This window comes from Caretta caretta, chromosome 28 (genome assembly GCF_965140235.1).
Source record: "Caretta caretta isolate rCarCar2 chromosome 28, rCarCar1.hap1, whole genome shotgun sequence".
Classification (NCBI taxonomy): domain Eukaryota; kingdom Metazoa; phylum Chordata; order Testudines; family Cheloniidae; genus Caretta; species Caretta caretta.
The window spans coordinates 5,377,564-5,449,412 of NC_134233.1; the positions used below are offsets into that span (position 1 = coordinate 5,377,564).

The 71,849-nt window shown below is 46.0% G+C and overlaps 1 protein-coding gene and 2 long non-coding RNA genes across 3 annotated transcripts; 1 reads left to right on the top strand and 2 right to left on the bottom strand.

Moving 5' to 3' along the window:
* Positions 1–10,931: 10,931 nt before the first annotated feature.
* On the bottom strand, positions 10,932–21,141 carry LOC142070255 (uncharacterized). The gene is made up of 4 exons (XR_012666230.1): positions 21,065–21,141; positions 20,445–20,480; positions 13,035–13,153; positions 10,932–11,015 (listed from the first exon to the last, which is right to left on the bottom strand). It is a non-coding gene; the product is annotated as an uncharacterized LOC142070255 (long non-coding RNA).
* Positions 21,142–32,882: 11,741 nt separating this feature from the next.
* LOC142070228 (syntaxin-binding protein 2-like) lies at positions 32,883–36,454 on the bottom strand. Its single transcript, XM_075123775.1, has 5 exons — positions 35,979–36,454; positions 35,405–35,521; positions 34,791–34,871; positions 34,316–34,454; positions 32,883–32,926 (listed from the first exon to the last, which is right to left on the bottom strand). The coding sequence occupies exons 2-5, from the start codon at positions 35,432–35,434 to the stop codon at positions 32,883–32,885; spliced, it is 294 nt and encodes a 97-aa protein (XP_074979876.1). The 5' UTR covers positions 35,435–35,521; positions 35,979–36,454.
* A 34,069-nt stretch (positions 36,455–70,523) lies between these two features.
* On the top strand, positions 70,524–71,814 carry LOC125629792 (uncharacterized). The gene is made up of 3 exons (XR_012666243.1): positions 70,524–70,636; positions 71,056–71,135; positions 71,624–71,814. It is a non-coding gene; the product is annotated as an uncharacterized LOC125629792 (long non-coding RNA).
* The last annotated feature ends 35 nt before the right edge of the window (positions 71,815–71,849 follow it).

Sequence of the window (71,849 nt, forward strand, 5' to 3'; positions counted from 1 at the left end):
TAGGCATTTTTTAAATGCCATTCTAAATGGCTGAGGTGTGGCCTACAAGAATTGCATCGTTCTCCCTGCATAATTCTGCCATAGCTGAAATCAAAAAAGGAGCTTAAGCTGTAAATTCTTTGGTGTAAAAGGAAGGGCACTCCTGACAGTGTCTTTTGTATGAGATCCCCCAAACTTTGGAACTCATTCTCAACCTTGGTCCTAAATAACCTTAATCTGCTGATATTCAGGTTGTAGTAATAATGCTTTCTTTGCTCAGAATTTGAGGAAGCCAAGTTCCCCATGCTGAACACTTGCCAGACTGCTGTGAGGTGAATCAAACAATGAATCCCATAAGCCCTTAGCTTATGGGGGCTGGGCAGATTTTAGGTCTGTAGGTCTTTGGGTCTATAGCAGGGATCGGCAACCTTTGGCACACGGCCCATCAGGGAAATCTGCTGGAGGGCCGGGACTGTTTGTTTACCTGCAGGGTCCACAGGTTTGGCCAATCACAGCTCCCACTGGCCATGGTTTGCCATTCCAGGCTAATGGGGGTGGCAGAAAGTGGCGGCCAGTACATCCCTCGGCCCACACTGCTTCCCACAGCCCCCATTGGCCTGGAACAGCAAACCACAGCCAGTGGGAGCTGTGATTGCCTGAACCTGTGGACACTGCAGTTAAACAAACCTGCCTGGCCCACCAGCAGATTTCCCTGATGGGCCACATGCCAAACATTGCCAATCTCTTGTCTGTCGGCATGCACTCCAGATGCTGTGTCTCATGCCCCTTTTGGAAATATGGGCACCATGGCCCAATTCCCTACGTCCTGAAATTAGTGTAAACCTCCCCATCAGCTGTTGCACATTCCCCAGTATCCCACTGAAGGACTGGGCCTTTTGGTTTACAGTTTACCTCTTCAGAGACACATAGTAGGACACAGGCTTAGCAAAAGGTTTCTAACACTATTACTGTGTACATAGGAGATAAGGCACAAGCAAACACAGATATTTAGAAAACAACAAATAATCCAGAATGCAGCTGACCTTTCCCTTGGGAGTTCTTAAGGTCTCTCTGTGTTCAGGTAGGCAGGGTTCCCCCAACATCAGGCTCCTGCAACAGCTTCCATTGGCTTGAAGTGATGAAAATAGCCAAAGACTCTGAGGAGAGCAGTTCCTGCCCTTAAATTATAACCTCCCAGTCTCCTGTCATATGACCTCCCAATCAGCCTCAAAAGGATGAGCAGACCCATGTGACTTAATTGCCAGGCAACCTCTCCCCTGGGAAAAGAAAGCCATTTTTACAGGGTATTTCTCTTTCAATAGAGGACCATCCAGATTTAATCACCCACTATTGTTAGTCCGATGCCACTACCCCTCGGAATTGCAGAGCAGCATGAAAGTAAGGGAACAACAGAGAAGACAGCAAACCCCACATTCAGAGTGGAGTCTGCAGTCTGACATAAATACATATCAAGAGCCCCCAGCATCAAACAGAATGCTTAATCATACATAGACAGATTCTCGAAATCAGCACAGGGAGGAGATGGTATTGTTGGAGAGGGTGAATTATTTCTTTGTTAAATTTATTCTTTTGGCTGGTTAATGTTGGTGAACATGTGTTGCCGGATTTGCTGTTTTGTACAAGGGCAATTTGGTTGTTGTTTTTTTTTAAGTTCTGCCAAAAGCAACATGGCCAAAATTTTCAAAGGAAATACCTTAAGTTCCATATTTGGGCACCTCAGTTAGTGGTATGATTTTCCGTGGTGCTAAGCACTCACAGTACCCTTTAATGTGCTCTAATTTTAGATATTGAAAAGTATGGCCATAGAGGACGAAATATACATAATGTCAGTATCTACAATAAAATTTAATTGATTACTTTAATGTAAACAAAGTAATGGGACATCTTGTTTTAGTGGATGTATAGAAAGATTTATTTGGTAATGCCAGATTATTTTATTATATAGCCGCCGAAAAATTTTCCTGAGATAAGAATCTCTTCCAACTTAAGTTATACAGTCTAATACTGTAATGATGATCTTTTTCTGGCTTGTTTCAGCAAACAAGATGAAAATATAACACTAAATGCAGTACAACAGCCCTATGATCCAATAATATTGCAAAAGAAACTGAATACTACTTGTCATGAGATGACACACTAGAAATCTATATGAAATTAAATGGACAGCTATGTTGAAAAGATGTGAATTGCAAAGAACAAAATCTTATATTTAAACAAACACATTGGAAAAAATATTCACAAAAAGGACTGCATCTAACTGCTTATTCAAAAAGTTAGCTACAGCCAGAAGAAAATGTAATGGTCTTCCTATGGTGATCAAACTGGGTGGGGGCTGAAGGGAGAGGGTAAACTGAATTAAAGAAAGATGCTATGTAAAGAGAAAAAAGGTTGACAAGCGCCTTGTTTGTCAGAATGTAAAACAAGCCAGAGAGTATAAAGTCAATAGAATAGTTTTTTATAGAATCAATTTTCATAGAACCATGGAAATGTAGGGCTGGAAGGGACCTCCAGAGGTAATCAAGGCCATTTCCCCATGCTGAGGCAGAACCAAGTATACCTAGACCATCCCTGACAGGCATTTGTCTAACCTGCTCCTCTAAACCTTCAATTATGGGGATTCCAAGACCTCCTTTGGTAGGCTATTCTAGTACTTAATGATACTTATAGTGAGAAAGTTTTTCTTACTATCTAACCTAAATCTCTCTTGCTGTATATTAAGCTGATTATTTCTTGTCCTACGTTCAGTGAACATGGAGAACAATTGAGCACCATCCTCTTTGTAACAGCCCTTAAAATATTTTAAAACAAGTATCAGGTTCCCCCTCAGTCTGCTTTTCTCAAAACTAAACATACTCTGTTTAAAATCCTTCCTTATACGTCAGATTTTCTAAATCTTTCATCATTTTTTTGCTGTCCTCTGTACGCTCTCCAATTTGTCCACATCTTTCTTAAAGAGTGATGCCTGAATTTGGACACATTTGAAGCATCACTAATACCAAGTAGAGCGGGACAATTACTTCCTATGTCTTGCATACAACACTCCTGCTTATACACGTCAGAATGATATTAGCCTTTTCTACAACTGCATCACATTGTTGGCACATATTCAGTTTGTGATCCACTATAATCCCAGATCCTTTTCTGCAGTATTTGTGCCTAGTCAGTTACACCCCATTTTGTAGTTCTGAATTTGATTTTTCCTTCCTAAGTGTAGTACTTTGCATATGTCTTTATTGAATTTCATCTTGTTGATTTCAGACCTATTTGCCAATTTGTCAAGGTCATTCTAAATTCTAATCCTGACCATCTCAGTTTAGCATCATCTGCAAATTATATAAACATACTCTCCACTCCACTATCCAAGTTGTTAATGAAAATATTGAATAGTAATGGACTCAGGATAGACTCCTGAAGAACCCTCACTAAATACATCATCCCAGTTTGACAATAAACCATTTGTAACTATATTTTGAGTATGGTTTTTCAACCAGTTATGCATCTATTTTATAATAATTTCATCGGGAGCACATTTTGTTAGTTTGCTTATGAGAATGTCAAATGGGACTGAGTCAAAAGCTTTGCTAAAACAAAAATAAATCATGTCTAAGGCTAAGACTTTGTCATGGATATTTCTTGTAAAAGTCATGGACAGGTCACAGGCAAAAAAGAAAAATTCACAGAAGCCATGACCTGTCCCAGACTTTTACTAAAACTATCCGTGACAAAATGGGGATCTGGATCTTCAGGTCCCCACACTGCCTAAAGTGGGGCAGCTGGGTGGCTGCTAGGAGCCACCTACAGCAGCTGAAGGATGTGGGTACCCCCGCCACCTGCAGCTCCAGGGGCCCGTGGTGGCAAGGAGCTCGGGGGTTCCCCTGAGGCCCGCAGGGTCCGGGAGCTGCAGGATACCCCTGCCACCCATAGTTTTGGGGGCCTGCAGCAGCTGGGAGCCTGGGGGTTCCCCTGCCACCACCGCCCACAAGCTTAGGGGTTCCCCACCACCCGCGGCAGCCGGAAGCTGTGGTGATTCCCCTGCCATTGGCAGCTCTGGGAGGCCCCCACTGCCCATGGCAGCTGGGAGCTCAAGGGTACCCTGCTGCCCAGGAGCTGCGAGGTGCCCCACTGCCCATGGCAGCTTGGAGCTCTGGGAGCCGCCAGAGGCTAGAGTACCTGGCAGCTCCCTGCCCCTGCAGACAGCGGAGGACCCTGCAGCTCCCGACCACCACAAGCTGAAGTCACAGAGATTGCTGGAAGTCATGGATTCCATGACTTCCACGACCTCCGCAACTAAATTGTAGCCTTAATCATGTCTACTGCTTCACTCCTCTTTTTATCAGAGTTGTATATTTCAAATTTGCTTAAGTGACATGAATATTTAAAAAATTCTGCAACTCTCTCCTATCATTCTCTGATCCTGGATAATCAAAACAATCTTCATAAGTAACATAATGCTATAAAATTATTTACCTCAGTTAAAGCTCTTCTTGACTAAAATCTTTAATTAGTCAATTGGAAATTGCCTGATATATGAATGAAACAATCTTGCTTATTCTCAAAAAATATATATATGAGGAACTTTCTGGGTTCTCCTAAATTCATATATACCTGCTTATATGCTTGGTATCAGACATAAAAAATTAATTATATGGTCTAAATAAATCTTATTAAGAAAAAAAATGTAATGGCTGATAATTTACTCAAGTATGTTAATATTCTCCCTCCTGCTGGGTTAAACGAGTCCTCCTTACTTTTTTGGTTTCTTGATTAAGAAAAAGCATCTGAAGAAGTGGAGTGGTTATTTTTGTTTGTCCATGCTTAAAGAATGGTCTTTGGCCATAATTATGTGAAATATATTGAAGCTAGGAATGCATCTCCCAAAGCCAATATTAGTTTAACATTCAGGAATCTTTTTTTTTTTTTTTGAGGTAAACTAGTTGCTCTTTAGCACTGAGCAATATACTATATGAATGGAACCTTTAACACAATTTAGTACAGCGAGTAAGGCTGTCATAAGTTTAAGAATTGGTTGCACAATATGATGACAATATGTATTAATTGTTTCTAATTCAATAATATTTTCAAAATGTGTAAGGAATTTCTGGGTTCAAAACCCAGTTTGAAAAAGCAGAAGCACTGTTCCCTATGCTCTCCCTGGAATTCTCTTAGAGCTAGCTTTGATTTCAAGCAGACATCTAGTACACTTAGTTACATAGGGGTTAAAATATCAAAAAACCATGCAGACTTACAGATTAACAAGGCTGTTACTCTGAAACCTCTCTCTGAATTATAGTCCACCTCTGAAGAAAGTTTCAGAAGAATTAGCTCATTGGAAATCATTATGCCTTTCATGGGGAGACAGAACAAATGTTATTGAAATGAATGTTCTAGCAAGATCCAGTTATTTATCACAGGTTTTGCCTATAATGATACCACTTTTCTTTTTTTTTTAAATTCTCACAAAAATTTGCATGGAATAATAGTTATTCCCAAGATGGTATTATTTGGCTTCAGCAAAGAAAAGAAAAAGGAGGTTTTGCTTTGCCTCACTTTAACTTTTATTTTCTTGCTACTCATTTTACAGAAGTATTTGATTTTTATGTGGAAACTCTTTTCAACCCTTTTCTTAGCCTACAGAACAGTCCATTGGACTAATATTAAATATATTCTCTTTCTTCCTAAAGCGGATCTCTGAAGATGCAGGGTCCAATCCTGCAATACTCCCATTGACTTCAGTGGTGTAGGACTTACCTAGACCTTGTCATCTGTGCATGTTATATATCTATTTAACTAGGTACATATGCCGCTTCTTAAGTGATATTTTATGCAGGATTGAATCGCGAGAGCAAGCACCCTCTAGTTCAGTATTTCTCCCCTATCTAATAATCATTAATTAGTTAGTTATAATACTTTGGAGTTACATAGCACTGTGACCAAAGATTCTCTGGATGCCAACTAGCAGAGGGCAAAGGAGTATAGGGATCCCCTGGGTTCACCCAAAGGATGTCATGTAAGGTCTCTAATGAAAGCCTGTCTCACACTGGTCATCATAATGATTTCAAACTGTATGTACAGACATTGTGTAAAGAGTTACATGTATACATTGAAAAATATGTTCTTAAGGTCTGTGATCAGAGACTGGTCATCAGAAAGGTGAAAAGCAGGTTTTCTTTCATGCAAGAAATAATTATCCATTTGTCTGTTTATATGTAAATGGTTCACAATGGGCATCCATGTACAGTCTGAGCCAAATGTTAAAAAAGGATTGTGAAATCTTCAAAGAGAGAAAATTTACAGGAAGAAGTGACCCAGCAGGGAAATGCCCTGTTTACATGTAAGGACAATGAAATGTGGGGGGTATAATAAGGGGTACAGAAGTACACCTTCAGCCTTCCCCTAGGAAGTAAACTGATAGCACATTGGCTTCATGAAAAAGAAATTTCAGCCGGGCTTGGTTGAAAATGCTGGAAAGAACTTTGGATGCGATAAACTGATTTGGGCAAGAGGATTATATGTTAGTTATGTTTAGGCTCTAGAATGCATGTTATGATTTTGTTTTAGATGTAATCATTTGTTCCCATCTCTTACACTGCTTTTTATTTGAAGATTTTTATTCTTTCTTAAATACATTTCCTTTTGTTTGTAATTGAACTCAAGTGCTGTGTGTAACAGAGGAGTGGTGATCTAAGGTAGAGCTGGTAAACTGTGATACTCTTTTCCTTTGAGAACAGAGGATCTGGAATTTCTCTGTGTAGGGAGTGATCAGGGGCTGGATACCACAGGGGAATTCTTTGAAAAAACTCATGGGCAGAGGTGCCACTATTGTCAATCTGCACAGCAAAAACAGTCCCAAAGAAGAGTTCTTGAGTGTCTGACAGGCTAGTTGTGCTCACGAGCGAACACCCAGTTAAGCACATGCAAGTCTCCCTCATGTAGTAACAAGGTGACCCCCAGCCCTAGGTGTCCCAAGAAGCATCACAAACACCTTCCTCCCAAAGTACTAAGGGACTTTCACTTACTTGTGAGACAGGTAAAATTTAAAATCCCTATTTTCATATGGAAATCAATGCAGAAAAAGATTATGTGACTTTCATAGATTCCTAGATATTTAGGTCAGAAGGGACCATGATGATCATCTAGTCTGACCTCCTGCACAACGCAGGCCACAGAATTTCACCCACCACTCCTGCAAAAAACCTCACACCTATATCTGTGCTATTGAAGTCCTCAAATCATAGTTTAAAGACTTCAAGGAGCAGAGAATTCTCCAGCAAGTGACCCATGCACCATGCTACAGAGGAAGGCAAAAAATCTCCAGGGCCTCTTCCAATCTGCCCTGGAGGAAAATTCCTTCCCAACCCCAATATGGTGATCAGCAAAACCCTGAGCATATGGGCAAGATTCACCAGCCAGATACTACAGAAAATTCTTTCCTGGGTAACTCGGATCCCACCCCATCTAATATCCCATCACAGGCCATTGGGCCTATTTACCGTGAATATTTAATTACCAAAACTATGTTATCCCATCATACCATCTCCTCCATAAACTTTTATCGAATTTAATCTTAAAGCCAGATAGATCTTTTGCCCCCACTGCTTCCCTTGGAAGGCTATTCCAAAACTTCACTCCTCTGATGGTTAGAAACCTTCGTCTAATTTCTAGTCTAAATTTCCTGGTGGCCAGTTTATATCCATTTGTTCTTGTGTCCACTTTGGTACTGAGCTTAAATAATTCCCCTCCCTCTCCGGTATTTATCCCTTTGATATATTTATAGAGAGCAATCATATCTCCCCTCAACCTTCTTTTAGTTAGCCTAACAAGCCAAGCTCCTTGAGTCTCCTTTCATAAGACAAGTTTTCCATTCCTCAGATCATCCTAGTAGCCCTTCTCTGTACCTGTTCCAGTTTGAATTCATCCTTCTTAAACATGGGAGACCAGAACTGCACACAGTATTCCAGGTGAGGTCTCACCAGTGCCTTGTATAATGGTACTAAAACTTCCTTATCCCTACTGGAAATACCTTTCCTGATGCATCCCAAGACCGCATTCGCTTTTTTCACGGCCATATCACATTGGCGGCTCATAGTCATCCTATGATCAACCAATACTCCAAGGTCCTTTTCCTCCTCCTTTACTTCTAATTGTTGTGTCCCTAGCTTATAACTAAAATTCTTGTTATTAATCCCTAAATGCATGACCTTACACTTCTCACTATTAAATTTCATCCTATTCCTATTACTCCAGTTTACAAGGTCATCCAGATTCTCCTGTAGGATATCCCTGTCCTTCTCTAAATTGGCAATACCTCCCAGCTTTGTATCATCCGCAAACTTTATTAGCACACTCCCACTTTTTGTGCCAAGGTCAGTAATAAAAAGATTAAATAAGATTGGTCCCAAAACTGATCCTTGAGGAACTCCACTGGTAACCTCCCTCCAGCCTGACAGTTCACCTTTCAGTAGGACCCGTTGTAGTCTCCCCTTTAACCAATTCCTTATCCACCTTTCAATTTTCCTATTGATCCCCATCTTATCCAATTTAACTAATAATTCCCCATGTGGCATGGTATCAAACGCCTTACTAAAATCTAGGTAAATTAGATCCACTGCGTTTCCTTTGTCTAAAAAATCTGTTACTTTCTCAAAGAAGGAGATCAGGTTGGTTTGGCATGATCTACCTTTTGTAAAACCATGCTGTATTTTGTCCCATTTACCATTGACTTCAATGTCCTTAACTACCTTCTCCATTGCCTAAAGTTACATAGCAAATCTGTTGGCTGAGAACAGAATGCATTAGCAACAAGGCCATTCTTCCCTTATTTTAACCAACATTGTTTTCTTTTTTCCTTTCTCAGTCCTGCCCTCTTTCCCATCTAGCTTTCTCCAGTTCCATTGTCTGTCTTGTCCACCACCTGGTCCTTTCTGTCTCCTCCACCACCACCAATTTCCACTTGTCCTCTCCCATCCAAAGATCCAGTCTCCTACCTGTCTCTCCAGTTTGCTCCACTTAGATAGATTGTCCCTTGTGACCTCCTCCTAAGGACCAACAGGCAGCCAAAGCATGTAATGTCCTCCTCTGCATTACTCTTTATTGTGAGACATAAAGGAGGCAAGAGAGCCAGCAGGATTATCAGGGAAACCTAGGCTTCCAGTTCAGCAGGCCAAACAACAGTTTGTAGCCAACTCTCGGATAAGCCTTGCTCACTGCCTGCTTTAGTCTATGACATTTCATGAACAGTGTCAGTACCACAACAGGCCAAACAACGTTTCAGCGATTCCTTTTAAGCAACCTGGTGGTAGTCATTAATTTCTTATGAGAGTGAGAAGTTTATTTGTCCTTTTACTTAAGCAAGTAGAAATGTATCACTTGTTTCTTGTTGTATACTATAGATGGTACAACTTGTAACACAATAATAAACATGCTGGAGTGGCTGGATTTTCAAGGGCCTGTGACACACCAAAAGCCTGACATTTGGACACAGAGATCCTATTGAATCACTGCTGTTAGAGAAGGACTAAACCTATTAGATCTCTAATCAGCCTCCTGATCTCCCAGTGCAGGACCGTCCCAAAACATACATTTTCTAGTGTTCTGTCCAGGCTACATTTTAATGTTTCAGGTGACAGGTTTATGACTATTTCCCTAGGGAGGCTACTGTATAACCCAACTGGAACTTTTCTTAATATTTAGCCTAAATGTTCCCTTTTACTTGTCTTAGTTAAATCCCTTATCCTACTGCAAAAACCTCTTCTCTCTCCTTGGGTGAAATCCCGGCCCAAATGAAGTCAATGACAAAATGTCAAGATTTCACCATTGGTCTTTACTAGCAGCAGTTATTATATACCCCTTTGTTTTTGCTTAGTCAAGCAAATGTATCTTGCTCTTGTAAACTTGCATCATAAAATCAATCCCTGTAGTTCTTCTGTGAACTCTTGATGAAGTTTTTAACTATGCCTGAAATAACACAGATACCTAGATACCTTCCCCCATCTTGATACATTGCTGTTTGTCATTATTACCATTAGTTTACAATCTTTCAGCCAGTTTTCAGCCTAGAGCAGGCTATTCCTATTGATCTGAATTAATGTTTCAAGTATGATTTCATGATATCTTTTATTCTATGGTTTATTCAAATTCAGTTATATGACATCTACATTTTGTAATTCTGTCAAAATCCTTCATTTTCTAGCAAAACACATTCTTTGCAAACCAGTGTTGCTTATTACTCACTATCCTAGAGATGTTTAGCTACTTTTTTCCTCTCAATATTTGTTCCACTGTTTTACTAGGGACAGAAGTTAAATTTATGAAACAATAATTGCAGAATCACTGGGTAGTTGCAGGATAGTGGGAGAGGAGATAATAAGCAACTGCCATGGCAGACTTTGAAGAAGTGGACAGCAAGTCATAAGGAAAACTAATAGAGTCCAGCCACGAGGTAGAAATAATCATGATCATGATGGTCAAAGGCAGCAGGCAAATCAAAAAGAATTAAATAATTGAAGCGCTCCCTTGATTTTAGCTAAGAATAGATCACCTATGGCTCTGGAGAGTGCTATTTCAATGAATTAGAAAGGGCTGGAGCTAGATTGTAAAGGATGACAGAGTTGAAGCACAAGTGTAGATAGCACACTAGGATTTTACATACAATTAGTTTTCAAAGAAGATGCAAATTCATCCCATTGCAGTTGAATCAGGCTCCCATAAAAATGGACAGAGATTGAGCTGAGCTACAAATACAAATGTATACTTAAATATTTCACGTGCGTAAGGACCATTTTGGTAGGGCAACTCTAGTAGACTGATATCCCTGACTAAGAGAAGTGGCATTTGGCAACATTTAATAACCTATATCAGGTCTGACCATCACTGGCATAGATAACACAAGGGATCAAATAGTAGAAAGAAAATTCTTACATGACTCCCGGAGAAATGGATAAAGGTCTCCAATGGCAGAAAGCTGATTCAGAGAAATACAGCAACTAATCAGTATTTGGACCTTGAGTGGACCCAGTCTGGAGAAATATACCACATCAGTAGGGATTTCAGAAGGCAGATTTGAAAAGTACAACACACAGGAGGTGCTTTACATCAAATGAACACACACATCATTAACAACCTGTCATGTAACAGATGTAGAGAGCACAAGAAGTACTTAGAGACATTATTCCAAGGAGAACAAGTCATCGGATTTTTTGTCCTTTTGATATAGAGCTGCAATTAGAAGCCCCGTATTCATTTTATATGACATATGTTATATTATTATTATTATTCTGTCTGTTCTAGGGGCTATGAGTAAACCCATATAGATATCTTTCTTTGTTTCTTGATACTAACCATGTCAAAATGAGAAAAATCAGCTCATTTCTTACAAGTGAAACAAAGGTGACCTGCACTTTATTTTTAAACAACTAAATGTGGTTTTATATACTGAATGTCCCAAATAGCAAGGGTAATGTGAACACTCTGCACATAAATTATTTAACTTACCTTGCTTGTATTCAGCAGATGTCCCTTGAAATCCAGACTAACAGCCTGGATACACTCTGTACGTCCACGCAATCCCTAGGACTGTATGATCATACACTGACCCCTATCATATACTGACATCATAGCTACCAAGGAATCCCACGAGACCACACTGACGGTGGTGGGTAAATGGAGGGTTTTTACTGTGCATGATTTTGAAAACAATACTGTTTTATATCCCAAAGGGCATATATAAAATAATATTGTACCAAATGTTTGCCTAGGACAAGATGGTTGTCGCAATACCACAGACCACAACCACTCTGATCTCACAATTAATTCAGGGATAGATCCAAAATCACAGGATCCTAGGAATGTAGAGTCCTGCTGTCAATGTGAAGATCTGAGCAGCCATGGTCCCAGCATGCTAACAAATACAACATACACAGACTTGTTCAAACATTATATAATACTCCAAGTTGACAAAGATAACAGAATTCACCTTGCAACAATTTAGAAAGTTTCTGCTGTCCACTTGTATTTAAATGCTGAGTTGCATTAACAGTGTCTAAAACTAGGTCATCAGATTGTCCAGACAGCATCTTCATGTCTGGTGGTTAATTATTCTTGATTATATTTAAAATATTTTAAAAAATACACGAGTCATTTGCAGGAGTTAGAATCACTTTTATTGCACTGCAGTTTTCTTTTCCAAAGAAAAAGAATTTCAAATACCCAACGGGCTTTTATAAGGAATGAAGAAATTAAAAAACTGCTTTAAGAATTATGAAAAATACCTTGATAGTTGTCTTTTTAAAAAAGGAGTGTGGAAGCATCTGTCACAACCTTATTGTTATTGAAAAGAAGTTCCATGTGTTAATGGAAATAAAGCCCAGACATGTTCATTCACCCTGAATAGAGACTCTGGCGTTCAAATTCTACAGATTAAGGACAGCTGGATTAAGTTAATGAAAGGACCTTGAGCAGTCATGGTGTACAGGCCCCCTTTGAAAGGTATGGCACTTTGATTTTCATATAGTTTGGCACTTTGTCTTGTTACTCCTCCATCACCATGAAACTTATTACAGTTGACAAACAAGTTGTCTAATATACTGGAAGTATGAAACCTATATAGCATGCATAACTCTGTCTGGATAAAGTACTACAATAAACCCATACTAAAGCAGTCAGATATGGCTTCTTCTGTGTTCCTGACACAAATGACAGCATCTGCACATGGCAACTGCCTCTGCACCATGTTTCTAACTGCATAGGGATATCACTGATTATACAAACAGTGTATAACAGCATTGGGAGTGACCTGCCCACTGCGCTAGCAGAGATGCTTCTGACAATGACAGGCAAAACATGTGTTCGGGAAAAGAGAGTAATGAACAATATTGCCAACTGGTGTGAAAGTGTAACCTAACATTTTGTCAGGCTTTAACAATGATAAAATAAATTGCATAAATATTAATATTAATAATCTTGTCTCAAGGATCTATGAACACTTTACAAAGGTGGGAAAACATCATTAGCTCCATTTAACAGAAAAGGACACTGACCTGAGAGAGACTTGCTCAAAGTGACAAACTGGCAGTCAGGACTGTAACTCAGTTCTCCTGATTCCCAAAGTTCTTAAACATTCAAATAAGCTGTAGTTTGCCAATCCACTTCATGGTCTCTTCAAGCAATAACCAAATAGGAAACAGGAAGAGCCACATTATATGGTTCTTACAAGTGAGGCATGTATATACTTTCAAGTGCTACCGTGATAGCTGTCCTCTTGGTTGACATATTGGAGATTGAACTGGGAGTATCCTGAGCAGCAAATTCTTATATGTGGATTTTGACATAGAGAAGTGTCCCTATAGTCCATACTCACGAGTTACTTACACTCACCAACTGCTGTCCTTGCTAATGCTGTTCAGAGCTATCATACAAAAAAAATTGTAAAAGTTTTCTTTCCATTCTGACTTCTTTCCTTCCATCCCACTCCCTTCTTCAATAACCCCCAACTCTGTGATCCCTGTCACATCCCCACCAGATCACAAATGCTGCTCATATTTACACTGTGCTTTGGCTGGATGACTGAAGTATCCCACATTAATTATGAAACATTTCATTCTGCCTGGAGGCCCAAGTAGCCAATATGAAGGCAGTTTCAAGCACATGAGGATACAATTGATACCATGGTGCAGCAGAGTGAAAGAAGTGGGAAAGAGATGACAGACTGAATAAATGGCAAGCAAATTGGGGAGGATTGATTGAAAAGATTTTGAGTTATGACAGATATTGAGTTTCTTCAGATAGGACATGATGTAGTCAAGAAAATCTGGAGGGCACATACCATATTAGCATGTTGTTTCTGCGACTGATGAGACTCAACTGCTTACAATAATTGACTCCTCCTGTCTCCAGAATAACTTCTAATGGTCGCTTAGTGTTTGTGCCCAGGGTAATATCAATTTAATACATGAACATTCCTTGTGGGATTGCTACATAAAGAAATGTATTCTGCCAAGCAGAGGGATGAATTCAAGTATCTAACAGGTACTTTTCATCTCTAAATACTGGGCATATTTAATATAATTTTTAAAGCCTGTACTAACTTTCTTTAAAATTTGAAAAAGTTAATTTCACAGTTAAATATGTGTTTGAAACAAAGGAAAGAAGTAGAGTGACCACAGGAGAAGGCTAAAGTGTTGCTTAACAAGTTGCTATTTCTGTTCACAGCCCAGATGGGAAAAATACTAATAATACTGTCAAAGTTTCATTTACTTATTTAAAAAATAATAAACCAACATGATTAATAATAAGATCCTGATGTACTTTGGAAACAATATTTCTCAGAATTTTTTCTTCTGCCCAACTTCTATTCATGGTAATGCAATCTGGATCAATATTTACAAAATTCATCCACCATTTCTTTAGTTATTTTCCTGAAACATTTTCCACAATGAGTCGGCTTCTCTGAGAAGGAAGTTGGCAGATTATTTCTGCTGTTACTCTTTTTCTATTCTCTGCTGAAAATACAGAATATTATGCCAAAAATAATTTCCAGATCAGTATGCTATTTTTATTAGTCTATAGTATACACATTTTTAAAAGTAATTTACTGATAGCTGGCAACTCTTGTCTGCCACTTGTGTGATTTTGCTTTCAGAATGCAGCAAACAGGATTGGTGCGACCTTTCCTTCCAGGGTATCGGAATTTACATTAGTATCATACCAGTTTTTAGTAACTGGGAATCATTAATTCCATGAGAAATGATGACAAATCTTAGCCTTAAGGCTAGAACACTCTTGAAGCATGCTAGCGCAGATTTTAACAGATGTCACTTTGTACCACTGATGACCATTCTGAAGTTCCTGTTACACTGCAGACAAATTAATTGTGACATACTAATGTAATTTTCTTTTACCATGAACTGTCAGAGTACAAAACTTGTCCAGTTCAGAAAGACAATAATTTCATGGACAATCACTCTTCACTGTACCTCTGATTAAGAAGCTTTTATAAATAATTCAAGCTGTGACTGATTAGTTTTTATACTGTCAAAAAGACATGCCTCTTTAAATCATGCCTAGATTTAAAAAAAAAAACAAAAACCCACAACCCCACAGTTTCCACAACAACCCTAAAAATCACAAAAGTAGAAAACATCTGTGTGATCCAGGCAATCCCAAGCCAATACAAATTGTTCACTATAATACTTGGTTCAGTTTATTTTCAAAAAAATCAAACTAATTGTGTTTATTGCACATCCCTTAGGATGCAAGAGTTTTAATAAACCCCAGAAAATGTGTTTTTTTTAAATATTATCACAAGGTTAGGCCCTGGTTATTTAATAAGAAAGTTATTTTCTTCTTATTAAATATGTATAGGCCCTGATCCAGCTCCCATTAAAGTCAATGGAATGACTTCTAATGACTTCCTTGGCAGTTGGATGAGGCCATATTGCAGAAGCACTCAAAGGCCTCAGCTGGGATGTTGTGTTAAATGCTGCACAAATATAACTTAAGACATGGCCCCATGGAAGTTAGCGGAAGTTTTGCCATTTCCTTTACCCACATGATCAAAGAGGATTACATCTGGAGGGTATAAATATCCTGCCCTGACTGCATGCCTGACAGGTCAGTGCCCACACCTGAGCTGGACTTCTGGGTCCCTATTACTCTGCTCACCTCTTTTGCCTTTCCCTCATAACTCAAGGAAGCAGGAACCCTTATGGGGTCCACAATCCCTTTCTTCTTGCTGCCCAGACAAAGACCTACTGCATTCAGTTGTGGAGTGCACTTTATAATAAGTAAATATTTTAAGTTATTTAGTATCCTGTCTGTCTCTCAGCCTAGCCCTCTTTAGTTAGCTTAGCAGGATTGTGGCAAAGGCAGGTCTTGAGGCAGGATATGAAAGTAGAGAACCTAGCTGCGCTCAGTTTTGGTTCTAGATGGATTTTTTTTCTCTGTATAGAGGAATGTGTTTGATCAACCTACTTGCAACAGTGCCTGGGCTTACCTAACCACCTTCTCTGACTCTGACATAGCAACTACATGCTTTTAAATGGTATTTAACTGGCTCTGAGCATGCTCATTTTATCTTACTATATTCTCCTAATTAATTCTGCTTCGTCTACTTTCTTCTAGAACAGACCTGAAACTTAACTTTCCATTAATATAAAACAATGAGAACACTCCAGTCTTTTTTGTTTTATATCATAAGGCAACACAGTTGATTTCAATAGTACAGTCAGTCTATCACATGTACAAATGCCTTCAGCCAGAAATGCAAAGTCAACTGTTATAAAATCTCTATTCAGAGTGAACAGAGAGATTAGTCCCTCACTTCCATCAGTTTCTCCTTATGTTGCCACAGTCTTTCCCCATTTGGTCCATCACAACAAAGTCATTGTGGTTCTATTTCTTGATTTCTCTGAGATTCTGCCAATATCCAGTTTTTCCAAACAAATTTAAAGATCTGGTCTGACTATACATGCATTCATGTAAAACCAAAAGTCATCTTTCACTCTAGTTATTTATTTTCTAGAAACTTTTCATTTAGCATTCCAGGTTACAATTTGCATGAATAATCAGGATTTTTCCCCCTTCCTTTTTTGGAAAGTTGTAGGAATCTAATGGAATAGCCCTATGGATTTCAACAGGGATGAAACAATAGAAAATATTCTAAAACCATAATTTAATAGAAAATTATAGCCTTCCTATGGAATTTTGTACTGTCTAGTAGATTTTAATTGGATAATTGTATCCCTTCTATTGATCTGTATAGGTAGGATTCAACTTTTTATAGAGAGGTCACCATTCATTCTAAATGCTACAGCAACTTTCCATAAGAGAGACAGCGGTGTGATATTTTGTATCCCTGATCCTTCTTTTTCTCTCTCTTCTTTTAGGAGAAGGTACCAGAGCTTTCCTGGGCTATCATGTACCACCCTCCAGAGTTGACTCTTATTCCTCACTGTAAAGAATTCCTTCCTTCCTGAAAGGTCTGGGCTGGAAATATTTCATAGAATCATAGAATCATAGAATATAAGGGTTGGAAGGGACCCCAGAAGGTCATCTAGTCCAACCCCCTGCTCAAAGCAGGACCAATTCCCAGTTAAATCATCCCAGCCAGGGCTTTGTCAAGCCTGACCTTAAAAACCTCTAAGGAAGGAGATTCTACCACCTCCCTAGGTAACGCATTCCAGTGTTTCACTACCCTCTTAGTGAAAAAGTTTTTCCTAATATCCAATCTAAACCTCCCCCACTGTAACTTGAGACCATTACTCCTCGTTCTGTCATCTGATACCATTGAGAACAGTCTAGAGCCATCCTCTTTGGAACCCCCTTTCAGGTAGTTGAAAACAGCTATCAAATCCCCCCTCATTCTTCTCTTCTGCAGGCTAAACAATCCCAGCTCCCTCAGCCTCTCCTCATAACTCATATGTTCCAGACCCCTAATCATTTTTGTTGCCCTTCGCTGGACTCTCTCCAATTTATCCACATCCTTCTTGAAGTGTGGGGCCCAAAACTGGACACAGTACTCCAGATGAGGCCTCACCAATGTCGAATAGAGGGGAACGATCACGTCCCTCGATCTGCTCGCTATGCCCCTACTTATACATCCCAAAATGCCATTGGCCTTCTTGGCAACAAGGGCACACTGCTGACTCATATCCAGCTTCTCGTCCACTGTCACCCCTAGGTCCTTTTCCGCAGAACTGCTGCCTAGCCATTCGGTCCCTAGTCTGTAGCTGTGCATTGGGTTCTTCCGTCCTAAGTGCAGGACCCTGCACTTATCCTTATTGAACCTCATCAGATTTCTTTTGGCCCAATCCTCCAATTTGTCTAGGTCCTTCTGTATCCTATCCCTCCCCTCCAGCGTATCTACCACTCCTCCCAGTTTAGTATCATCCGCAAATTTGCTGAGAGTGCAATCCACACCATCCTCCAGATCATTTATGAAGATATTGAACAAAACCGGCCCCAGGACCGACCCTTGGGGCACACCACTTGATACCGGCTGCCAACTAGACATGGAGCCATTGATCACTACCCGTTGAGCCCGACAATCTAGCCAGCTTTCTACCCACCTTGTAGTGCATTCATCCAGCCCATACTTCCTTAACTTGCTGACAAGAATACTGTGGGAACAGTATTTCAAACAACTTCTAAATATTCAGTCTGGCCAGAATATTTAACTCATGAAGAGAACTGAGCTTTAATAGAGACACCACAGCATGCTAGGTTCTGGTTGTCTTATTATTGATCACTTGTACTGCAGAAGTGTTTGGAGACCCCAGTCATAGGCCAGGGCCCCGTTGTGCTAGGCATTGTACAAACAGGTAACAAAAAGACAGTCTCTGCCCTAAGGAGTTTACAATCAAAACCCACTTGGAATAAATAGGTCACGTATGCACAATAGGCACTGACTCTGTGGGTGCTCCAGGGCTCAAGCACCCACAGAAAAAAAAATAGGGGGTGCTCAGCACACATGAGCTATAGTGGTTCCTGTCACTCTCCCCCTCAAGTTTTGTAACTGAGGTCTGATCACTGGGCCTGCCCTAGGCCCACACAGAGCTTGAGTGTGGAATATGATAAGTTTACAAAAAGAAAAGGAGGACTTGTGGCACCTTAGAGACTAACAAATTTATTTGAGCATGAGCTTTCGTGAGCATTCGATGAAGTGAGCTGTAGCTCACGAAAGCTTATGCTCAAATAAATTTGTTAGTCTCTAAGGTGCCACAAGTCCTCCTTTTCTTTTTGAAAATTTATTTGAGCATAAGTTTTGTGGGCTACAGCCCACTTCATCGGATGCATAGAATGGAACATATGGTAAGAAAATAGATATATACATAGAGAGAATGTGAAAAGGTGGAAGTAGCCATACCACTGTAAGTGGCTAATTAATTAAGATGAGCCATTTTCAGCAGAAGAAAAGAACTTTTGTAGTGATAATCAAGATGGCCCATTTAGACAGTTGACAAGAAGGTGTGAGGATACTTAACATGGGGAAATAGATTAAATATGTGTAATGACCCAGCCACTCCCAGTCTCTATTCAAACCCAAGTTAATGGTATCTAGTTTGCATATTAATTCAAGCTTAGCAGTTTCTCATTGGAGCCTGTTTTTGAAGCTTCTTTTCTGTTGCAAAATCACCAAATTCTGTACTGCTAACAGCTTCTGCCCTTGGGGCAGGGAGTTGGTTTATAAACAGAGGCAGGGTGATTAAGATAACAAAAGGCTTGTCATTAAATTAAATTAAGGATCCTTAGATGATCCTGAAAGCATTGCCAGCACTCCTGTTAAAAGATAAGAAACAAAGGGTAGGAATAAATTGTCAGTTTTCAGAATAGAGGGAGTTAAATAGTGGTGTGCCCCAGAGGTCTGTACTGGGACCAGCGCTGTTCAACATACTCATAAATGATCTGGGAAAAGGGGTAAAATAGTGAGGTGGCAAATTTACAGATGATACAAAATTACTCATGATAGTTAAGTCCAAAGCTGACTGCAAAGAGTTACAAAGGGACCTCACAAAACTGGGTGACTTGGCAACAAAATGATAGATGAAATTCAATGTTAAGTGTAAAGTAATGCAAACATAATCCCAACTATACATACAAAAGAATGGGGTCTAAATTAACGGTTACCCTTCAAGAAAGAGATTTTGGAGTCATTTGCAGTACTCTGGAAGCACTATGCACTTTTGTCTCTGCTTGTTATTTCATGAGGAGTTTGAACAGCGTAGAAAAAAGATCATTCTGCAACCCTTCTGGGATATACAGATTGCATACAGATCTATAATGACCTCTCACTGTGTTCCACATGGATGTGACACTCTACAGGGACAAGTCTGACAGAGCTTTCTCTTCAAAGTCCTTTAAAAGCAAAGATGTTGTCTTTGCTTTTAAAATAATATCACAATAATTTGACCTCTCAGACTATGTGAGTTGTCATACCTAATATATCCAAAATACAAACAACAAAAAACCAAACTAGTCAAACCCATGAACTAGCACAGCATGTTTTAACTTTTCTTTCAGCATGAAACAAGGAAAATAAATCCCATCAGTAAGTAAATGAAGTGGATCTCAGCATAACCAATCTATGAGCCTAAAATGAGTTTAACTCCATGGTGGGAAGGTTTCAGATTCATAAATTATAAACCCAGAAGGGACTACTGTGACCATATATACAAATTTAGGGGGAGATTTTCAAAGACACAAAGGGCAGTTGAAGCATCTAATTCTATTGTCTTTTAGTGGAAGTTGGGTTCCTAACTGCCATTTGGGCCTTTGAAAATCTCACAAAGATAATAATAAATTGGCCCATGCCCACAATTCAAAATCCTGATAGCTAATAACCTGCTTTGAGTTATTAATGTCTCAAATGTAATCAAAATGTTAATAGAATTTAGGTTTTGATATAGGGGATTGTTTACCCCAACTTGACTGAGGAAGAGAAGGTTACTTACATTGTGCAGGTTCTTCGAGATGGTTGCCGAGACAGCCTGTTCGGAGGAAATAAAAGACAGATTACTGAACAGTCATAGAATGAATACAAGAAAGACATATATCCATAAGTGGAAACAATTCAGCGCTTGGTGCCAAGATAAACAGATCTTACCAACATCTTCCCTTCTAACAAGGGTCCTGGACTACATATTAGAACTTTAAAAACCGGGACTCTTCACAAGCTCCATCAAGGTACACTTGGTGGCTATCACAGCTTTCCAAGAGAAGGTGGATGGAATCACTATATTTGCCCACCCAATGACTAACCGCTTTCTTAAAGCATTGAGAACACCTACTCCCACAATAAGGAAACTGCCACCCAACTTCATCTTATGCAGTCTTATGGGAAAGCTGTTTGAACCCCTTGCAATTGGCTCATTACTACATTTATCTATGAAGGTGGCCTTCCTCATCATCATCACACCCTCCAGACGAGTGGGAGAGCAAGGTGCCCTAATGGTACATCCTCCTTACACAACGTTCTTTAAAGATAAAGTTACTTTAAGACCACACCCCAAGTTCCTACCCAAAGTCGCTCCCCCCGCCCACACGCTTCATTTGAAACAACCCATTTACTTACCTGTGTTTTTTCCAAAACCACATGCAGATGGAAGGGAGGCATCACTCCACACAGATATTTACAGAGCATTAGCTTTTTACATTGAAAGATCAAAAAAATTAATGACAGGTTTCAGAGGAACAGCCGTGTTAGTCTGTATTCGCAAAAAGAAAAGGAGTACTTGTGGCACCTTAGAGACTAACCAGGTGCCACAAGTACTCCTTTTCTTTTTGCAAAAAAATTAAGAAAATCACAGAGACTTTCGGTCTCCATAACAGAATACTCAATAGGACAAACCATCTCAAAATAGAGAGACTATCCAAATGGATATCAGGATGCATCCATCTTTGCTTCCAAAAGAGCAACCTACAAGCCCCAGTGGGAGTCCGCACACTTTACCAGAGCACAGGCAGCTTCTGTGGCCTTTCTCAACAATGTCCCCATTACCGACATTTGCAGAGCAGCAACCTGGGCATCAGCCCACACATTGACAGAACACTATGCTATAGAACAACAATCAACATCAGATGCTTGTTTTAGACTCACGGTGTTATCCAACATTTACAACACAACTCCGAAGCCCCTCCCTTCCACTGAGGAGCACTGCTCAACAGTGACCTAAAGTGGAGCACCCACAGGGACACTCCAAGAAGAAGAAGAAGAAGAAGAAAGAGGTTACTCACCTTGTGCAGTAACTAAGGTGTTTTGAATTGGCTGTCACTGTGGGTGCTCCACTACTCTCCCACCTCCCCTCTACTTCAGAGTTTCATACAGATTCTCTGCGGTAGAGAAGGAACTGGGGGGCGGTTGGTTGTGCAGCACTATGTAACCACCTGGAGTGGTGCAAGACAGTGATGGCGCGTGTGTGACCCAACTAGGCACTGCTACCACAAATCTCTGTTTCAGGTGTAAGGTGTACAGACACCTAAAGTGGAGCACCCAACAGAGATGCTCCTCAAAGAAGAAGGGAATTGAGTTGCTACACACGTTCTCTGATTATTAGGTTATTTTCAGAATAATGGATGTATTTACAGTACCACACTAGACCTTCTGATCATTAGACCCATTCAGAAACTTTAGGGATGAGGGCATTTGGGCCTTAGTCTGAAGTTGGAAGTATAATTCTCTATGTAATTTGGTCAGGAACTTTTCGGCTAAAAAATTTTCAATTTGTAGAAACCAGAACTTTTGATGGAAACATATTGGTTATGAAAAAACTTTTGTCAGGATTGTTTTTCAGGTCCAGGAGGAAATTTCCTGTAACACAGAGAGAGAGATCCAGCCCAGAATAGCCAAGCAGTTGGGGGATTCATGTAGGAGACCCGGTGTTCAGTCTGCTAGATTCAGACTACTGACTTGAGCCTGGGTCTCCCACATCCCAGCAGTGTACCCTAACCATCTGGCTATCCCAGGGATCTCTCCCATATCAAATGTTTTTGTGAAATTGAATTCTCGTTTCCAGGCAGTCCCGTATGTAATCTTACCTCTGGTGTGCTTGGCAATAAACTCTGTAAGTAATTGGCAGGTTCTAAAGGGAGGTCAACCTTTCTTATTTTAAGTATCTGTTAATTTCACACAGACACGCGCACACACACACATCCCAAAGAGAAATTATTTGAGGGCACAGCCACCAGTAAATCACAGCTCTTCTGCCACTCGGAAGAATAACAGTCATTTATTGCATTTAATCTGGAAGAGGTTAAATACATTACAGTTACTATTCTCATTCTATTTGACTGGGATACGGCACACTTAAGCCAACAGCTCAGATGATTTATTTGCCTGTCTAGATAAACTGCCTCCTCGTGTCTGCATCTCATATTTAAATATTGTTTAACTTAGGCTATGCCTACACTTAGGACAGTGTGCAGAGTACATACATGGCATGCCCCCCGGAACACAGCTATAACTAGCAGTGTAGAAGGTGAGGCACTGCTTAGGTGAGTAGACACATCAGAATCTTAGGGTATGTACCCTACATGGCTCTCTATGCACAAAAGCAGTGGCTTCCATGGCTATGCTGCTATTTTTAGCAGTGTAGCATCCTGCTGCCTCTCCATTGCAGGAGTGTTTCCCCACCAAAGGGAAAGGCTCCAGCAACAGGAAAAGGGTCTGGCAGGGGGAAGCAGTGGGAAAAATCTCTGACAGCTCCCCACTGCCAGAGCCTTTTCTCCTGCCTCCCCTGTGCCAGAGCCTTTCATTGCCATGTGTAGCTACACACCACTGTGTGGATGCACCCTACTCCACTGCAACATGTAGCTGCATGCCGCCACCACTGTAGACAAGGCCTTAATGTTAAAAATAGTGTGTTGGGGGGTAGAATATATTCCACTTTACTATAACCACTTTACACACAGCAGGGAATGCAGGGAATTAGGAGCCACCATACTGCATGAGACCAGTGAGCCAGTTAGTTCAGAATCCTGGCTCTGACAGTGGCCAGAACCAAGGACTCTGTTTTCCATTTCATTTGGCAGTCTGTTGATCACTCTCTCATTGATGGGGTTACAGGCAAAGTGCTAGAATTGAAAAAAAAATTGCTAAAAAATGTATTTCACAGCCAGGTAAGGTTTCCAAGATTCCAATACATTTAAAGTGATTTCCTTGAAAAAGCCAAGGTAGAGGTTTGTCAGATTTGTTGGCTTTCTCAGAACAAAATCTTTTAGGCGCTCTAATTGCATACACCATTCAGATAATATCAATTACATTTATTTCTCTAATAGTCTTGCTCATTTATTTCAAAGTGCTACTAAAGCACTATTCTGTAATTTTTCCAATTGGGTTTAACTGATCCTGAAGAGCCAGAAGTTGTTGGTTTACCAAAGCAGTCACACTTCAAAAGTTTTTCCAAGTTTGCAAGATTCTATCGGGGTGCAAGTATCACCAGCAATATCTCTCATACTGGAAGAAATTTTTGACGTGCAACTCCTGACACTGCTTCCTTCCTGACATATTGAGATAGCCCTGCCCCTTCTCACTTGCTGGTCCCCACCACAGCCAGAGACAGGAAATCTCAGGGGTGTAGCGGTTAGCTAGATAGTTATCTGGGGCATCATTACACTACATTTCAAGTTTATCTATTGACCAGTGCCATCCACCCTTTAGGTTCCTTTACTATTAACATTAGTACCAGCGGAGCATGGTCCTGAAATGCTAATTGAGCCAAATCTGACAAACAATTTCTCTGGCAACCAGATGAATATCAAGAAAAGAGTAATCTAATCTCAAATATGATTGGTGTCGCAGTGAAAAAAGTGCAATCTCCTTTCAGAGGCTGCAGATGGCATCTTACATGTTTTTGTCTCCTAAAAGTTTTCCTAATTTTTTCACTTTCAAGTTGAGAGAGTTAGTGGGACCTGAGCAATTTTAGAAAGTATATATATAACAGTGACACCTAGAGCAGGGCCCCATTGTGCCAGGTATTCTACAAACAGATATGGTATGGCTTCACAGCAGAGGGTACCAGGATACAGGTACTCTTGCTTGCCAAGCCCACCTGTAAATGTCCACACTGCAGAGTCACATACAACTCATACCAATGTCCACGCTGCAGTTACCCAAGTTTAGCGCTAGGATTTATGGGGGTATATCCCCAGGTTCTTAGCACCTGACTACCTTGAGCCAGTCTAGGAATTTATTGGTGATGTATTGTGGGAAATCTTGTCTGTCCTTGAGTAAGAGGCAGTTCCTACTTTGAAGAGCTAACCATCTAATTGGATAAAACCACCCATTGGAGGGAAAGGAAACAAAAGGAAAACTGACTTTCTTGAAGCCCACTTAGCAGCACAGTGGCAAAGCTGGAAAGAAAACCCCCATCTGCTGAGTTACAGAGCAGTGTGTCTTGCAGTAGACCATGCTATCTTGTTCACAGCCTCAGCCAGTCACTGATCATTATATTCAGGATGAGGAAGGAATTTTTTCCCCTAAGGCAGATTGGCAGGGACACTAGGGTTTTCATAATCCTTTATGACATGGGGTGTGGGCCACTAGCTAGGTTCATCTGGGTATAGATCATATAATCAATTCCATGCTATTGCAGGTCCTCAGGCATTGGTCATCGCAGTCCCTCCTGTTCTCTGCCTGTGTCACATAAGAGATTAGTATCCTGGGGGCTGTAATACTTTGGTCTAATTCTGGTTGTTGGGTTTGGTGTGGTGGTGGCTGGGGGGTGTTTAGTGGTCTGTGATATACAGGAGGTCAGACTAGATGATCTGGTGGTCCCTTTTGACCTTAAACTCTATAACTCTAGTAGCGACAATGAGTCCTACCACTCCCTATTCCCAATGTTCCACGTGTATGCAAATCTTGAATATGTAATTAAACATAATCAGACTAGAGATAGCGTATACATTTTATTCCCACTTTCTCCAACAACCAGTGCAATCCTACCCTCCTCTCATAGTATTGTTGCAGTCAGATGAATGGAACATATTTATGCACACACAAAAACTTCTCACCACCCTGGCTCTTAACATACTATGAAGAGTAGAAATACCCCTCCACACTTCAAATTTTCATGCTCAGTGTTTGATGAAAGGAGATTCTTGAAAGAGGGGAAAATCATCCTTTAGTTTCTTTTTAGATAAGAACTCTCATTTTACAGGGATGGTCATAGTCTAATGTCTAGTGAGATAATTTTACACGAATCATCCATTACAGAATGTTAACACTTATGTTTGTATCTTGCAAATAATTGAACTCAGAGTAATCCTTTGTTAGCAAACATCTGGAATGATAAGTGAGAAAGGAAGAGAAGAGATGTTCTAAGACAGATTTTAAAAAACTGTAATGTTCCTTTGTTTCTTTGTTCGAAAATCCCAGAGCATATGTGCCTATCCTTTCTTATAACGATTCAAACTCTACCTATCGAGGTAAATCAGTAGGCCATGAAAATAAAAATAAACTGCCATAGCTAAGCAAGAGAGAATCCAGATCATAACTTGGTTAGGAAAGGAAAGGAAATTATATGCTCGGTAGAGTCTTGCTTCTTCTATTAAAATTCCGAACTCCCTCTTTCCACCTGCCACTTCAACAATATAGTCAACCACCAACTCTACAGTAATTATATAATGTTATGTCAACAGTATAGTTGCACGCATACTTGAGTGAAATATACGCTTTGTCAACCCAAGACCCATGGATAATGAAAAAGGAAAAGACAGCAAGATCTCTAGGGGAAGGGATGAGGAATTATCATAGAATCACAGAATATCAGAGTTGGAAGGGACCTCTGGAGGTCATCTAGTCCAACCCCCTGCCCAGAGCACAGGGTTACAGACAGGATACACTATAAAGAGTAGACAGAAACATTTCCCTGCTTTGCACAGCGAGTCTTTGATCCATAGTTGTGTAACTGGCAGAGGTGCCTCACACACACAGTATTCAAAACTTTCCTAGATTCTAAGAAATGAACACATTTCAAAACTCAAGTCATCTATACTAAAGGCTTTTCTCAATAGGTTCTCCACACTATTCCTCATTCATTCTGTGTTAGGAGGAATGCAGAATAACCCTATTTTATACCATATCCCAAATACACATAAGCTAGTGAACACTAGAAGAGGGCCAAATTCTCCTCACTAGGGCTGACATTTGATCCATTGTGTCTTGTTTCACTTGAGCATCTCAGTAGCTTGCTCTTTTGACATGATTTATTTTCTAGATATCTCTGTATTGTGAATAATTATTTTTCTCATTTGCCTTTTGTGCACATACAAATTCTATCTACCTTCAAGGGTGAAGCTCCTGTGTATAGCTGACGGAGGTTTTGGAATTCACTCCTGTAGCAACTAAAAATAATCACCAACCTCACCACCCTCAGGTCCAAATGCAAATCCCACTGTCTTTGACCTTGCCTCCCCACACAGAAACTCCAAATCTATTAGCATTTCTGGGACACTCATAAAAATCTAACACAACTTATTCACCCTGGGGGTGGGGGTGGGGGGGGAGTTTGAAGAGGAAACTTTACTGATGGTAAGTTGTATGATTTTTAAATCTGAAAAATACTCAAACATGGTGATGGGCATGGTATAAGAACCTAAATAAAAAAGAGCTGGAAACATTTTTGATCAGAGAGAGAATACGCCATACTGAAAAGGGAAATATCTTTTATCATGATTTTGGTTCAGTACAGAGTACAAGTCAGAGTCAGCTGTGGACTCTTTTCAAGTCGGGCTTTTCAAGTCGGGCTATTTCCTGCATAAATCCAGGTTTTCTCACACCACCCCCCCCAGATGTTCTCACATACCCCTTGCAAGGTAGCCTGTTTCCTCTTGTTTTTTCTATCCCCCCCCCCCCAGATGTTCTGGTTTAACTTGGATTTAAACTTGGAGAGTGGTCAGTTTAGATGAGCTATTACCAGCAGGAGAGTGAGTTTGTGTGTGTATGGGGGTGGGGGGGATGTGAGAAAACCTGGATTTATGCAGGAAATAGCCCGACTTGATTATGTAAAGAGTTGTCACTTTGGATGGGCTAGCACCAGCAGGAGAGTGAATTTGTGTGGGGGGGTGGAGGGTGAGAAAACCTGGATTTGTGCTGGAAATGGCCCACCTGTTGATCACTTTAGATAAGCTATTACCAGCAGGACAGTGGGGTGGGAGGAGGTATTGTTTCATGATCTCTGTGTGTATATAAAGTCTGCTGCAGTTTCCACGGTATACATCTGATAAAGTGAGCTGTAGCTCACGAAAGCTCATGCTCAAATAAATTGGTTAGTCTCTAAGGTGCTACAAGTACTCCTTTTCTTTTTGCGAATACAGACTAACACGGCTGTTACTCTGAAGCTTATCTAAAGTGATCAACAGGTGGGCCATTTCCAGCACAAATCCAGGTTTGTGCTGATTTGTGCTGGAAATGGCCCACCTGTCGATCACCTCAGACAAGCCGCCACCAGCAGGACAGTGGGGCGGGAGGAGGCACTGTTCCACGCTCTCTGTGCATACACAAAGTCCGCTGCAGTCTCCACGGCACGCATCCGATGAAGTGAGCTGCAGCCCACGAAAGCCAATTTAGAACAACGCTTCCTCAGCTCTCGTCCCCTAAAGCCCCTACTCTACTTGCGCTATATTGATGACATCTTCATCATCTGGACCCATGGAAAAGAAGCCCTTGAGGAATTCCACCATGATTTCAACAATTTCCATCCCACCACCAACCTCAGCCTGGTCCAGTCCACACAAGAGATCCACTTCCTGGACACTACAGTGCTAATAAACAATGGCCACATAAACACCACCCTATACCGGAAACCTACTGACCGCTATTCCTACCTGCATGCCTCCAGCTTTCACCCTGACCACACCACACGATCCATCGTCTACAGCCAAGCTCTGCGATACAACCGCATTTGCTCCAACCCCTCAGACAGAGACAAACACCTACAAGATCTCTGTCAAGCTTTCTTACAACTACAATACCCACCTGCAGAAGTAAAGAAACAGATTGATAGAGCCAGAAGAGTTCCAGAAGTTACCTACTACAGGACAGGCCTAACAAAGAAAATAACAGAACGCCACTAGCCGTCACCTTCAGCCCCCAACTAAAACCCCTCCAACGCATTATTAAGGATCTACAACCTATCCTAAAGGATGACCCAACACTCTCACAAGTCTTGGGAGACAGGCCAGTCCTTGCCTACAGACAGCCCCGCAACCTGAAGCAAATACTCACCAACAACCACATACCACACAACAGAACCACTAACCCAGGAACTTATCCTTGCAACAAAGCCCGTTGCCAATTGTGCCCACATATCTATTCAGGGGACACCATCACAGGGCCTAATAACATCAGCCACACTATCAGAGGCTCGTTCACCTGCACATCCACCAATGTGATATATGCCATCATGTGCCAGCAATGCCCCTCTGCCATGTACATTGGTCAAACTGGACAGTCTCTACGTAAAAGAATAAATGGACACAAATCAGATGTCAAGAATTATAACATTCATAAACCAGTCGGAGAACACTTCAATCTCTCTGGTCACGCAATCACAGACATGAAGGTCGCTATCTTAAAACAAAAAAACTTCAAATCCAGACTCCAGCGAGAAACTGCTGAATTGGAATTCATTTGCAAATTGGATACTATTAATTTAGGCTTAAATAGAGACTGGGAGTGGCTAAGTCATTATGCAAGGTAGCCTGTTTCCTCTTGTTTTTTCCTACCCCCCCCCCCCCCCAGATGTTCTGGTTTAACTTGGATTTAAACTTGGAGAGTGGTCAGTTTGGATGAGCTATTACCAGCAGGAGAGTGAGTTTGTGTGTGTATGGGGGTGGGGGGGATGTGAGAAAACCTGGATTTATGCAGGAAATAGCCCGACTTGATTATGTAAAGAGTTGTCACTTTGGATGGGCTAGCACCAGCAGGAGAGTGAATTTGTGTGGGGGGGTGGAGGGTGAGAAAACCTGGATTTGTGCTGGAAATGGCCCACCTGGTGATCACTTTGGATAGGCTGTTGCCAGCGGGACGGTGGGGTGGGGGGAGGTGTTGTTTCATGTTCTCTGTGTGTATGTGGGGTCTGCTGCAGTTTCCACGGTGTGCATCTGATGGGGTGGGCTGTGGCTCACGAGGGCTCATGCTCAGGTGGATTGGTTGGTCTCTGGGGTGCCACAGGTACTCCTTTTCTTTAGGCTCATCCAGACTTTTCTTACCAAGCACCTTGCCACTCCCCACAGATCCCCTGCCCTGCCTGTGTCTCCCCCCACTCAGCTGGGGGTCTCAGCTCCCACTGTGCTCAGCGCTGCCCTTGCTGTCCCAGTGCGGGTAGGCAGCGAGCTCGCTGCTTTCCTCACTGCATCAGAGCCTGAGCCCCCTAAGCCCCCCTCTCCGGTGTGCAGGGGGGTGGGGAGCATCTCTCTGTCCCACCCAGCCCCAGGGGTCTGGTTACAGGCAGGCAGGTAGCCTGAGCCTAGCCGCTCCTCCCCCTGCCAGCCAGGTCATCTGCATTTTCACTGGTTTCAGAGGAACAGCCGTATTAGTCTGTATTCGCAGAGGGAAGGGGAGTACTTGTGGCACCTTGGAGACTAGCCGGTTTATTTGAGCCTGGGCTTTCGTGGGCTGCAGCTCACTTCATCGGATGCGTGCCGTGGAGACTGCAGCGGACTTTGTGTATGCACAGAGAGTGTGGAACAGTGCCTCCTCCCGCCCCACTGTCCTGCTGGTGGCGGCTTGTCTGAGGTGATCGACAGGTGGGCCATTTCCAGCACAAATCAGCACAAACCTGGATTTGTGCTGGAAATGGGCCACCTGTTGATCACTTTAGATAAGCTGTTACCAGCAGGACAGTGGGGTGGGAGGAGGTATTGTTTCATATTCTCTGTGTATATATAAAGTCTGCTGCAGTTTCCATGGTATGCATCTGATGAAGTGAGCTGTAGCTCACGAAAGCTCATGCTCAAATAAATTGGTTAGTCTCTAAGGTGCCACAAGTACTCCTTTCCTTTTTTCTCTCTTTTCTGACAATATCCCGCCCCTCCCCCCCCGCCCCACCTTCCCCCCAACCCCCAGGCAAACTTCCTTTTCAAATTATCAGTGGCTGAAGGTTTGGGTTGTTTTTTTTTTAAAGCAAACAAATAAATTACCCATCTTTAACTAGATTCATGTGCATTTGGGAATATATTAAGTGTTTTACATTTTCTTTAATATTGCATTACAAATCCTGGAAGATTGTTCCTTGCAGTCTGTGTTCACAGATACATTCATCGGTGAATGAAAGCCTAATTTTCTAATGGCATTTAAGATTATTTTAGTAACAGTGCACATATGTTATCAGAGGAAGAAACAAAATTTTAAAGTCTCTTCTCTGCTATGTTTGTTGTTTTACTCTTTGACCACTATACCCAAGTGAGTTTTGGCAGCTCCAGGATACTAAATCTTCATTTCTCACCATCCAGAAATGTTGAAGTCAGTAGCTCTAATTTTCCAATCTGTTACACCACTTTTGTGCTAGTATAATTCTACTGAAATCAATGGCCTTACACCATCAAAAAACTGGTAAAATATAGGGGAGAATCTGTCCTAGTATGTATAGACTGCAGACTTGGGAGTATATGTTTTTTCACATCACAATAATGCTAAAGTATGTTTTTCAGTATTGTTTTACTGCAATTTAAAAGGAAATACTTTAATCCAGATTAGCACACTGAAACTACCCCATTTGGGTACTGTGTTAGTCAAAGCTGAGTTTCAGAGTACTTATTGTGGTAGAATTCAAATTTGGTCTCATAATATCCTAGAAACATGCTTTAAAATTGTATGAATACAAATCTGGCTACTCCCTTTCAAACCAAGGTAAATTTTAAATGAGAACCACAAAGGAAAAAACGATAATGTTTGCACCCTATTTTTCTTCTTTGTGATATATAAAAAAACCCTGAATTTCTTTCCCACATAAAATACAATTCTGTTTGTGGCTCCCCCCCCCCCACCAATCTCAGTTATGTCTTTCCTGTTTTTATTTAAGAATTCTTTGGAGAACTAGATAAGTGATAGGTTCCTCAGCTCTTTATTACACAGAGAAAGCTTTTCTCCCAAATGTTTTTCAGATGTTAGAGTTAAATATTTAGTTACAAAAGCAATCATACTTGCTCAAGTTTTAGTCCTTCAGTATGTCCCACTAGTTTGCCTGTCTTCCAGCACATGCAAGTGACAACCTAATATTTAAAATGTAAAAAGTCTGTAGAATAAAACCTGTAAATAAATAAATAAATATAAAGTATATCGAGCTACTCAATGCAGTAGAAAGAAATAAAAAGGGTGTGTCTACACTTTGTTTTCCTTTTGTTTAGGTCACCTTTACAAGTAGTAACTTAGAGATGGCTTGTGTGACAACCTGAATACCTAACATCTGATTAGTGGAATTTGTCATAGTTTTTACTCCACTGCATGTTAACTATTGCTACACAGGCCATCTTTAAAACTATTCTTAAATAATCTATTTTATACATTGCTCTATTTTTCATTATTAATACCTTTCTGAGGATAAGTTGCGAACACAGCTCTCTTTCCACAGGCAGAACTACTGTTCCTGGAGTAGTCATCTCCAGCTGTGGTGCAGAAGTCTAAAAATAAATGGAGATACTGCAGCCTGGTGAGACTGTTATACCCCTGTGGTGATGATTCTTGCTCCTCGGTGAGTTACACTAGTTCAGAACATCTAGTCCACCGGGCTGCTCCGGTGTATTAGCCAAGAAAGGTTTTGAAGTAGCGGCCTCTTTCTTGCAGATGGGAGAGGAAACGTGTCTGTTCATGTTAAGCACATAATAAAATGCATTGAAAAGCCTTTCAAGTCAGCAGCAGCTCTGACATAGCATGGTGCCACGATGAGCTGTTGCTAAGACCTGGATTCTGAAAAAATAGAGATGTGTAATCAGGGTTCTACAAATCAACTGAGCGAAAAATCATTCAATAAAAAACCTATACCTCCACAAAATCTTCCCTTTTGTTTCTGATTCGCAGCTGGAGGACATGTGCATTAACCAGCCTCTGAACAAAATCACTGGCATGTCACTGAAAAATGGCTTTTGTCCCTCTGAACAGCCTTCCATGGGCATTTTTGCCTATTTCTCCAAAGAGACTGTGAGATCTTGCCATAGACTTTCTTCATCAGAGGAAAGGCAAAGACATCCAGAAATAATATCAAGCTATCAAAGCCAGAGCCACAGACTAAAGGAAGCCAGCTGCTGAAATAGAAATTAAGGAAATCAAAGGGCCTCTTGAAATAATAAAAAGGGCTCTTAAATAACTGCAGCAAAAGCCAACTGAATTGAAAGCAAGCACTAACTCCAGTTCCTGAAAGAGAGAGAAATCAGTTGTGTTTATACAAAGAAATCTGTTAATTCACTTGTAATAAGCACCAGTAGTTCTCCTTGTCCACACCTTCACGGGGAGAGACAGGTCAGTGATAGCACCCCGGGACGCACCCACAGCCCAGGCACACGAGTCCGTGGCCCCAGGAGTCCTAGTTCCCCGATCAAATCCTGAGATCCTGCTCTTCCCACCCCTCTCAGAGCTGGGGGTAAACCCAGGAGTCCTGGCTCTCAGCCCCCCTCTAACCCACTAGACCCCACTGCCCTCCCAGAGCTGAGGATAGAACCCAGGAGTCCTGGCTCCCAGCACCATCCGCTCTAACCCACTGGACCCCACACAGTTAATGATCGAATTTAGGTTCTTGCTGCTCCTCCCTCAACAGGTTCTCTCGGGCGCTGGGGTCAGGGGTCTCTCTAGTTCCCCCTGGCAGTGCAATGGGAGCCCCCGTCCCCCTGATCTGGGCTCCCCCTTCTGCGGCCAGTCAGGTGCAGAGTCAGAGCCGAGGCCTGGCTCTTAAAGGCTGTGAGGCCTTGAGCTGGAGGGAGGGCAACGTGCCCCACCCCTGCCCCCCCAAACCATTTACTGCTGCTTAGTGCAGACGGGGAGGCCTGGCAACTCCACAGCACCCCCTGGCCAGGACACTGGGCAGCCAGGCAGCCAGAGGAGCCCCATGAGGGCACCCTGGCCTGAGCAATGGGCACAGGGGCAGTGCCTGAGCAGGGCTACAGGAAGGGCCCCGGAGCAGGGCCCTGCCCCACCGAGCCAGCATGGGATAGGAACCGATGGGGGAAGAGGGACTGTGCCAAGTGTCAGGGTCAGGGAGGTTCCCCAGGCCATGGTGAGTTTGGGGAAGGGGCTGGATCAGCAAGAATCTGGGAGCTGCTGCAGGGATGACACAAGGGGTGGGCAGGGGACTGGTTGCAGGAGGCTCAGAGACACAACATGGTATCTGAACAGCCTGCAGGAAGGGAGGGAAGTCCCCCCTCCCTGCAGAGAATGGGCCGGGGGACTGCTCCAGGTGTGTGTCTCTCCATCCCCCCTCCCTGCAGAGAACGGGCTGGGGGGCTGCTCTGGGTGTGTGTCACCATCCTCCCTCCCTCCCTGCAGAGAACGGGCTTGGGGGAGCATGGAGGGCGGACACTGCTCGGAAGGCAGTAGCAGGGAGCAAAGGCCACCAGATCTGACCCCAGATCTGACCCCAGATCGGAGCATGGGCGTGGCGCACTGGCAGGCTTGCAGGCACCGAGAGGTGGGCAGAGGGAAGACAGGGCTGTAAAGCCGGGCTGGACACAGGCCCTGGGAAGCGGCTGGCCGGGGGGCGCCCTGCATAGCAGGAGGGCTTGCCAGTCTGAGCAGTGCTATTCCCCACCAGCCCCACAGGCCTGGGCCCCACCTCCAGGAGCACCCCCCTGCAGCAGCAGGCCCCGCAGTGCTCCCCCTGCAGGCCTGTGGCATTACCATTCTTCAGGAAGATGTAGATCAGGATGATGCGGATCTTGTCGTAGGCCTGCACGCTGGGGTCCAGCAGGACAGGCAAGATGATCTTCATGGGGTCCTTGATCTTCTTCCCGTCCACGTCCGTCCCCATAGCCAGGTCCTGGGGGCAGGGGGAAGGGGGCGCACACACAAGGCCCAGGTCAGGCCACTCTGCTTCCTCCCACCCACGCAGCAGGATGGGAGATGTGACGGCCCCCTGACCCACAGCTCGCCTACCCCGTGCCAGGGCCCCCTCCTCCCTGGGGTCAGCTCCCTCTGGGGTGAGCAACTGGCCCCCAGGGAGTAACCCGAGCCCCATGTCCTCCTTCTGCACCCCTGGTGCTGCATGGAGGGGCTGACCCTGGCTCCAGCGAGCCTGCGGCTCTGAGACCCCTCTCTCCGGGCTGAGTCCATGAGCCAGACTCTGCCCCAAGCCAGGCTCTGCCCACAGACCCACCTGCTCCAAGCTGCACAGCTTCTCCACTCTTCCTTTGAAGTGCTGCATGCAGTGCTCGGCCAGGTTCAGATGCGTGGAGTACTGCGGGGAGAGACCGGGGCACAGGGGGAGTTTACCGTATCACTGCTGGTCCAGAGCACCTGCACCCACGGCTTCTCTGTTAGTCACCACGAGGTTGGGGGCTTGGAGATCAGCAGGTGTCGGGGTACCTGTGCCAGTGGCCAGGAGCTTTCTGTTGGCACATGGCTCAGTGGCACCAGGAGTGGCTCCAATAGGCTGGTTTGGAAGCCCACCAAGGCCCTCTCCCGAGAGCTGCAGCAGCAAGGCACGGGCTTTACCCAAGGGCTGCCCTTGGTGGGGCTAACGTGGCAGCTCTGGGCACTGACAGGCAGGCTGCTGCCCATGGTGCCACACAGCACCTGGGGGGAAAATGGCTCTGCCCAACGGGACAGGTCAGCAGCTCTCATCAGGCAGTAAAGCGGAGTGCCACAGAGTGCCCTGCCCCCCAGGAGAGTCCCTACTGGCCCTCACCAGCCCCACAAGAGCACCCTGCCCCTCCCATCAGCCCCACTGCATGGCCTGCCCCCTGCCCACTAAAAGCCCAGCCCCGTTACCCTGTTCAGCTCCTTCTGATACTGGGGCATCTTCTTCAGGATCTGGGACAGGTCCTCGATGTTGCCCTGGAGGGAGGCGGTGGTGATATCCCGGCTGCTCCCAGCGCTTGGAGCCCCCTGCAGGGCAGAGGCAGCAGGGCGGGTCACTCAGGCCATGCGTGACTGCGGCTTAGGTTAGACCTGCCCTTTCCAGGCCAGCTGGAACGAGACGGGAGCCCCGCAACCCGAGCGCCCCTCAAGGTGTAAAGCAGCAGCGGGCCAGGGAGATGCCAGCGTTGGCTCCCTGCAGCTCTCCCTGCATGGTCCCGATCCTGCTGTCTGACCCCGCCCCATGGGCCTCTGCCCTCCCCCACTGTGGGGAGCTCCAGAGCTCTGGCTGGGGGGCAGGGGACTCCACATACACCTCTAAGCCCTTTACAGGCAAACCCTGGGAGCAATGGGACAGCCCCCCCACCCCCGCCAACCCCTCCTGGGGCAGCAGGGAAGCCTCCCCTCCCCATCAGTGGCAGTGGGATGGGTCCCCCTGTCCCTCCGGCCTGAACTCCCCAATCGCTCCCCCCAACCCCTGCCGCACCTTGTCCGTGGTCAGCCTCTTGCTCTCATAGAAGGTGCGCAGCAGCTCCGTCACCTTCCTGCAGCAGGGAGAGGGGTCAGGACGGAGCCAGGCACTGCCTTGGAGGTAGGGGGTACCCTGTCCTATGCTACAGGGGATGGAGCCCCCGCCCCACAGGCACCAGGGTTCTCTGCCTCAAGAGCCTCAGACAGGCTGGGGGAGGCCCTCTTCCTAAGTTACCCCAAGGCAGAGTTCAGTGCACCTCTGGGGGCTCCTGGCGCCCTGCTGGGGGGGCCTGGGGGCAGCGGCAGGCCCAGCAGGAGGTCGGTGAGGGACTCACTCAAGGGAGCTGTAAGGTGCATGGGGAGACCCTGGAATCGGGGGAAGACAGTGTCCAGGGGGATCCCCAAGAGGAGATGTGGACAGTGGCTCTGGAAGGGAGCGCTCAGGGGTCCTTTGGGGAGAGGGGCTGGGTCCAGGGGGTCTCAGCACTCAGAGAGGAGTATGTCTGAGGGACAAGCTCCAGCACTGGGTGGGAGGGGGAGGGGGGCCCTGGCACTGCGCAGGAGAGGGGTGTGTTGCGGGGGTGGGTGTCCCTGCACTGGGTGGGAGAGGAGTGTATCCAAGGGGTAGTGGGGTTCCAGCACTGGGTGGGAAGGAAAGGGGAGGGGTGTGTCTGAAGGGGAGGATGGGGGAAGTCCCGGCACTGGAAAAGAGGGGGAGGGGTGTGTCAACGGGGTGGGCTGTCCTGGCACTGGGTGGGAGAGGTGTGTCCAAGGGGGGAGTCCTGGCAGCGGGCGGGGAGGGGAGGGCTGTGCCAAAGTGGGGGTAGGGGGTCCCAGCATTGGGTGGGGAGGGGAGAGGTGTGCCGAAGGTGGGGGGGAGTAGCAAGACCCGGCACTAGGCAGGGCACAGAGGGGTGTGTCCAGGGGTGTCCTGGCATTGGGTGGGGCACCGAGTGGTGTGTCCGGGGGGGGGATGGGTCCTGGCCCTGGGTGGGGCACGGGGGGGTATGTCCAGTGGATGGGCGGGGCATGGAGGGGTGCGTCAGGGGGCAGGGCCGAGCGCGCTCACTTGGAGACGTCAGCGAGTCGCTGATGCCCATCGTCTCGTACCTGCAGGGGGGAGATGGGGTCAGGCTGCGGCACCCCTCGCCCGAGCATGGGGGCTGCGGAGCAGTGCAGGTGCCTGGGCCACATCCCCCCCAGCCCGCCTGAGGAGGGGTGCGGGGCGCCCCCTGCTGGCAGCCAGGCCCTACTTGTAGGTGTCTTTCTCGATGCTGAGCAGGTCGTAGGCCATGGCCTGGTAGGTGAGCTCGTGCAGCAGTGGGGACACCAGGTCGAAGCTCCGGTCCACGATCAGCAGCTGAGAACGGGCTTTGTCGGGGCCCTGGGGCAAAGGAGAGAGAAACCCGTCACCTCCTGCTCTGGCAGAGGGTTCCTGGCCTGGCTTACACGGCACAATCCAATGGGCCCTGGTGGCCTGAAACTTCACTACCCACCCTCTCTGTGGCCCAGCCCCCAACCCCAGGGGGAAGCCAAGAGACACCCCCAAGCTAGCTGGGACGTGCCCTGGGGTCCTGCCCTGACCAGCTGCACTGCAACGCCCCCTGCAGGGACGGGCTACCTGCCCCTCATGCAAATAGCAATGCCCCCCTCCCCCAAGCATGCTCTCTGCTCGTGCCTCTCCACCAACGGGAGCATGCCCCTTACAAGGCAGCTCCCTGACTGCCCCCTGCTCCATATGCTGTGTGGGGACGGGGGGAACTACACCAGAAGGGCCTGGCTAGTCTATCATGAACCAACACCAGGCCCAGAGACTCTTTGATACAAGGTCCCAGAGGGGGACGACAGGACATTATCCCTAAGCCCCACCTTGCATCTGAGCTGGGACCCCATATGAAGCTCTAGCTCCCCAGTCCCAGCCTGTGTGGCCCCCCATTGTCACGGAGTCCCTGGGCGATGCTCTGGAACTGCTCCCCATGAAGCCAGTCAGGACTCTGGGGCAGTCGCCTTTCTGTGAGCAGCCTGTCTTCAGGACACGCAGCTCACACAGCTTCCACCTTCCTGGGTCTGACCTCGGAGCATTCAGCATCCTCTGCCCCTCCGTGCGCTTCCCACAGCGAGTCCGCTCAGGCGGGGCTCCTGGGGAAGCCAGAGGGTCCTGCACCCCAACTTCGCAGTCAGACGTGACTCTCAGCCAGCCAGTAAAACAGAAGGTTTATTAGACGACAGGAACATGGTCTAAAACAGAGCTTGCAGGTGCAGAGAACGGGACCCCTCAGCTGGGTCCATTTTGGGGGGCAGTGAGCCAGACAACCACGTCTGCACTTCACTCCATGTCCCAGCCAGCCCCAAACTGAAAACCCCCTCCAGCCCCTCCTCCTCTGGGCTTTGTTCCTTTCCCGGGCCAGGTGGTCACCTGATTCCTTTGTTCTCCAACCCTTCAGCTCTCACCTTGCAGGGGGGAAAGGGCCCAGGCCATCAGTTGCCAGGAAGCAGGGTGTTGGCCATTCTCTGTGTCCAGACTCCTGCACACACATGCCCTCTAGGGCTCTGCAATGATCATACACCCTTACTCCACCCCCTAGATACTTAAGAACTGCCTAGGGGAAACTGAGGCACCCCCACACTATTCAGAGGAAACATTAAGAACAGTCCCACTTCGTCACACCCTGCAATGAGCGTTGGGCTGAAACCCAGCCAGCTTGGTTAACATCAGGCCCACAACAGGGTCAGATGGAGCTGTGACAAAGTGGGACTGGAGGGGGTTTTCAGTTTGGGGCTGGCTGGGACATGGAGTGAAGTGCAGACGTGGTTGTCTGGCTCACTGCCCCCCCAAATGGACCCAGCGGACTTGCTGTGGGAAGCGCACGGAGGGGCAGAGGAGGCTGAATGCTCCGAGGTCAGACCCAGGAAGGTGGAAGCTGTGTGAGCTGTGTGTCCTGAAGACAGGCTGCTCACAGGAAGGCGACTGCCCCAGGGTCCTGACTGGCTTCATGGGGAGCAGTTCCAGAGCATCGCCCAGGGACTCCGTGACAGGAGCGAACAGGCCAAAGTGAAAGCAGAGCCTCTCCCCAAGCCCCTGGGAAAGACCGACCTGCCTTGAGGGGCGGGTGTGCAATTCCTAGCTTCTCCCTCCCTCCCGCCTGCTGTTAACGGGAGGGAAACAGAGACTGCAATAAACCCCTCTGGTAGGAACGAGCCTGCACCGCTGGGGAACGGAGCCACCTGGAGCGGATTAAAAGCCCTAGTCCCAGAGCCAGGGCAAGCGCTCTCCTCTGGACAGCGGTTGGGGACGTCATACAGGGCGGCTTTCGGGCCCAGGGTTCTCATCCTGGCGCTTCAGCTGCTAGTTACCTAGGGCCTCCTCTTCTGCAGCGCTGAGTCCCACAGCTGCACTGAAGTCACTGGGGCAGATCCACTGCTCGTGTCAGTGACCACGGCTCCAGGAACGGGGCTGGAGATGTGCTGTGTCCCTGAACAGGGCTGGGACAAACTGCCCCAGCTGAGGTCTGCCCCGGTGGGAGCTGTGGGGAGCCCAGTGTACTGGAAGCTGCTGCTGCCCCGGGGTTTGTGATGGAGAATGTGGGGTGACGGGGGGGGGGGCAATTCAGCACAAACAGCTCCTTTCGATTTCCTCCCAGCCACCCCAGCATGCCTGGGGACTCCCCTCCCCAATCAATCAAAGCCCAAGACGGGGATCTGAAGCTCGACATGAAGTTATTCCTCCGCCAGCTGATGTAACCCACGCACCTTCTGGGTGTGGTGTTGTGTCCCATCGAGTGGCACCAAGACCATTCGAGAGAGAGATAAGATGAGTCTGCTCTGCAGCCGTCGCTACCAGCCAGGGGGCTTTTAGCTCACGCGATAGGGGCTCATGCACTAAGCTCCAGAGGCCCCAGGTTTGATCCCCACCCGCCGACGACCAGGGTCTGTGGGTGTGACGCTGGCGTGGCTGGCAAGGGGCAGCAGGAAGGGTTTCCACTGAGCGTTAAGGGAAAGGAACTTGCTGGCTGTGGCACGGTGCAGCCGGCTGGTTGGCACACCGGGAAAGGAAGATGGAGAAGAGCTCCAGCCCTGGCTGCGTCCCCAGCTCTTGTCTTGGCCTTGTAAAAGGCTGACAGACGTAGTGCGAGGTTTGAAAGCGAACACACCGTGTTCTGGGCCTGGAGCAGCGGCTGGGAAGCGTTCCCAATCAACAACCGCCCCGGGATCCCTGTAATCCGCACCAGAGTGCAGGGGGAGGGGAGGAAGCTGGAGGGCCTTTGAAAACACAGACAGCTTGATGCCAGCCTTCCCTGGCTGCATGAAGCTATTCCTCCAGAACCATGCCACCAAGGGCCCAGTCCTGCAGCGGGACAGCCGGAGGGTTGGTGTCGCTATCCTCCTGTTCTACAGAGGGGGAAACTGAGGCACAGAGCTGGGCCACGTCAGGGCGCGGCTGGGGATGGAGCCCATCAGATCCTCACGAGCTGCTGTGAGGCACTAGCCCTTGTGTCTGTGCCAGGTATAAACCCAGGCCCCGTGTGCAGGCCCAGCCGTCCGTCCCCTGGCGGGCAGCAGGGCCCATGCGGGAGCCCCCACGCAGCCCCCCACCGCCCTCGGCTGCAAAGCAGCCCCAGCCCCACGGCTGGCCCAAAGGAAACACCTCCACGGTCTTTCCAGGTGCCACCCAGTCTCCCGGCGCCTGCAGGAAGGTTTGGGGTAATCACGCACACGCTGGGTCTCCCAGTCACCAACGCTTTGCCTGGAGCCTGGCTCGGAGGGAAGCGCAGACCCAGTCCAGCCAGCCTTGACGTCCCTTTCCGCGGAGCTGGGAACGCGCCTGGAGCTGCCAGCCCAGTCCTGTCTACTCAGCGAACGGCTTGCTGCTGCTCTTTCCCGGGTCTCCTCCTCCCTCCCCAGCCCTGGAGCCAGACGAACACCCACACACAGGCCTACTGTGCCCATGGCTGTACAGCGGCTGCAGGCATCGCGTCCTGGACATATTCAAGGGGAGCCCGATGGGATTGGCCAGGCAAGGAGGGCATGAGCCCTGCCCAGCTAGGATGGGGCACCGTCCCCAGGCTGCTGCATCAAAGCCAGCCCTGGCTAGGAGCGATTCTGCAACCCAGGAGAGATTCTGCAACCATCCGCCTGCTGGAGAAAGACATCAAGGTGAACTTGTCCCAGCTTGGAACTCCCTGTAGCCAATGGGATACATTTGGGTTAGGAAAAAGAAAAGGAGTCCATGTGACACCTTAGAGACTAACCAATTTATTTGAGCATAAGCTCCCAGTGCCAGCTGTGCCAGGGCCCCCAAGACCTTTGGGCCTGGATTGGGGGGATCATGACTCGGGCGGAGCTGGGACCCAGGGACAGGTGAGGCTGCACCAGGCTTGCAGAAGAGCTCATCCTGCAGAGACCTGCATGCAGACCCTGCTTGTTTGGGGAGATTGTTTGGGACAGAGCAGGGTGACTTGGGGGGCTTACAGCAGGGCGGGGGGAAAGCAGTGGGGGTAGCAGGGAGGGGGAGAGGTTTACAGTAACTGCAAGCTGTATACACTGCATGGGTGGGGGGGTCAGGGGTGATTTGGGGTGGGGCAGTGGGAGGCAGGAGGTGCGGGTGGGTGACACCCCCATGCAGCGGCAGTGCCCCCTGTAGGCAGTACGGGTGCATCCAATGGGCCCTAGAGCAAATATTGTCTAAAGATCGGAGTTCACCAAACCCAGGCTGAGCCAGCCCTGTCCCAAACTGCCCATCCCTTGTGGGTGTGGACTGCAGCCTGGTGCCCCCTGCCCTGGGCCTGGCCATGCTGGGGGCTGAGTGATCCCAGAATGATGCCCAGCGCACACCCCTTCTCCCGGGCAGGGACCCAGCATCTCGTCCCCCAGCCCTCCCCAGAGTCGTCCCCCAACCTCCAGGGCTGGGCGGGGGGTGGGGAAGGCGACCGGCCTGAGCCAAGTTCACAATTATGCAACCAACCAGCCCGTGTGATGCTGCTTATCATCTTACCGCGCAGCCCAAAGCCGGCTCACCCGCCACTTTCGTGGCATTTTGTTGCCTGAAATTAAATCTCATTTCCTAATTACGGGGTGGACTCAGGCTGCTGGGCAGGGCTGGGCTGGGCTGGGCTTTAAGAAGAGGGCAGCGTAGTGTGATCAGCATCAGTCACAGAGACAGCCTGTTGGAGAACCCCCCCCCCCAAAGCCCGAGACCGCCCTCACCACAGCCAGCCCCCCAGGCTGCATCTAACGAGACCCACTCACCTCCCTCTGCCCTGCAGGAAACTCAGCCTGGCTGGTTCCTACAGGGCCCATCCAGCCCAGTATCCCCTCTCCCTGCTGTGAGTGAACGTCAGGCCCTGCCCACTTGCACGTTCCCAGAATCTGGCCAGCCCAGCGCTGATCGTGCAGAAACGCGCAGTCCTGGACAGTGCTCGGCACAAAGGACCCACACAAACACATTCCAGAAGCGTGGTACAAAAACCACAACATCAAGAATGGCACAAAAACATTCCCCAAGGATAACAGGAACACACTGAGCCCTCCTAAAAGATAAGGTCAAATAGCAACGTAATAAATACAAATGTTTTAATCAAACCAACATGTACAAAAACGTGGGCAATAACTAGCCAGGTCAGAGGGCAGTATCTAAGTCAGAGGGGCAGCTTGTTTGTATCAGGGTATCTCTGAGAGAATGTGTTGGTCCAGCCAAGGGGGAACTGGAAAGTCCTGCCATTCACTGAGCTGCGTCCATTGTCACAGGCATACATGTCCTAGTATCCTCGTAGAGTCTGCCAGGTGCCTGGAGCCTGCGCCATGCACTGCTCTCTCAGAAGAGAAAAAAGGAGCTGTCTCCAAGAGCTCTTGTGATGAAAGCTCTGGACTGGGACTCAGGACGTCTGGGGTCCGTTCCTGGCTCTGCCACAAACTCCATCTGTGATACTGGGCATTTCATGTGGGACCAAATTCCCAAAAGTATTCAGCACCAAGCAGCCTCCATTAGGGGAATGTGAGCATCGGATGCGAATGGACCGCCAGCTGGGGGAGGCTAGCCCCCAGCCCTGCCCCTTCCGGCTGAGGCCCCACCCCTTCCATCCCCCCACCACAGCCCTGAGCCCCCCACCGCAGCAAAGGAAACCAACCACCCACACTCAAGTGTCACTGTGCATTCCAACCAACCAACCACACTCAAGTGTCACTGTGCATTCTCCAAGGCAGTTTCTTCTCTTTCTTTGTTCGGTGCTTTTATTTTCTATCCATTCAACCAGGAGCAGATTTTCCAGTAAAACCAATATTGGAAAGTGTGGCAAACTGAGAGAGGGACGGAACCAAAATTCAAAATGATTTAGAGCGAATGAGAAATTCTACACTGGAGCAAATTTAGCCACCTATTGGACTGCGTACATGGATGGGCCCAGATATTGAAATGTATTTAGGTTCCTCACATCTATTGATTTCAGTGCGAGTTAGGAGCCTAAATACCTTTGAGGCTCTTGTCCATGTCATCACAGCACCCACCTGGTCAGCAGCAGTTTATGTGCTATGTCACAGTCACAGCGATGTCATAATAGTGCTTGCATAATCTGAACTGGCTATCCTGGACAGGACAGGACAGCCTGAGAGGCCAGCTGCCTATCAGTACTGGAGCTCTTTGGAGAAAGGACTGGAGGAAGTGTTGAGGAAAGATTAAAACATGAATAAATTTGTGAGTGAGCAGGAGGTAACCGACAGAGGTAAGGGTCAGCATTGTATTCTCTATATCCATTCTATATTCACACACACGTAGAAAGCATAGGCATACAGATTAGCTGTAATGTTCTCCTTTTGTATGAGCAGAACCTCAGCTGCTGGAAACCAGTCTCCCTCTGTTGACTTCCTTGTAGCTGTGTTGATTTACACCAGTTGAGGCGTTGGCCTACAGCCTCTGGATCTGGAAACTTTCCTGAGAATCTGAGTTTCTAGGGAATGTTATGGGGGAGGCCTTCCTTCTTTTCTCCCAGTTGTTTTATGTTTGTTATGGGCCCTCATTTTGTGTCTTCTGCATCCATGGAGCCAACTCCATCAGAGAGAGGGGAAATTAGAACAAAAAAGGCAGAAGGACTTCTCCTCTAGCTGTCTAAATGAAGCTCTGCTAATATCTTAAATGCAAGAGAACAAAGCATGGGGGTCACATTTCTTAGCAACACTAGTGCTCCTCATCCCACACGGATGGGCAGTGTAGGTTACAGTTATGATTCCGTTTGCATCTGGGTGTTACAACTGAAGGATGCAATTTGCATAACGGATGGGCAATCACCTAACCTCAAGCAGTCTTTCCTGGGAAGGGGAAATCTTGTTAGTTCCTCCTTCATGCTTGGAATGCTGTTACAATGGAGACAGATAAATACGGCATTTCAGATTTCTTGTGAAATATTAAGTCTCCTGGAGAATTTCTGCCCAGAGCGAAGAGATACATGGGAGATCAAATCCTGATTTTTTTCATACACCAGCTATTTCATTGTTTCCTAGAGTTTAAGGCCAGAAGGGACCATTAGATCATCTAGTCTGACTTCCTGTATTTCACAGGCCACTACATTTCACCTAGCAATCCTACCCTGAACCCCAAAACTTGTCTTGGACGAAAACATTTCAGTCTTTAGGAGACAAAACTGTTGTGTGCCATCGGCAGAGGACAGGAGAGACTGAGGTTCCACCAATGCCTGAGGCCCTTGCAATGGTCGAGAATTGATTAGGTCAGATATACTCAGATTATCCTAGCAGGTGATCAGTGCCCCATCCTCGCACTCAAAGGTCCCTGCCAATCCGACCAGGGGGAAATTCCTTCCCACCCACAACTCTGGAGATCAGTTGGACCCTGAGCATGTGAGCAGGACAGCTAAGGAAACAGATTCTCTGAACCATCTTAGAGCACTGGTCCACCCTACCAGGTGTCCCATCTCCTGCTATGGTCAATCCCTGACGCTTCAGATGAAGGTTGGAGGGACCCACCCCACCCCACCCCACTCTCAGCGTACACCTCGCCAATTGTGCATGGGGGTGGGGGGGGGGGGAATTCCTTTATGACCTCTACAGGCAACTGTACAGGGGGGAGGGATAGCTCAGTGGTTTGAACATTGGCCTGCTAAACCCAGGGTTGTGAGTTCAACCCTTGAAGGGGCCATTTTGGGATCTGGGGCAAAAGTTGGGGATTGGTCCTGCTTTGAGCAAGGGGTCGGACTAGATGACCTCCTGAGGTCCCTTCCAACCCTGATATTCTATGAACTGGATGAACTCCGTTCCATGAGTCTTCTCTGCAAGTATTTAAACTACCATAAAAGAAGATTGAAGGCTTTCTTCAAAACAAGGGGCCTAAAGTTAGGCTTCTAAATTCATACTGAGCTCTCCAACAGTGGCCTGATTTTCAAGAGATACCGAGCCCCAAAAGTTCCCAGCATAGCCAATAGGTACATCTGGGTGCTCAGGATTTTTGAAAATGGGGCCCTGACTAAGCAAAACTCTTAAGCATGTGCTTAACTTTAGCTCTATTTCTTGGCTTAGAGTTAAATTATTACTCTGTATGCTATCAAAACTCATCAATTGACAGTAAAGAGGGAAAGGAAGATTATTTTACGGGGGGATCTACTTGAAAGGAGCATATTTGCTTCATTATGATTTCCCCCCAAGCACACTGGGTAGTTCAGCAAACAAACCTGGTCATGAGGAGGAAGGAAGAGGATTTCCACGATTCCCAGGTCTACTTCTCACAGTGTTGGGGCTCCTGCAGAATCTTGACTGGATAGTGAATTAAAGAGGCCAGCACCAATTTCTGCTATCCTTTTATTTAATTTCAGGTGTTTATAATGAGGTTGTCTCCCTCCTGGCACATATGGATGATCAAGATAAGGGCAAAATTGCCCTCAGGATTGCCTTTATAGCCGAGACCAAGCTGGCTATCGTTCTGACAGTTCTGCTCGAGAAACTGCAAAAGGATGAGGTAGGGCAGTTTCATGAAATTACATCCGCTTTCCAGGTGTCCACACCAAATTCTGCCTGACTTCATGGGGGTACAGGGGACTGCACGGAGATAATTCAGTGTAGAACTTGGCCTGGCGCACCATCAGGAGAATCAGTATTCGCCCTTCTGTCCTCAGGCGTAAACTCATCATGCAAAATGCTGTTCTTACAGATCAGGATGATATAATGCTCTATGAAGAGAGCATTGTCCTTTTACACACAGTGGAGTACATGGGCTGTAGACAGTAAAAGTACACCATCGGACTAGCAGTAATCTCTTCTAATAATACTTTGCCCTTCTTTCGCATCTTCATCCAAAAATCTCAAAGCACTTCCCTAATACTAATGAATTAAGACTCACAGCACCCTTGTGAGAATGGGAAGCATTATCCTCATTTACGGATGACTTGTGTCACAGGGAATTAAGTAACTTGCTCAACACCACTGAGCAAGTTAGTCAAAGAATGTGAATAAAACCCAAGTGAACTGACTCCCTGCTCTAAATCCTAGCCAACACTCCTTTATTATGATGACATATTATTGAGATTATAGCATTGAAGGGACCCTTATCTATATATTTTCTACGGGGGGAATTCTGCAAGAAAAAAATAAAAATGATGCGTACAATATTTTAGAAGTTCTGCAAAATTCTGCATATTTTGTTTGTCAAAATAATACAATATAATTACACCCGTTAAAATTATTTTTGGTTATTTATTTCAAAATACCTGTCAGCAAGTATGTCTGTATGAATAGAGACAACAAAAAGGATTCAGGAAATGTTTTTTGACAAACTGATTCCTTACTATGCATGTTAATACAGAACTCAGAGTAATAATTCATTTAAACTCAATACAGAACCATATTTCTTGCACCCCTTAGGCGCAGTGCAAAGGCTTGGTAGAGTCAGGGGTAATGGAGGAGCTGAGGGAGAGGGAAGTAAATTGCTGGGAAGGAGCCTGGGTGTGAACTTGGAGCGTTGCTGGGTATGGGTGGGAAAAGTATGGAACAGTTTTTTTGGGAGGGGCGGGAAGGAATTGTTAGGCAGCTCCCCCCATGCAGACCCTGTCTGACCCCTAACCTCTCCCATTCAGTAAGGCACATCTGCCCCTGTCTCCATGTGTTCCTGCACCCCCGTGGGTCCTGGCACCCCCTGTCCACATGTGTCCCTCCACCCCCACTCAGAAACCCACTCCCTTGTAGATCTAACGGCTGAGCTCATTGCCTCTGGGAGCGGTTGAGGACTTACTGCAGGAGTTGGGTATTTTATATTCCACATTTACAAATTCTGCCTGGAGTGGCTAGAGCAAGGGCAAGGTGCTCATTTTTATTGTTTGTTCTGAATAAATGAAACTAGAGAAGGGGGCAGTGAAGGGCGCTTCCTCTGGCTCTTTTCTCTCCAGGAAGATTAAACGATGTCAGTTGCTCGGCTGCTTCTGAAGCGCTGCTCAATGCGGTGCTTGTGGAGGGCCGGGCACGTTTTACACCAATTAAGCCACCAATTAGGGCAGGGGCTTATTAGCCACATTACTGTCTGGTCGGCAAGAAAGAGTTTTCCCAATTCTTCTCTTTTATGTTTTGTCCCCAGCAAAACAGAGTAGACATTTACTGTGTCCTGGAGAAAGTCTTACAGCAGGACACCCAGGGCCTGGAGAGAAGGCTTCTGAAGAAAATAATTACACTAGCCTCAAACCACATGAGAGAGACTCAGGTAAGTTAGTTCTCCCGAGATACCAATCAAAGGATCCAAAGCTTTAACTCATTCAAACTCTCTTTTGGGGAAATAAACTATATACTGAAATGAAAATGTATTCTTGTGTTAGAGGCCCACACCTTCCTCCAGACCAAAGCCCAGGTCCTAGACAGCACTTGTGCACATGCATAAGATGGGACAACTCACATGCTGAAAGTTACACATGTGCTGAAGTGCTTTGCAGGATCAGGACCTGAGACACATGATCTCAGACCCAGAGACAGGCCTATGGTGTCTTAAGGAGCAAGTCTTTCCCGAAGTCTACTCAGGATTTCATTATTGATACTGATTTTATGGGGAAGGCGCTCTGATACTGTCGCGATAAGTGGCAGTATAAAGCCCCAAGACAAACAGAATCTGAGCTATCTCCAAAAGAAGCAGCATTGGATTTAGAATATAGTTTGCCAGCAGGAAAACCCATGGAAAAATCCCTCTCTTGTTCCAAAGGAAGTCAGCCTCCTTTTGGGGGACAGTTTATTCCAGGAAAGCTCTCGGAATATCTTGAAGCTGCCCAGTCTGTGTCTCACTTACCGCCTCAGGGAAGGGCAGGGAAAATATCATGTGACTATGGTGACCAGTCACCCACCACAAGTAGCTAACAGTGAATAGGCTAACGAAGCAGCTTGCAAGCAACTCGAAGGCTGAAAACTGTTTAGCCAAGTGACTGAAGGAATATTTATGACGAATGACTCTACCCTCAGAAAGTTGGGTTGGTTCCTTCACAACTTGTGCACAGAAATAAGGACTTGACTCATGTAAACAACTCTGGCTAGTGCAACCGGCTTCAGTCACCTCAGTCTCTCTCTTTTGGTTTTGGTTTTGAGGAAGCAAGAAATGAACTAAAAGTGGCAGCTAGCAACACCTTAGTGACTCTGGCACGCTGCTATTTCAGTGATGTCATGTTAGAGCTGATGTATCATCTGGAGCTGCCTGAGGAGTTTATTTTCATTACGTTGGGCAACCTGTCATCCGCCTATGGTATGGTCACTTCCCTCTTTTCTTTCAAAGTGATTGTTTTTCATTTAAGGACAGGGGATTATCTCTCTACCTAAAAATGTTACCGCTAAACAGAGCTCTGTTTGAGTGTGTGTGTAGAAACACAAGATTAACTGCTGTTGCTAGTTCTGGCCTCCAGATCATGAGCGATCCAGCCGGAGGTGCAAGCTCTAACTTATGCCCCTGAGTGAAGTACCTGAAGGATGGGAATGAGTGGAAGATCAGGTCTAGTGGAGCTCTTCTCCACCCCACTTCCCATCCCGCCCCAGTGCTCTCTCCCCTTACTCTGGGAGTGAGTTGGGCATTGGGCACAGCTGTACACTTGTGGAGGATTCCCCTCTTCAGGGTGACTCCCCCACTGGCTTTCAATGGCTGCTTTAAAGCCATTCTGCTCTGCTTACGCAGCGCCAATGGCCTCGGAACCCATAGCATCCTGCCCCACAGTGTTTCTAAGTGTGTTGTAAGAAGGCAGAGAGCAGCTGATTGTCTGTCTTCCTTCTCTTCTGGCCTTTCTCTGCAGCACTTAAGTGTATCCCTTTTGTGGGAATGATCCTGAACGCCATGATCTCCATGTTGGAGTTAGTCGAGGACAGCAGGATGAGACAAGCCTTTTGTGGTGGTAAGTGCCAGCACTTCCTGTAGGTGCCCCAAATGGATCATAGAATAGAATATCAGGGTTGGAAGGGACCCCAGAAGGTCATCTAGTCCAACCCCCTGCTCGAAGCAGGACCAATTCCCAGTTAAATCGTCCCAGCCAGGATATTTAGGGGGTCTTGGTACAGATTTAAGTGACTGACCAAGTCTGCAAACAGGCCCTGAACTGTGCTCCCTTCCCTGGATTGCACCAGGTGCTGCGTTCCTTGGTTCCCGTGGCACTCAGTGAAGTTGAGAATGCTCCTTACTTTGCAGGAGGTGCTGAGCATTTGTAAGTTCAGGCCCTTTGTGACTCACGCATATCGTTTAAAATGAACAGACACAAAGGCTGAAGCTGCCCCTCTGCCAGGAGGCTCCTGTGGGAGGAGGTGAAGGGAGCAGATTTCATTACTGTACATTTAAAAATCCCCTGTTTCCCACTCCTCCACCCATTCTCTCTCCTTAGTTTCTTCATCATCATCATCTCCTTTCACCCTCTTTCTCTGTCTTCTCTTCTTCTCCACTTCTCTCTTCCTTTGCTTTTCAGGTGATGCTCAGTAAGGGGTTAATCCTGTGCCCTTGAGGGAAATGGGAATTTTGCCATCCACTTCATAGAGAACAGGATTGGGCCCTAATTCCTCTTAGCAAGGACACTAGATACACCTACTTTTAGGGCAAAGTGCTCCCCACTACCTTCAAATCCCACTGAAGCCAATGGCAGTTAGGGGCACTGAACATCTTTCAGACAAACTGTAACTCAAGATGAAATCATACAGTGTTCGGGTTGAATAAACAACAACTGCAGAGGACGTGAGTCTTCAAATGATGGTCATTGAAAAAAGATGGAGAGATGTACAAAGAAAAAAGCCTTTTAAGAAACAAGAAATGGATTGGGGGAAAGAGAAATAGCTCCAAATTGATATGGGATTTCAGCATCTAGTCCTGATAGGAGCTGCCATGGAATTGGAGTAAACGATAGGCCTGGGTGTCTTCTCTGAGAAAGCAACTTCTCCTCATTATTACTATGTCCTTTTCACATTGCCTGTCTTCTCTCCTTCCCTGCAGTTCTGGAAAAATGCTCAAGGGCAGTGAATGGATATTTTATGAACTGGGAAAAGTGCTCATTCCCCAGAATGGGTGAATCACAATTCTGCAATCAAATTCTTCCCTTATATTGTCATGTGACCAGCAACTGGCTGACCTGTGAGGAGCTGGAGGTGAGAATTGCTGACTTCCTAAACCTTTAGCGGAAATTGTGATGTTACATTCTGTGTGTCTGGCACTCTTTGTGATGATGGCATTTAATGGTAGGTCCTTTTGGATGGAACAGAGTGTCATGTAAAACATCGAAAACCCATACGTTTATAATGTCACCACATCATGGAAATTCGGTCTGTACCTAGTGTACATGGATTCTAGTTTTGTGCACCTAATGTGCAGATGAACCCGGGATAGTGGGCTAAATTAATTCCTGGTCTAAGTCCATTCAGCCCCAGTGGAGTTACAGCAGGGATGAGTTGGCCTAGAATGCATATTAATCTGGGGAAATATTTTACCTGCTCTAGTTGTGAGGTGCATTAGAATATAATCCTGACACCAACCCTACGAGTCCTGGTTCTTTACCAGGAAATATTGGGATAGGACCGTTCCGACAGTGGAACAAGGGAAATTGCACTCATTAGAAGTAGAAAAGGTGTGCCTATTGGAAGATATTGAATGAATTCATAGGAACATAAATTCTGTGTCTCATCTATGCAGCTCAAGCAGGCCATCATCAAAGCCCTTGGTCCCATGATGGGCATCCTACTACACAAAAAGGAGCCACAAAATCCGATATTTAAGGAGATCTCATGGCTCCTTGAGCAATATAAGGAGGAAATTGATGTTTTTCACGTCACCAAGGTGAGGTACCACTCATTAAGGTAACTGTCTCTGTGTGTGCATGTGTGAACTGCAGGAGGAATTTGCTACCAGTGGGGTTTCCTGGTCTAGATAGTGACTTGTTAGATAATAAATATGCACACAAGTTCTGGCTTTATACACATGGTGACCCAGGCAACAAGATTGGTAGGTAACTGCCTCTGATGAAAAGCATCCTCTGTTTCCTGGGGAGGAGGAGAAGGAGATAAAAAAACAAAACACCTGCACAACAAGATACTCTCTCCTTGTGACAGGTTTCAGAGTAACAGCTGTGTTAGTCTGTATTCGCAAAAAGAAAAGGAGTACTTGTGGCACCTTAGAGACTAACCAATTTATTTGAGCATGAGCTTTCGTGAGCTACAGCTCACTTCATCGGATGCATACCGTGGAAACTGCAGCAGACTTTATATACACACAGAGAATATGAAACAATACCTCCTCCCACCCCACTGCCTGCTGGTAATAACTTATCTAAAGTGATCATCAGGTTGGGCCATTTCCAGCACAAATCCAGGTTTTCTCACCCTCCCCCCTCCCCCCCCCCCACAAATTCACTCTCCTGCTGGTGATAGCTCTCGTCCCCTAAAGCCCCTACTCTACTTGCGCTATATTGATGACATCTTCATCATCTGGACCCATGGAAAAGAAGCCCTTGAGGAATTCCACCATGATTTCAACAATTTCCATCCCACCACCAACCTCAGCCTGGTCCAGTCCACACAAGAGATCCACTTCCTGGACACTACAGTGCTAATAAACAATGGTCACATAAACACCACCCTATACCGGAAACCTACTGACCGCTATTCCTACCTGCATGCCTCCAGCTTTCACCCTGACCACACCACACGATCCATCGTCTACAGCCAAGCTCTGCGATACAACCGCATTTGCTCCAACCCCTCAGACAGAGACAAACACCTACAAGATCTCTGTCAAGCTTTCTTACAACTACAATACCCACCTGCGGAAGTAAAGAAACAGATTGATAGAGCCAGAAGAGTTCCCAGAAGTTACCTACTACAGGACAGGCCTAACAAAGAAAATAACAGAACTCCACTAGCCGTCACCTTCAGCCCCCAACTAAAACCCCTCCAACGCATTATTAAGGATCTACAACCTATCCTAAAGGATGACCCAACACTCTCACAAATCTTGGGAGACAGGCCAGTCCTTACCTACAGACAGCCCCGCAACCTGAAGCAAATACTCACCAACAACCACATACCACACAACAGAACCACTAACCCAGGAACTTATCCTTGCAACAAAGCCCGTTGCCAATTGTGCCCACATATCTATTCAGGGGACACCATCACAGGGCCTAATAACATCAGCCACACTATCAGAGGCTCGTTCACCTGCACATCCACCAATGTGATATATGCCATCATGTGCCAGCAATGCCCCTCTGCCATTTACATTGGTCAAACTGGACAGTCTCTATGTCAAAGAATAAATGGACACAAATCAGATGTCAAGAATTATAACATTCATAAACCAGTCGGAGAACACTTCAATCTCTCTGGTCACGCAATCACAGACATGAAGGTCGCTATCTTAAAACACAAAAACTTCAAATCCAGACTCCAGCGAGAAACTGCTGAATTGGAATTCATTTGCAAATTGGATACTATTAATTTAGGCTTAAATAGAGACTGGGAGTGGCTAAGTCATTATGCAAGGTAGCCTATTTCCCCTTGTTTTTTCCTACCCCCCCACCCCCAGATGTTCTGGTTTAACTTGGATTTAAACTTGGAGAGTGGTCAGTTTGGATGAGCTATTACCAGCAGGAGAGTGAGTTTGTGTGTGTATGGGGGTGGGGGGGTGTGTGAGAAAACCTGGATTTGTGCTGGAAATGGCCCACCTTGATTATCATGCACATTGTAGGGAGAGTGGTCACTTTGGATGAGCTATTACCAGCAGGATAGTGAGTTTGTGTGTGTGGTTTTTGGGAGGGGGGTGAGGGGGTGAGAGAACCTGGATTTGTGCAGGAAATGGCCCAACTTGATTATCATGCACATTGTGTAAAGAGTTGTCACTTTGGATGGGCTATCACCAGCAGAGAGTGAATTTGTGTGGGGGGGGTGGAGGGTGAGAAAACCTGGATTTGTGCTGGAAATGGCCCAACCTGATGATCACTTTAGATAAGCTATTACCAGCAGGACAGTGGGGTGGGAGGAGGTATTGTTTCATATTCTCTGTGTGTATATAAAGTCTGCTGCAGTTTCCACGGTATGCATCCGATGAAGTGAGCTGTAGCTCAAGAAAGCTCATGCTCAAATAAATTGGTTAGTCTCTAAGGTGCCACAAGTACTCCTTTTCTCTCCTTGTGATTTCCCAAAACATCCTGTCAACTCTGTGTCTCTCTTTTAGATCATAAGCTCCTCAGAGCAGGGGCTACCATATGTTGTCTCTGGTCGGTACCAAGTCAACTGTCAACGGTTGAAAATTAATAACAAGGAGGCTTGAGGGTCATTGCTTTGCACTGCATAACTAGATAGATATAAAATCATTGCCTGTCTGTTTCATCTACCGTTCGATGCAGTGCTGTTGTAGCCATGTTGGTCCAAGATATTGGAGCGACAAGGTGGGTGTGATAATCTAATTGAAGATATTGTCTCACTCGCCTTGTCTCTCTCTTTCATCCACCCTCAGTACCACATGAGCGAGAAGTAAGGGGCCATATTCTGTCTTCAGTGGGGCTACACGGTTGTAAATGAAGTCATGAGACAGCTATAACTTCTTGGTAGTGATATTTACCCACCGTCTATGTTGGTTGAAGCTTTCTAGTACAGAGTATGTGGTCACTTTGGGGGTTGAAATACCCATGATTTGGAGGGAACCAATGTATCATGGACTTGTTTGATAACATCAGGGCACTACACAACTGTGTAAACATAGTAAAGTATGTAGATGGCATCCGAGACATTCTGGAAGCTTCAAGCAGCAACAGAGAAAAGTGTGTTAGATGCAGGAAGGAATTAGATTTTCACCATTTTTTAATCAATAACCTGGCAGAGGACATAAAATCATCATCGATAAAGTTGGCAGATGAGATAAAAATGGGGGAGTGGTAAATAATGGAGAGGACAGCTCACGGATTCAGAGTGATCTAGATCACTTAGCAAACGGGGCACAAAGAAACAATATGCCTTTAAATATGGCTGAATGTAAATGTATTCGTCTAGGCACAAGGGATTTAGGCCAGACATACATGATGGGGGATGCTGTCCTGGGAAGCAGTGACTCTGAAAAAGATTTTGGGGGTCATGGGGCATAATCAGCTGAACATGAACTCATGCTGTGGCCAAAAAAGCTAAAGCTAGGATGCATCAAAAGGGGAATCTCAAGGAGGAGCACAGTGGTTATTTTACCTCTAAATCTGGCACTTGTCTGACGACTGTTGGAATCCTGTGTCCAGTTCTAGTGCCCACAATTCAAAAAGGGTGTTGCTAAATTGACAGAAGAGCCACAGTGAGGAAAGGATTAGAAAATATGCCTTACAGAGGGAGAATCAAGGAAGTCAATCTATTTAGTTTAATACACAGAAAGTAAAAGGGTGTGTGATGGGGTTTACCTACCCCGCATTGGTTCAGCAGGGGTTAATCATGCTTTGTGGGCCAAGGAGGTCATGCCCCCTCATCTCTGCTCGGCATGCTTCAGCTGGACCCAGGATACAAAAGAGAGCCGCTCAGCTCAGGCTGGGATGGCTGCCAAAGGGAGCAGAGGCGTATTGCAGGCTCCTGCAGAGAGACTGCCAGTGCTCCAGGATTCAGAGGCCAGCCGGACTGTGGCTGCAGCTGACCCCAGCCACCCAATGCCAGAGATGGAGGAGAGACCCCAGAATCCCTGAGACTCCCAGCTGCGGAAGAACGGGTGGGAAGCAGCCTAGGTGGACGAAGCATTGATCCACTTGAGGTAGCAGGCTTGACTCAGCATGCTTTGGAAGGATCCCCGCTGAGCTGGTGGCAGATACCCCTGCGCCCTGGGCTGGGACCCTGTGGAATAGGTAGGACCCAGTGGAGAAGGGCTCACCACTAGGCAACACTACCCTGCCGCAAAAGGTGGTTCTATCGACTCTGACCACTAGGCCGCATTGCCCTGCAGCCAAGGGTGGGTCTCCTGACTTTGGCCACTAGGCCGCACTGCCATCCCGAGAAGGGCAGCCCAAGTGACTCAGGCCGTTGGGCCGCGGTCCCTCACCCAAGGGCTGCTGCACTGATCCTGACCATTAGGCGATGCTGCCCTAGGAGCCCGGACTGCTGTGGTGGCTAGGGAGACTAGGCCAGTTGGGCCGCTCCAGATCTACTTCAATTCCTCCTCAACCTGATACCACCCTGACGGGGTGGACCTATCCTGTGACAGGGTGACTTAATTACAGTCTATAATATCTTACATGAGGGACTCCTATTATCTAATGGGCTCTTCCGTCTAGCAGAGAAAGGTGTCACTTGATCCAATGGCTAGAAACTGAAGCTAGACACTTTCAGACTGGAAATACGGCGTACATTTTTAATGGTGAGATAATTAACCATTAGAGCCATTTACCAAGGGCCGAGGCGGATTCTGACGATTTTTCAATCAGGATTGGTATGTTTTTCTAAAAGCTCTGCTCTGGGAATTATTCTGGGCAAGGTCTATGGCCTGTGTCCTACCGAGCGGAGGTCAGACTAGATGATGGCAAGAATCCGGTCTGGCCTTGGAATCTAGGAATCCCCTGAATCTGCTTCAGTCACTACATATGGCTCCTTTGTGTGCCCACCATCTGACTTTCGCCCTCTGTTGCAGAGTCTGAGCCAGCTCTTGGAGGTCTCTGTTGAATATAAGATCCCTCTACCGAAAGGGAAGTTTCAAGCCATCTGCAGTGCTCTGCACAACCAGGTGAGGGGTGGTTTTGCTTGGATCCCTTGAGCTTAGGCACAGCAGATCTGAAGCATATTAACACTAAAAAATCAATGGAATGATCGTGCAGAGCCTGGGGACCTCCTCATGCCTTACTGATTTCTGCAGGCTCAAGAGTAAGCAGGGAGCGGTCTCATTTTCTTAGCTACTATCCAGCTCAGTTTGTAAAGCGATTTCACCATAAGCCGATTACCAGGGGGAGTCAGAGTTGTAAAGTAAAAACTGTGGCTGTGTCTTGATTAGGTCAGCTCTGCTGCTCAAAACACTTTAGCTTCTCTTATCTAATGTATTGGTCATTGTCTTGGAGTCTTGCTGTGCATGCAGGACCATCTCCCTGGGGTTCAGACCTCTAGTTGGACAAGCAGGAAGTGGAAGCTTAGAAATGAATTGAACATTTTTCTTTTCCCTTGCTTCTGATTCGTTTTTCTTTCACCATTTCCCTTCTTCCCACAGATCTGTTCTCCAGCTAAGCAGCTCAGCATCGAAAACCACAAAGAGCTGTTCCATTGTGTACTTCTGCTAGGTAAGGGGAAGAGACTCTGAGTTACACAGTGGTTTCTTTGTAACTTCCTTACCTTTGTGAGGTACGGTAAGAAGAAGAGTTCTGCAGACAGTGAGGATGTGATTTCTTCCCTTGCAGCCCGTTCTTCTCCTGATGATCTGCTAGCATTTCTACACGAGCAGCTGGAGATTGAGCATGAGGCCGTTCGTGTGGCGTCTTTAGATTTCCTGAGAGCTATTGTTGGTGCTGACTGTAAGTAACACAGGAGCAACTGTGCCAGCTGCCCTCTTGGCCGACATGCTGAGGGTTGAGTTGAGGACATCCAGAGCTAAAAGCTTGAGCTACTCGAGATTGAGCTAAAGAACCAAGGCTGTGTAGGCACGGCAGGGCTGCAGCAGACTCATCACCTCTGCAACTGGGGCACAGGGGCTCTAGAACACACAGTCACCAGTGGTTTGGGGATCCCCTAAGGGACCAAATGCTGCCCTAAGTTACTCCCATATGGCCCCACAGAAATCAACAGGTTCAACTAAGTGCTGAATGTAGCCCAAGATATTTGTCAAGGTCTTTTTCAACTTCAAATACAGAAGTTAACTTGGGGCTAATGCATGTTAACAATAATCAGATAAAAATAGAATAATACTCCTGACTCGAGAATCCTAAGTATTATACACTCTAGACTAGATTCTGAGTCCTGTTATGCCGGTGTAAACACAGATTAACTTCAGTCACCTCAGTCTATCAAACTCCTTTATAATATTTCCATCATGGTAGTAGGATGGCACTATTTAGAGAAATGGAATTACTTTAGATTTACACTGGTGCAACTGAGACCAGAATCTGGTCCTATGTCTTCCCCACTGATTCTGTAGAGGAGAGAAGCTTGATACTATTCTTAACTAGGGCCCTTTGAAATCCAGGATTAATTCCAATGTGGAAAGTGAGTGTGTGTGGAACAAAGAAGCACTGTACACCTCTCCTTATCTTTCAGTGCCTGAGACAAGAGTTAAAAAGCTTCTGACTGTGAAGGCAGTGAAATCTACTCTCAGTGATCAGAATGCTACGGTAAGATTGTGTGTGGAACAGTGAACTATTTCAACTTTTTCAGTGTTATGGGATGAATGGATATCTGGGTGGAGCTTTCATTCCGATCCAGATGAGAGACTGCAGAATAGAGAAGGCATGTCATTCTCCTGCCGGTGTTAAATGTATCCATGTTTCTAATCCAAGGAGACAAAATCAAAAGCATAAGGACTCTCCTATCATATCCTAGCTCCTATTTCAGGCAGAAGGGCTAACAAGAAGTGCTGTGTGTAATCTCTACCCTTGCAGGTGAGGAAGGCAGCTCTTCATTTCATCAGGACGCTGCTCAGTTCAGGAAGTGTGGAGAATTGTGCAGCATGGGATCTGGTAGCACATGTTTTCAGCGAGTTCAGTGTGTCCACCAGCAAACTGGTAAGGAGAGTTCTTAACACTTAGGACTCGGTCCTACCATTCTTGCATGCTGATTGCTCCCCTTGACTTCAGTGGGAGTTTTGACTCCAGGACAGCTGGACTGAATGAATAGAGCCAGAATCGGATCCGTTATATTGGTGTAAAGTCAAGGTAACTCCACTGACTTGAGTGGTGTTACTCTGGATTTATACTAGTGTAACAGAGACCAGAATCTCACACTGGGTATTTCCATCTAACAGAGTTATCTACGCTGCTCCAACCTCTGATGAGTCATTGAACATTCAGAAAACACCATTTTTCAGTGAAATGTTCCTGTACAAGGAAGCACATCTTTTTGTTGTAAATAGACTCTCCAAAAAAACAGAACGATGCCCCGTTCTGTGGCTGTCAAAGCAGACCTAAACTATCAGCAAAACACTCAGGTTATGCAGGTTGCATAAAAATATCTTCAATCCGTATTTCTATCCATGGACACAGCCGCGGGCCCCAGACACTTTGTGCTCCATGACTGAATCCGTGATATGTATGAACATAAACAGTTCAACTTGACAGTAAGTTGTTGAAGATCTTAGCTCTGCCTGGCCCCTTTTCTACAAAGTCGGAGCTTGTGGCAATAACCACACACACATATCTCTTAAAGAAGGCTGCTTTTTCTCATCAGGCCAGTTTTGGTCCCATTGATAGAATCACACTCACTACACACAGAATGACCAAGCTGGTTGGGGCATCAGAACAGAGAGATTGGATCCCCCTGGTTCTGCAAATTTATTTCCCCTGGGCAGAATCGGAATGTTTTTCCTCAGAGATCAAAAGATGAAACAGTTTTTCAAATTTTAAAAAGTTGAACACTGTGGGGGAACTCTTTTGTGTCCAGTGAATCATTCCCTTCATTTCAGGGTTTTCCTAAGCCTGGGGTCTGACCCACCAGTTCAGAGTTTCTATTATTCTCTTCCCTTCAGACGTTTGTGCACTTCCAGTGCAGTATAAAAGCAGGCATAGGTCAATGCTCAAGATGGCTTTGTAAGAGAAGGACACTGGTTCTATTGCCAGTGTCTTACTATAGCGAATAAGTTCGATCTAGCTATCTCACAGCAGGGTACAACACTTCTCACCCAGGGTGTTGAGGAAGAAAGCACGATCCAAACCCTGTGCATTGACATCCTGCAATGTCTGGACACCTCAGTCAATGGAATGACCCAAGTAAGTGACCTCTTGCTACTGCTTCTTGAAATAGGGACGTTCTTCCTTACGTTCCTTGTACCCCTCCACAAGGAAGCCTTCTGCACAGTCAGCATAATGGAGGATCAGCATGTCAAATTCATGTCAGGGATGATGTGACCCCTTCATCATGGAGTAAGCAGTTCACAGTAGAGAAAAGATATAAAGCAACTTAACTGGAAGGAATCATGTTGCAGAGATCGTCTCTTAATTCTTTCCACTGTCTGAGTGCAACTTCCCCTTAGATCCCCCATGAATACTTCTGAAACGTAGAGTTGGTGATCCTGGATTTGAAGAGATATTGGGGCTGGGACTGTGCCTTATATAGGTCTGTCAAGTTCTGAGTAAGCTTATGGTACTATCTAAATATCTCCATAATGCTCTAATGCTGGGAAAGAGGCTTCATCTCTGGGTGAGAGCCCAATTGCTCACTGTTAGGGGGCTTATTCCTTCACCCACTCACTTCCCTGGTCCTTCTCTCATGAACAGAGAGCAACAATACCCGAAGTCCAAAGGTGCAAACAATTTGATGTTTATTGGGGTGAACTTCCAGCAAGCATGATTCCAGTTTCCTTCCTTAGTATCCTCCTTCCCAGCTCTGACACCACAGAGCCTTACACCTGTGTCCCTGTTCCCATTCCTGCCCTTAGCCAAACATGATTCCAATTTCCTTACCCCCATTCCCTGTTCCCATTTCCCCCACCCCCCTACTTCCTGATTGACTGCAGACTATATAGTAAAACTTGACTTCTGCTTTGCTATACCTTAACCAATCATGTTCCTGAAATTTAACAAACCAATCCTAACATATTGTAAGATGATTATGTACCCAATTATATCCCACCACCTTAATTAGTTTACAGCCAGCAAAATTAATTATACAGCAGACAGGAACAAGCACAGAACCAGACAGAGATTATACAGAGAAACAATAGCAAAGTGGGAACTATAATGGGGGGAGGGATAGCTCAGTGGTTTGAGCATTGGCCTGCTAAACCCAGGGTTGTGAGTTCAATCCTTGAGGGGGCCATTTAGGGATCTGGGCCAAAAATTGGGGATTGGTCCTGCTTTGAGCAGGGGGTTGGACGAGATGACCTCCTGAGGTCTCTTCCAACCCTGATATTCTATGATTCTATGATAATGACAAGACAATACAGAAGTGAGGATTTCACATCCCAGTATTGGTAAGTGAGTTCTTGCCAGACAGGATGCTATCAAACTAAGTTTCCTTTTACATCTTCTAGGCCCTTCCCTTTCTCTGGAGGTGATAGGCACTATCAGGACAGGATTGTATTCCTAACAGCCCAATAGCACCTGATTTCAGTGTGACTAGTTTGGAATGTGAGGATGTGACTGTTCGCTTCCTAGCTTATGGCTGCCTCTGCTGCTTAGCCAAAGGCCTTAGCCTAAGAACAGGGCCTCAGACTGTCACAGTAAGAGAAGGCTCTTACACCAGCAGACAGTGATTTTGATTCTTTCTTTCTTTTATACCTCTATAACTAGCCAAGTGATAAGAATACACCTAAATTCTTAAAGTACAGGCCTTTGCAGACAGGCCTGAATATCTATATCCTAACACTCACCAAACAAGATAGTGTCTTTAAAAGACAGAGTGAGGGGGCACCAGACAGGTAGAGTGAGCTAATGGGGAGAGAGAGATGAGGTGATAGGTTAGGGAAGGGTCCGTGAGGAATCAAAGGAGAAGCTACATGGCAGGGAGGGATTCAGACAGCAGGATACTGGAGGTGGGGGAACGGAAATAGCTCCGTACTGAGCAGTCTCGCTCTTCTCTGCAGGTGTTATGGCCAAGGCTGCTGGAGTATGTGGTGCCAGCTCAGTACACGGGTACTTTGAAGCCTCTTTGCAGATGCCTGAGGGAACTGGCTGAGAAAAAGCAGCGGGAAGGAGAAGCAGCTGCTTGCCTCGACTACAGTGGACGAGGTTTATAAGAGAAACTCTTTCATTTCTTCTCTCCAGGCACTATGAAATGAACAGGTTCAGTCTGCTCCAGTTCTCTCATCTGCAATCAGGAGGCTAAAATGAATGAGGGATGGTCTTGTGATTACAACACGGCCATGGGAGGGAGCTAGGAAATGTGGGTTCTGTTCCCAGCTCGCCACCAAAATTCGGATGTGACCTTGGGGAAATCACTTGATCTTTCTCTCTCAGCTTCCCCACTTGTGAAATGAAGGAGTAATTCATGCCAACCTCACAGAGGTGCTATGAGGTGGAATTCATACATGTTTGTAGAGCATTCTGAGATGCTCAGACTGAAAGCACTATGGAAATGCAAATTATTATCAGCTGTATTCAACATTGGTGGGCATGTTGGAAATGGATAGGTGAAGAACATCAGCAGGACTCTCTGCAAAGCCTGGCATAATTAACGCTATTCTGTTTCTTTCCCTAGTGCAACTCCCTACACCCCAGGGGCTGCTGGCGCGACTCCTGGTGAGTAGACCATGAGAATAGGTTTTCTGTGGAATGGGACAGTTAACTATACAAATTGGTTTTGTAGCTAGATGCTTGACTTAGGCTGAGGAATGTGTATGACTGGGTCTCTCTCTCTCTCCGGCCTCTCCTGAGACACACTGTCCTGCATCCTCCTACTAGCTAGAATGCTTTCTTCTTCAGGAAGGCACTGCAGTAGAAGCAACAACTCTCTTGGATTGTCTCCACAATGAGAGTCTCTGAACTATTCCCTCCCTCAGGAACAAACTGGTATCGTGCTGACAAAACTTAGCCTGTTCTTTCTCTCTCATTGACAGGTAGTAGCCTCATCCCCTTATGAAAGGGAAGGACACGGATGTGCTGCCTTGCAGTTACTAAAGGCCCTGCACCAAACTGTCCATGCAGCAGTGGGTGAGATGTGGGTAGTAAAGATCCCATCTCTGCTGCAGTACATTGAAGGTAAAGTGTTAGTTAGGAGGAGTGTGGTCCATGGAGAATAGAAGGGAAGCCAGAAAATGCAGCTTCGTATTGACGTGTGTTGTGCCATTCCTGTTGCAGTACGTGGGAACAGTGGGGAATTGAAATGGGGCTTCTAGGCCCACACTTTTCCTTCCTCTGGATAACTGTGAACCACTGAGGCCAATTCAAACAGGGCAGAATCAGGCCAGGAAGGTTTCAGCTGAATGGAAATGTCACAGCACTTTCCCCCATGCCTTTGCTAGGTTATTTTTTGGGAAAGTCAATACGCATGAAGCTGGAGGTTAGTGAAAGATTTTGGGGTTACATATAGAGTCTGATTTTGCAAACGGACTTTTTCTGAAAATTAAACCCCACGTTTACTTTCAAGGGGGATTCAATTAAAAAACCCAGAGTTTGTCTTTCTGTAAGGAAACCTGCACCATAAAAGCTAGGTTGGCCAAGTGGGTGCCCTAGGGAGAATCTAGGTATTGTGGGCCTAATAATGTCTTTCACCACTTTTACAGTGGTATGACTCTATTGACCTCCATGGAAAAAACCCTTCAGTCAGCGCAGGCTGCGTCTACACGATGGCGTTAGGCCAGCAGAGCTCCAGTGACGGAGCTGCGCCTGTCTAGTCTCTGGGGAGCAGGACAGACCCTAGGTGCAGCACAAGCCCGCTATGTTTCTCATGAACGTCGAACCCCCCCATGGACAAGCGGGTTTGATATTCCAAAAAAGATTTTAAAAAATGAGCTGTATCTTCCCTCCTTGCTGCGGCTGTACAGAGTCCCCAGCACGACACTGTGCCGCCATTAAAGAAGGCTAGGTTAGAGCTGGACACTCAGAAACAGGGCCAGATTCTCAGCTGATGTAAATCAGTATAATTCCACTGACTTCAGTGAAGCTACACCGATTTACATCCAGTTCGGATCAAGTCCAGAATCTCTGATTCTGCAGGAAAAGTTAGTATTCCTACTAAACCCAGTCTTCTGATGTGCTGAAGAGTTTTGTGAGGTGCTCAGCACCCTCAGCTCCCATTCAAGTCAAGCGGAATTGGGAGTGCTCAGCATCTCACTCCTGGTGGGTTGACGGACCCTGAATAAAAATGCCAGCAGGGTACGTAACATCTGACGAAGTGAGCTGTAGCTCACGAAAGCTTACGCTCCAATAAATTTCTTAGTCTCTAAGGTGCCACAAGTCCTCCTTTTCTTTTTGCGGATACAGGCTGAGACGGCTGCTACTCTGAAACAGGACATTTTCTGTTGGTCCAACAAAGAACGTTGGCGCAGGTCCCTGTGACGGCGCAACGACTCACCCCTGCAGCGCCTCCTGCTGGCCATCTGGGAATTAGCTCTTTCCAGCACAGAGCACCCTCTGCAGGCCCATGTCCCTCTCAGACCCCGGTGCCCTTTTTACCCAGGGTGCTGCGCCCTGGCAGTACCCCCTCAGTCTCTATGGGTCTCCCTTCTCTGGGGAACGCCCAACCCTCTAATCCCCACCTTGCCTCAGTCTGGGCCCCTGCACCTTGGGGCAGATTGCAGTGTAAGAACCAGTCACCACAGGCAAGGGGGTTTGGGTCTGCTGCCTTTCCCTGCAACCCAGTACCCCTATGGGCCTTGGACCAGGCCCGATAGGCTGGGGAGTTGCCACCCTAGAGCTTCCCTGCTCCTCTGGCCTTTCCCCAGCCCAGCCCAGCCCAGCCCAGCCTCATTCCCAGTACCCTTTCTGCAGGCAGGCCCTACTCCCTTCAAAACTAGAGAGAAAGACCTTCTCCTACTGGCCCACGGCCCTCTTATGAGGGCCAGCTGGGCCCTGATTACCCTGGCTACAGCTGTGGCTGCTTTCCCCGTCAGCCCAGCTCTTGTTAATCCCTTTCATAGATTCATAGATATCAAGGTCAGAAGGGACCATTATAATCATCCAGTCTGACCTCCTGTACAACGCAGACCACAGAATCTCACCCACCCACTCCTGCGAAAAACCTCTCACCTCTTTCCCTCCTACAGCCCTCGCCCAGGGCTGTTTTAAGCCCCTCAGGACAGGAGCGGGGTGACTCTCCCAGAACCCAATAGGTACAGTTCCATTTCGCCTTGAAATCCCAGGTATGTTACAGCTTGGCAGACCAGGAGTTTTAGAAGGACTGATTGGAAAGGAGATACCTGGGATGACTCTTCTTGTGAATCTAGGTGACATTATTGTTTTGCCTCCTGCTTTATAGGAAACACAGAGAATTCCCTGGACCATGGACGGTGGGAGCACATGCTGCTTCAGGTAGAGGATGGCTTTCAGATGTATTGTCACAGTCCTCTCTTCCCCCTCCAAATATATCAGCTGGGGACAAAATTAATGATAAATTATTCATTATAAGCAGAGCTGGTCAAACCATTTCATTTGCAACTTTTGTTCAATTAAAAATGGCCTTTTTATTTTCATGGGACATTTTCAAATTTTTCAGGGTTCTTTTTTTTTTTTTTTTAAACACACACACAAAAAAAACCCAAAACAAAATAACCCCAACCCAAATAGAAAATGTTTAGTTTTTTGAAACTGAAGCTGTTTTTTTTTTCCAGTTGCTTTGCTGTTTGTCTCCTTCCCCCTCCACCTCCTCCCCCCCCCCCCCCCCCCGCTTTTCAATCACAAAGTGGAAGATGGGGGAAAAAGCACGGGGATGAGGGATAAAGGGAAGGAAATGGGGAAAAGAAAGAATTGAATAATGGTCATCTTTGATTTTGAAAAGCAAAATATTTTTGTGTTTTCACTTTTCATTTGTATGTTGAAAAATCAAGAAAACAAAAAAATCCCACTTGTTTTGTGAAATGGCCTTACTATTGTTCAACCAGCTCTCGTTATAAATCCCTCTGTATTACCCCTGGGAACAACACAAAACTTCACCAGAAACCCAGCATGCTAATGGTGCTAATGCATCACTGGGGGACGTCTAAAGGATTTTTTTTTCTATTTGCCACTCAAAAGAAAACTTGCTCTGAGAAACCCAAAAAGGAAAAGAGACAAGACAAGGTTTGGTGTCTGTATCTCATGGAGAAGCCTTTGTGGTCAGAAAGAGCTCTTTACAGCCTCATGTAAATCCAGACAAGGAAGATTTTTATGGCGAGGGCTGAAAATGAAAGGAAAGGACCTAGTGACAAAGAAGCCCCAGAAGGTTTGGAGTTCCATTTGGGGTTGGATTACACTCTAGAATTTCCCATTCCAGATCCAGCCTCATTTGAAATTCTTTGGGCTCAAAAATCAACTAAGATTAGGTTCTCTTGTGAGGTTTCTGGTATTTCCTGGCTGCTGTTCAAAAGTCGGGCCTGAAACAGCAAAGTGCTGAGAGTTACTAACCTCTGGCTGACTTCAATGGGAGTTGAGGGTGTGACCCCGGGTCCTTTGGGTACCCACTGGCAGAGGCCACAGGAGTGCATAGGGTTCCCAGGATTCCCTGGATCTGATCTCTATATCATCAAAGGGTGTCATGTAAAGCCTTTCCTGGATGCCTGTGCCACACTGCATAATCCTCATAATCATTGCACAGTGACTGGATGGATAATATCTAAGGCGTTATGGTTGTCTACTGAAATTGATGCTTTGAAGGTCTGCGCGTTGGGGCTGGTCACCAGAAGGTGATAAAGAAGTTTCTTTCACGCAGAAGATGCTTAGCTGCTTGAATGGCTGTATGTAGACTGAGTAATTATTCACAGTGGATGCTAATCAATAGAGCAAAATTCTAATCAAGTGATTGCAAAGTCTCCAGAGGAGATTCGAGACAAGAAAGACAAACAAACAATAGGGGGTACCCTGTTTACAAGCGGACAATGGATGCTTGGAACTATATCTGGAGGTCCAGAGGTATCCTGCACCAGGTATCCTTCACCTATTGGACAAATTGCCAACTGGCTTGTCTTATGAATGGAGGATCACATTTGGTCTGGGTGTTTCCTGCTGGGAGAGAGATTTGGGGGAGCTATCCCTTGTGAGACAGGGGACTGTTTGGTTCTTTAAGTTGAAGCTCTAAAAGTGTGTTAGGATTTTATTTTTATGTAACCATTTGTTTACATTAATTTTTCTTGCTGCTTCTCAAATCTCTGATCTTGGTGAATTAAACTCTACTTCTTTTCACTGTCAATGTATCGAAGTGTGTGAAATGGAGCGGTGATGCTGAGGTGAAACTGGTAAGGTGGTGTGTAGCAAACCTCTGAATTCTGTGAGTGTCCAGTGGAACAGGGGCTGGACATTCTGGGGATGTCCAGAGGGCGAGCGGTTGGAGTGTACTGATTGCTTATCTGTGGAAGGACAGTGGATCCTGGACAGGGTGAGAAGGGTGTGCTTGTGTTTCCTGTGACTGGCAGAGTCAGGAGCTGACACTTGGCAGGTACAGAGAAGGCTTCCTCATGCTAAGGGCAGGTGGTAGTGAGGTCCCTCACAACCCTGGGTACCTCGGGAGGTGTCATAAAGGGTCCATAGCACTTCAGAGAAGGTGCCTGGTCCTTCGTAGTCCAGGGCCCTTTGTTCAAAGTTGACTAGAGCCATCGTCCATCCACTGGAAAATCACTCCTCGATGGTCAGATGCCTTGGCTCCATCTCATTCTCCAATTCACTGTCCATCTGGGTTTGGGGACTGAGAGGAATCCTCAGGCAAAGGTTCAAGAACAAGAGGCAGAGGAAGTCTGGGTTGTCAATGTTTATAGTTCTCAATAGGGAAATAATCTTCCCAGGACACCTGAATATTGGAAAGTTTACAACGGAACAAGGAAGCAAAAACCAACCAACCAACCAAAACCCCAAACCCCACAACAGCCCCCACATTCTTGCAATTAACCATCTGCTTTACCTCTGGTTTTACACGCAGTTCCTAAGAACATCTCTGGAGATGATAGACGACAGTGCCTGGAGCAGCCAGATATCCCTTGAGTTGAGCTGGCAGATGGCCGGCTATGCCAGCCCCTCCAAAGAGAAGGTTTGTTCTCTGTTAAGGTTTAGTTTCTAGTTACTTTCCCCTGAAATTCTGATTGGAGGGCTGCATAAGGCTTCTCTCAAGGTTTCATTATTTGATATTTTATTCTGCATATAAAATTTGTTTGTACTTATTCCCTGCTCTCTTGCCCCCCTGCCCTTCCAATATTTGCTTGGACAGGCTGCTTGTCTGTCCTGCATTGTTGGTTCTCTGGCTGGGCTAGACGATGGGATGTTTCTGCAGCATGGGTGCTTGGACTTGGCTGTCTTGTTCCTTCCTGAGTGTTGCTGAGCAGGGTCTGTATTGACAGGCACGTTGTGTTCCTGATATCCCAGGGCTGGTCTCTTTCTTTCAGAGTTTCCTGTATAAGGCGCTAGGAACGTCCTTAGCAGCTTGTCAGGACCTGGTCCATGTTAAATCACAGATTCATACACTTCTGACAACAGCAGATTATATGGAAGCCCCTGAGAGACAGGTGAGGCCTCTGTCCCTCTCCCCATTTTACCAAGTAATCCCTGAATGCTCCCTGTGGGGCTCAGCTCTGAGTTGGCCTGGGACAAATGCCATTTTGCTTCCTATCCTCTTGATTGCTATTTCACTCAGCGCCCGCTCCCCATGTGTCTCAGGCCCGATTGGCACTTTACACCACTTTGGGTGAAAGGAATGGACTCGTGGGCTCTATCAGACACCTGGTTTGATCCTAACCTGTATTTCTCTTGGGTGACAGGGAGTCGTCTCCATCCTCGCAGTCTGTGCTGCGAGCCACTTGGACCTCACCTTGAAGGCACTTCAGGAGTTTGGGGCTGCAATGAGCCAGGTTAAGATTTCTGGGTTCGTCAGCCGCCTGAAGGTAAAGGAGCCAGGGGGTTCTCTCAAACTTCCTCTCCCTCTAAAGCAGGGGCAGCAGCCCCACGGTAGTGTCTGCTCCGGTCAGTTAGCATTGTCCACCAGTGTATGCGTTCTACGTGATGCCTGCCGTTAAGCAGACAGGAGCACAATGTGGAGCTGGGGTTCTCTCAAATGATTTTTATCGTCTGATGTCTCATGGCTTGAGCGCCCCTCCCATGCACAATGTGTGGGAACTACATCAGTTGCTTGCATGGAAAAGCATTGAAGGTATTTTTAACTGTTTTTTATCCCAGGTTTGTAGCTGGAAATGAGGAGGTGTTGCAAGCAACATGTGGCTTACCAACCCGCTTTAGGTAGACCACCAGTGGTCTACGGATGACAATTAGGGAACCTCTGATTTAGAACAGTGGTTCTCAACCTTTCCAGATTAGTGTCCCCCTTTCAGGAGTCTGATTTGTCTTGTGTCCCCCAAATTTCACCTCACTTAAAAACTACTTGCTTACAAAATCAGGCATAAAATTATAAAAGGGTCCTAGCATATTATTCCTGAAAAAAGACTGCTTATTTTCCCATTTTTGCCCTAGAATTAGAAAATACATCAACTGGAATCTAAATATTGTACCTGCATTTCAGTGGGCAGTATATAGAGTAGTCTAAAGAACCCATTGTATGAAATTTGAGTTAGTAACTTTGCAAGTGCTTTCTTTGTCGTCTGCTGTAAAACTAGGCAAATATCTAGATGAGTTGATATACCCCCTGGAAGACTCCTGCAGACCCTCAGGGGTACAGAAGTCCCCCTGGTTGAACACCACTGATCTAGAGGATAGAGCAGGAGACTAGGCCTCTGGGCTCCCATTGCTGGCTCTGCCATTTACTCACTGTGCAGCCTTAGGCAAGACATTTAGCGCCTGATCTTGTACCCACCAGTGTCAATGACTAAGCTCCCGTGTACTCCACTGCTGTCGGTTCAGCCTTTTCGGCTCTCTGGGTCAGAGTTACCCAGTGGGAATGATGGCGATGGGGCGGCGAGTTCTATGGGCTCATGGTGCCCGGGCTCCAGCAGTATTCAAGGCTCGGGGGCCCGGCTCCACCAATGTTTGATTCATTCCAAGGCCAAATGAATCAGAAGAACTTGTCTCTAGTGATGTTTCCTATTGTCTAGGATTACCACCATGGGACAAGAGGCAAGACTCGCCGCACCCTGATGCTGACATACAGCAACGTGGCTGTCCATGCTCCAAAAGAGCAGCTTCTCTCCCGAGTAGAGGCAGACATCACAAGGAACATCATTCACCATTACAGAACCAGTTGTCAGGTAAGAGCCTTTGCATGACAACTGTGAGGGGCATTACCCTGAAGGTATAGAATTGCCTCTGAGTTTATAGAGAGAGGGCTTGTATTTTCTAAAACTCTCCTTTGAGCAATAATTTGTCACATAACTGAAATTTAAAACTATAATGGATGGAGCGTGAGCTGTCACATGTTGTATCACTTTTGTTGCTCTTCTTTGTGTTTTCTCTAGTTTTTCTATAGTCTTCTGAAATTCTGTCGAGCACAGCTACACAGTAATTCAGATGCAGTCACACTCAGGCTATTCAGAATAACACTCTAACTCCCCTAATATGTATGTGTATCTAGCTCTATCTTTTGCTAGCCAAGAGAGAATGGTGCTAACTTGTATTTAGTTTCTTTGCTGTCACTCTGTTTCTTGGACTCACTACTTCCCTTCCCTCTTCTCTGTCGTCTTGTTTGTCTGTGTGCTCGTTATTTCTGTTCCCTAGGTGTCTGACTGCTGGTACTGACTCTCCTCTCAGTGCAACCTCGCCACGTCACTTTGCCATTCAGTTCTGCCCAGTCTAAGTGAGAATCTCATTTAGCCTTTGTCAAAAAAGTTGATCACAGTTGAACCAAACGGATATCTTCCAGAAGTTCACAAATGCAAATATTCCATAGGATGGCCCCTGATCTTGACCTCTGCAAAACACCCCCTCTGGATACATTTCCAGCCTTTTGGAAGATTTAACAATCATGATTTCTCTCTGCTCCATATTCACGAGCCAGGCCATTTTGAGGATGTGTGTTATGTGGGACTATAGACATTGCTAATAGCTGTTTTGCATTTTGTTTTTCAGGTGCTGGGCATCGCTCTGACAAACAAGGTAAATTCTAAATTATCTGCCCTCAGCTCTTGCCTTTTCTATCCACAAGTTGCTTGTTTAAATTGCACAGAGCTTGATTTCCTTGCTACATGAAGCAGGAGTCCTGGCTGCTCTGGTGTAAGTGGCCCTGGATTTCTTTCATGAACCTGGGTTTTCTCTTCTTCTGAGGTGGGTGCAGAGCCAGGGTCCTCTGCCTTCTGGGGTCTGTGGACACCTTTCTCCTCTCCTGTGGCTAGATTTAATTCCTGACCTTTATCTTCTGGACTCTGGTTCTTCTCTCCGTTTCTCATCCACATCCTCTTGTTTCTCCTTCTGGATTATGTAGGACATGCACCTAAAATTAACCCTCATCCAGAATGTCACGGAGATTAGCTGTGCCATTTTGGAGACCAGAGACTCCCAGGAGTACGAATTCTCTTACAAACTGGAGCTCCTTGGCTACATGCTGGTGAGTGATGAGGAGCTTTGAGGACTGAAGTAGAAAGGAGTTTGTTGTAATGTCATCAGACTGGGTTTCCAGGTAGATGTTGTTTTATCCATTGGCTGTGACTGTACCACTGCAGTCTCATGAGCTACCTGCACGGCACCCAGAATGCTGCTGGGTCCACTCTGAGCTTGGCAGGGATGCCGACCTATTGTGGGCTGTAAGTGGCAGGAATGGCTTGTTTCTGGGGAGTTATCTTTCTGTCCTCCGTATAGCCTGCAGATGGCCCTACGGTCCATTTCTGAGGCAGAGAGCCTGCCGAGCACGGTGTCTGTTTATTACAGGTCTGGCATATGGCCCTGTTTCAGGGTGTGAGAGGAAAGCCTCTCTGCCTTTCAAATCCATTTCCCATTTTTTTTAATTTCCCTATTCGTGCATTTCAGGACTTCATTAAAAAGGAACCACTGGATTCCCTGGCATCTCCAGTTCGCTACAAGGCAATTCTTGCCATTAGACATCTGAGGTAGGCTATTTTCTGCCATATTTCCTGGCACTGTGACGTCGTCTTTGTTAGTTCATGAGTGCCAGGTTGGGAGCAGTTTGATGCCTGCCGGGTTTGGCTCACATGCTGCTCACCAGCAGAACTTTAGTTCTTGAGGGTTTGAATGTGTCCATTTGGAGGTTTGTGCTTGAAAGACACAAACTTGGAGGTTGTGGGGCATGCAGTCCAATGCAGGAGAGTTCAGATGGGGAGGGAGGTGTCTGGCTTGCTGGCAGGGGGAAGGAAGCTTGTGGGTTTCTCTAAAAAGGGGACTTGAAGCTTTAGCTTTACTTCTCAATGAGCCAATACTTAATAGAGGTGCAAAGAGGTGCTCAGCTGCAAAGTGAAGGGTTGTTTGCATTTGGGGTTTTAGATTGAGACAATCTCCAGTCATTGGACCCATTTCTTTTACTTGGAGGTGGTACTGAGTCTAATGCATGACTTTTCTCTCTCTCTCTTTCTTCTGCCAGCAAACTCAAACCATCTTTGACCTTGAAGGAAAACCGTGAGCTCCTTCATCAGTGTTTCAAAAGTTTGTTTCCCCTCCCTCCCCTGGAGAAGATGATGAAAGAGGAAGGTGAGACAGCAAAGGATGCTCTGCCTATACAGGTACGTGACAACAATTCTCCTCAGGCACCATCCACTGTATTTCTGCCCAGCAGGCACTGGGTGATGGCAGTCACACATGGCCTCCCT

What these genes read in the sequence shown, in the direction of transcription:
- LOC142070228 (XM_075123775.1), bottom strand. Translation starts at nt 35,434, where the DNA reads ATGCCCCAGTATCAGAAGGAGCTGAACAGG. An exon ending in ATCAGAAGGAGCTGAACAGG is followed by an intron (nt 34,872 to 35,404) that starts GTAACGGGGCTG and finishes CTCTCCCCGCAG; the next exon opens with TACTCCACGCATCTGAACCT. An exon ending in CTACATCTTCCTGAAGAATG is followed by an intron (nt 32,927 to 34,315) that starts GTAATGCCACAG and finishes CTCCCCGTGAAG; the next exon opens with GTGTGGACAAGGAGAACTAC.